This window comes from Cornus florida, unplaced genomic scaffold (assembly GCF_030987335.1).
Source record: "Cornus florida cultivar Cherokee Brave unplaced genomic scaffold, ASM3098733v1 CherokeeBrave_3.0.0_Hap2_Chr09, whole genome shotgun sequence".
Classification (NCBI taxonomy): Eukaryota; Viridiplantae; Streptophyta; class Magnoliopsida; order Cornales; family Cornaceae; genus Cornus; species Cornus florida.
This window is the reverse complement of record NW_026775579.1, coordinates 87,833,451-87,905,539: the sequence shown is the minus strand read 5'-3', so window position 1 is coordinate 87,905,539 and position 72,089 is coordinate 87,833,451. Positions and strand designations below refer to the sequence as shown.

Here is a 72,089-nt window from a genome sequence, read left to right as displayed (position 1 = left end):
CAGAAAGTTTTCACGATGGTATAAAAAATTTAATGTTATTCAAGGAGTGTGTAGAATATCGAGAAGTTCGAGGAGTGTCAACGTTATATATATATATATATATAAAAGAATGCATGCACTAGAAACATCTCATCACAAGTTTAAAATCCATTTCTTCCTTTCCAAAGAACTCATGGCGATGGGTTTGTTGTCCAGAAGTGCAATGTTGCTTGCATTGCTCTTTGGCTTGTGGAATGGGGTTGCTGTCTTCTCTGCAACCCTAGATGCAACCCTAGATGCAGATGAAGACGTATTCCCACCAGGTCGACCCTTGACTGAAATTCAAGTTTACAACAATCTAGAGGGGACAACTCTCAATCTTCATTGTAAATCGAAAGACAATGGCCTAGGTGCGCACGTGTTGAAATTTGGATTCGACTTTAAGTGGAGATTCCGCAACAATATTATTGGATCAACACTTTATTGGTGTGATTTTTCGTCGATATATGGGACGCAATCTGTTGTCGTATATGACGCAGGAAGGGACACAGGTAAGTGTACAGTGTGTTTTTGGAAAGCAGAAGAAGATGGTGTTCATGGATATACTGACAAACTTTATTTTCCATGGAAACACTAGGAGAGAGTAGTGATGGTGAGAAAAAGTAACTGAAACATGTATTGTTGCTACTCCAACTTTAGATCTTAATGGTCTGTAGACTGTTGTAATAAATGGAGTATTTATATTTTGAAGCACTTTCTATTAGAAAAATAATGGTTTCGACTTTCGATATATATCCGTTTGGAATGGAATGAAGCCAATGTCTCATTCATCGTCTGTGCATGATATGACAAAGGGTTTTACTGTAGATGGTTGGTTGTGTTATTATGGCTCGCGCGCCGGTAGTATTAATGGTGGTAGGTTGCCTTGACATCTTAATGAAGTTTACTAAAAGTTCAAATGAAGTTATTGTATTTCATCCTACGTGAAAAGGCTTTAAATGTAGATGATTTTATGGCTTTGATCCGGACAATATTTATTTCAAGAAAAAACGATAAAGATATGTACTTGGTTGCTCCAATTATAAAATCACGTAGAGCTGCAAATAAATATATAATTCAGTTAATCAATCCTTTGAGTAAGTTGGCCAACTAAATTTAAAGAGCAATGGTATATATCTTACTTTACTTTACTTTTCTTTACTTTGTGATTATGCTAGCCCAAAGAATTAAATTTGTAGAGTAAAATGCTCCACCTTTTAATATATCTAGGATAAACATATATTATATTACATAACATTCTCATGTTTCATCATTAATGTTATATATATATATATATACACACAGTAATAATGATAATAATAAGATTGCAAACACCAGTAGCATCAGTCACAAGTTCAAAATCCATTTATTTCCTCTCCAAAGAACTCACAAAGATGGGTTTGTTCTGCAATGTCCAGTGTTATTTGCTTTATTCACTGTCTTATGGAATAAGCCCGCGCGTCTTCTCTGCTGCCCTTTATGCGACCATATAAATTGGGACTGACTTCCATTGGTCAACCGTTAACTAAAGTTCTCATTTACAATAACCTGGCGGACAGAATATAAATTATACCATTGAGACTGAATTTCCATGTATTCATTTGCTATAATTTAATATTAGACTCGTTTAATTAATCAATCGTGTCGATCAATCATATTAATCAATAACTCTTTCTACTCAAATTACTATGGACATTTCTATTATTTCAATATAAATTTAATATGGCTATTGTATATGGTCTTTTTTGTAATTGTTTTGATAATTATTCTCATTTTCATTAATTTTGTTTTTCATTATCTTAATTTCTTTATTTTATTTTTATTTTTTATATTTTATTTAAATTAGTAAATGAGTAACATGACTCATTTAAAATAAACGAGTTGTGTTTGTGTCGAAAATTTTTAATAGGATTATTAAATTGGCCAGATTCGGGTACGATATATTTTTAAAAATGCTCATAGGTTGACATGACACAATTACCATGCAAGTGCTTACTAGTTCCGATTGCATGACATCCATATATTGCTAACTAGATGTGGTAATTTTTATTTATTTTTAGTTGGGACTCACACAAATTGCATTTACTGAGGTTCAAACCTCTGACCTCCCTTTATGAAGTAAGAGCCTTGCATCGCTAAATCATAGGCATGTTCCATTTTGTTTATTTATTGTTAATGCCTTGCATTTGTACTTCAACATTGATTTTAGAATTTATAGTTTTATTTAGCAATATATGCTAGGTTAAATAAGTAAAAAGAAAATGTTAACAAAATATTTTTTTGTTATAATGAAATTTCTATTTTGCAAAAGATTATGTGAGGAGAAAAAAAAAAAAAAAAAAAAAAAAAAGGAAGAAGAGAGATTAGGGTATATTGCATAGTTTTTTTTACCATGAAATTTCTATTTTTTTTTAATTTTATTTTTACCACTAAGAGATGGTAACAAGAATTTGAGAGATCAGACAAAATGTGAGAAGAAAGGACAGACCTTGATGAAAAATTATTAATGGTTTGCAACAATGATACTATACTTTAGGTGTGGTGGAACACCACCAATACCAGAGAAGAGGAGATGATGAGAAAAACAATTGAAACATGTACGGCTAGCTAGTACTCCAACCTCTGGTAATTAGTTCTTTTTATTCTTCCTTAGCATTCATAACTTTTGCTCCGTCACCATACCTCCACATATGGAGAGAATCTTTATTTTAACACATTAAGGTTGAATGAATTTGTTTGGATATAAATTATTTTTTTATTTTTTTGTATTTGGTTATTATAAAATATTTATTATTTATGAAGAAAAAAAATATTAGACTCTAACAAAATTAACTTACTAATCAATCTTGGAGAAGTTATTTTATATATTTTGTTGGATGTACTAGATCTCAAGATTAAATTAGACCTTTGTCAAATATAGAAAGATAAAAATATATTTTTTACTTAAAAAAAAAGAGTTAATTACACTCACACTCCCTGAGGTTTGATATATTGACAGCCAGATGAAAGTTAGTCATTTTTTGGACATTGACACCCCTTATAATTTTTTTCCTTTAAAAAACATGCGAAATGTCTATATAACCCTTTATTATTTAATTCATTAAAATATCAGAAGTGCAAAATGACCAAAATGCCCATTATAATTATTTTTTATTATTTAATTCATTTTACTACTTTCTCTCTCCAACCTGTCACCTAATGGAGGCTCTGTTTGCATCCCACGATGAGCTTGAGGGGATCTAACCGCAGACGCCGAGTCCTGTGAGCCAACATAAAAGAACATGTCGAACTTGGAGATCTAAGCACCAGAGTGATGACTGAGTTGCCAGAGCAAGCCGTGTTGAAGTGTAGAGTCGATGAAGATGTGGAATCGCGGACCATGAGGCTGTACAATAATGGCGACTCTTTGATTTGAGAAGAAATGAGAGCGAGCCGCCGCCGATTCTGAAGGCCGGGGATACAAATCTGAGTTGCTCACCACCGATTACAATATTGTGTGTCAATGCAAAACCGTAGGCAAAATCATTGATTTGATGAGTTTTATTATTATTAATTTTTTTTTTTTTATTGAGTTGGATTTGACTGGTTTCTAGGGATATGAAGCTTTCTCATCGGAGATTCTCTTTGTAAGCTCAGATCTCATTCTCTCTTTCTCCTCTTATATATATTTATGATCAGTGTGTATTGATTTATTTATGTGTATATATTGTATTGGGTTTAACTATACTCTCTTTGTCCTCTTATATATATATATATATATATATATATATATATATATATATATAGATGATCAGTGTGTGTTGAATTATTTATGTATATATTGTTTTGGGTTTCAATTAAATTCTTCTTATTTTGTCTCTACTCAAACTTTTTGATGTTTAATTTGCAGCTTGGACAGCCCAACAAGAGGTGCTGTAAGTTTATAGGGCAATTTGTTAGTAGTATTGGTTAATTTGATTGATTCATTCATTGATTGATTACGTTTGAAAGGTTTCAGTTTCAAGAGATTTTGATTTTGATCAAGTGTTGATCTTTAGTAAGTTGATAATCTGAGTTGTTGTGTGTTGTTTTTGGGTTTGAACCTTCAAAGATTCTCTAACATTAGTTTCGATGGATAGTGGTGATAATTGCCAGTGCTTTGTATATGTATATATATATATATATATCTTTTTTGTTTTTGTGGTGAAAGACTGTGATGGTGGTGGCGTCGTCTATAGTGGTAGAGGTGGAGATAGAGAGAGGGTGGACAGTTTCGTGTAGAGAGTGAAAGGGGAGACAAGACGAGGGTTAGTTTGGTCCAATAAAATGACATATAAAAGTCAAAAGGGTAATATTGTCAATTCACTATGTGATAAGTGACTATTGGGTGTCTTTGTTAATTTTATCAAACTTGAAGGGGTGTTATTGTTTAAAAAGAGGTAAACTTTCATCTGGCTGTTAATAAGGCAAACCTCATGGAGTGTGATTGTAATTAACCCGAAAAAAAATATGTACTATACACACAAACAAACGCTACCTAAATCCTTTTTTTTTTCTTTTTTTTCCCCTATCCAAGATAAATAACAACAAAACACAGTAAAACAAAATCCAAGTTAGAGCCGCTCCAATGGTGTAAAATTTGAAGATTCTGGGCTGAATTTGAAGATTGGGCTGCTCCATTGGACTCTTCATAAAGTGGGCCCCATTAAAACAATCTTGATCCAACTCTCTAAAAATCAAGATTGGTTTGGAGAATTGCGGGCCTGACATGCGGACCCGCATCAGTTTTCTTTTTTTTTTTAAATTCAGGACCAAACAGTGTTTTAGCCCAAAACACTGTTTTGTGAGGGCTGTTTGGTTGGGAAAAAAAAAAAAAGGAAAAATAGTTTTTTGCCTGATTTTGGTCTTTTGTTTTTTCTTTTTTTTTTCCTTAGAATAATTAAACCAAAGAGCCATTAAGGCACTGTTTGGTTGACACAAACAATGCTTTAAAGGCTTTTTTGAGCAAAAAAAAGTTTTAAAAAAAAGGTAGATAAAAGTGCTTTTTTTTATAAAAAAAAATTACTTTTTAAAATATTTCTACTGACATATAGCTGTTAAGGCACTGTTTGGGATAAAAAAAAATTACTTTTTAAAATATTTCTACTGACATATAGCTGTTAAGGCACTGTTTGGGTGACCCAAACAATGTCTTAACGGCTATATTGGCATAAAAACTTATTTTTTGAATTTTTTTTTTGAAAAAAATCATTATATAGATATATTTATTTAAAAAAAAAAACCTTTCATTTTTCTTCTATAAATACATCAACCCCTACTATTATTCACCTCGTATCCAACCCATCTTCTCTAGTTTTCAACCTACAACTACAACCACTAAGTCATTTTTTCAATCTTTTAGTTATATTTTTTACTCCAATTTAATTCCATGGATCCTTCACCACCATATTACAACTACAATTCCCAATTCAACTAATCACATTATAATTTTGATCCCTTCTTATTTGTTGGAGAAGAATCTCAATTTGTTAAAGAAGTATCTCAATTTCTGTCTCATCAACCTTCTCAAGTTTCCAACATTCCTACTGAAGTGCCACAATCCAGTAACTCCCAACCTCCCAGAAAGCAAAGGGCTATTCGGCCTCCTAATTGGTCCACGGTTGAAGATGAGGCTTTTTATTATGCGTGGATGGCCATTAGCACTGATGCGGTCATCGGTTCAGACCAACAAAAGGCCGCGTTATGGATCCAAATTCAAGAAAGTTTTGAGCAACACATTAGTGGTGCTGGTACACCTAAAAGAAATCATATCATCTGCTTGAATCGTTGGTCCATCATGCAACAAATGATTACCAAATTTTCTGGATACATGGCCCAAATCGAAAGGAATTACCCAAGTGGGCAAGACAATGAGTACAAGGTAAGTTATTTATTATATTAAATTTAATTGGTAGATATTTTAAAGTTTTGTCTTCTAATAATTCATCATTCTTATTTTTTAGATGACAGCAGCGAAAGAGTTGTTTGCTCGTCAAAATAACACCAAATTTAAGTTTGACAGTTATTGGAACATTTTGAAGAGCAACAATAAGTGGCATTTACATTGTCAAAAAGAATTAACATAAAAAAATAAAAAAAAATAAAAAAAATAAAAAATAAAATAAAAAACAGCCGAAGAAGAGGAGTGGAATCCACATTGATGATAGTGAGCCTATTGGTCACTCAAACCCATCTACTCCATTAAGTAATGCAGCAACAACACCAAGTTTGGTTGAAGGATCTGCGCACATAGGCGAAAATGATCTGACGGATTTTGAAGAATGTCAGCGACCAGAAGGATGAAAAGCAGCGAAGCAGAGGCGAAATAAGGATAAAAGACAATTTGAAAGTCATAATGATTTCATTAGCAAATTCGATCATGCAACAGCCCTTTATTAAAGACAATTTGAAACTCTTGAGGCCGCTTAAATAGCACAAGAGGCACGCAAAACAGATAAAGAAAAAACCAAACAACTCGAGCTTCAAAGCAAACTAAGAGGATTGAAAATAAACAAAGAGCTGAAGAGATGTTAATCATGCAAAAAGATCCAGAATCGATGCCAACACAAACCGGGAAAGCATGACTAATTGAATGCCAAAATGAAATATTGGCATCTATACACGCACGTGGCAACTCAAGCTTTCCATAAGATTATTTCAAGCATTCCATATGATTGTTCTGTTTTTTCTAGTTGGTTTATGTTTTTAATTCAAGTCGTATTGTATTGTTTTTTTATTTTAATTGTATTGTTTAAATTTATATCGTATCGTATTATTGTTAATAATAAATATTGTATTGTTTTATTTTTTTTTTTATGACATAGCCGTTTTAAAAATAGAGTGTTAAGAAAAAGTTAAAAAATAAAATTTATTAAAAATTTAAAAAATAATAAAATATTAATATTTTTAGAGATAGAAAATGTACAATTAAAGTACATTCCATAGTTAAAATTTAGAAATGGTAAAATGTGATGTGGTTATAGAAAATATTGAGCTGACTATTAAAAAATATTAATATGATAAATTCGAAAAGCCTAAATTCGGATAGGCGATACCATCCTGCAATGTTGAAAAATCAATAACCTTTCCATCCAAGTTACTAATGGGCCCACAATAACGGTTCTATCAATCACCATAAAGCCCAATTAAAGAATCCTGGAGATCGAACAAAAAAAATAAGTATATCCCATACGTGTCTTTTACTTACTGAACATGGCACTATCTCACCGTCAAATCAATCACAGATCCGCCACGTGTCACCCACCTCACCTTTCTCTAGTGGACGTCAAAGCAACCATAGAAAACAAACCGACGAAGTCACAACTTGTCTTAACTCTTAAGCATAAAGAGCCGGACACGTGACTACTCACTTTCCGCCACCTGTCCCCACTCCTTTTACTAAACTTTAAAAACATCTGAGCGCGTACTTACTGGAACCTTCACGCGCAGTGCCGATCTCGCCGTCCATCTTCACGTGAAGCTCCATTAATCGTAGCCGTTGCCTCAGTAACCGCGTTCAGTCCGACACGTGTGGGCCTCGACACGTGGCAATAGATTAACCGCTAAAAAATGATTATTTTAATCCTTATCTAGATCTGGATAGTCTATAAATAGACGAGCTCTGCTCGCCTCTCATCTTTTATCAGCACTCACATTTAAATTCAAACCTCGTGAAAGCAACGAAGACCTCAACCATACTGCGAACAACTTTCTCTCTCTAGATCTTCACGCCTTTTCTCTCTCTAGAGATATAGTTCTTTGATTTGATTTGAATTTGTGAAATTCGTACGGACATGGCGATGAGTTTACCGCATCAAATCGGAGCTATATCGGGGACGTCGATTCCGATCGAATCAGGTAGTTCTTCCTGCGAGTCGCCGGTGGCGACTGTGAATGCGTCGGCGGTGTGGAGGTCACCAACGGCGAGCCTACGGGTCGGATTGCAGAGGCAGGGGATCGAGACGGACCGGATATCGCCGTCTCCGCCGTTGAGTCCGAGAATCGGCGGAATCCGGCCGGATCTGTCGGTGGCGTGCCAGGCGTTGATGGAAGCGTCGCCGTCGGTGGCGGAGAGGGCGGAGGATGAGATGGTGAGGGAGTATAAGGAGGGAGTTAGGGGTGCGCAGGTGAAGGGGAACGGAGTGCCGGTTTTTGTGATGATGCCGCTGGACAGCGTCACGATGGGGAACACGGTGAACCGGAGGAAGGCGATGAACGCTAGCCTGCAGGCGCTAAAGAGTGCCGGGGTGGAAGGGATCATGATGGATGTGTGGTGGGGACTGGTGGAGAGAGATTCACCGGGATCGTATAATTGGGGTGGATATGCAGAACTATTGGAGATGGCGAAGAAGCATGGCCTCAAAGTTCAGGCTGTCATGTCCTTCCATCAATGTGGCGGAAACGTAGGCGACTCTTGCACGTGAGTATATTTTAACCCCTTCCTTTTTATCTTACTCATTCTTTTATATTAAATAATCTCAGTGAATTAGTTTATAGGAAGATTCCTTTTACCATCTTTGATTTTTATTTCTATGATGTCATATTTAGTATATTTTTTTACTTATCAAAAAACATTAATTATATTGTAGGAATTTGAAGTTGATTTATTTTAAGATCCATAAACTCTGAAGGTTGAGAGAGAACTGAGTACCTGTGTCTAATATAGTAAGGAAGAATGAAATTTTCTTTGGAATAATTAAAATAAAAATGCACTTATTATAATGTTTAAAAATCTAAACTTGGATATTGAGGGAATTTATTAAGGACTGTTTAATTTTGAGGCCTTGGCAAATATATCAGCTGTGCATGAATCTATTAAAGTTGATGAACAAACTGCTGGTCAGGTGTATATTATCTTTGTATTGTTGTAGTTTCTGAAAAATATTGCATGAATATGCCGGAAAGAAGCTTGATTTCCGTTTGCGCAGGCTTGTATAAAATTGTTGATAAATAAAATTGTAAATCATAAAGCAAGAAATTCTTATAAACAGGCTTGCTGTGCCATTCTTCTTGATAGTATAGTGGCCTTAATATGCAGGATCCCTCTACCTAAATGGGTTGGGGAAGAGATAAACAAAGACCCTGACCTTGCATATACAGATCAATGGGGGAGGAGGAATCATGAATATATTTCACTTGGCTGCGATACTGTTCCAGTCCTGAAGGGGCGAACACCCGTTCAGTGTTATGCTGATTTCATGCGTGCTTTCAGAGACAAATTTGAGCACCTCTTTGGTGACACCATTGTGGTAATCACTCTATTCTTCTTAATATAAATGGAAAAGTGGTTTTTAGTGCTTTTGGATTTCTGACATGGTCAGGCTTTGGTTACTGCTTTTGGAATCTTTAATTTAGGTTATCCTTTAGGATTGTTTGCTAAACTGTTTTGAATTTGTTCTGTTTAGGAAATCCAAGTTGGAATGGGTCCAGCTGGTGAGCTTCGTTATCCGTCATACCCAGAACAAAATGGAACGTGGAAATTCCCTGGAATCGGAGCCTTTCAGTGTTATGACAAGGTATCTTGCTGCTTTTTTCATGTCTTCTTTCTCTTGTTTAGATCACTCTTTCTTTTGCATTTGTGGTTCTAATGTGATGTCCTGATTCTCACATGATCTCTCTTGCATGTTGCAGTACATGATCAGCAGTTTAAAAGCTGCAGCAGAAGCTTCTGGTAAGCCAGAATGGGGTAGCACTGGCCCTACAGATGCTGGCCACTACAACAACTGGCCCGAAGACACCAACTTTTTTCGAAGGGAGGGTGGCGGTTGGGATGGCCCCTATGGCGAATTCTTCCTGACCTGGTATTCTCAAATGCTTCTAGACCACTGCGAGAGAATATTATCATCGGCTAAGGCCACCTTTGAGAATACAGGTGTCAAAATCTCAGTTAAGGTTGCAGGAATCCACTGGCATTATGGAACCCGCTCCCACGCCCCTGAGCTCACAGCAGGTTACTACAACACCCGTTTCCGAGATGGATACCTTCCCATTGCCCAGACATTAGCCCGTCATGGAGCTATCTTTAATTTCACTTGCATTGAGATGCGAGACCACGAGCAGCCACAGGATGCCCAATGTGCACCTGAGAAACTCGTGCGGCAAGTGGCTTTGGCTACCCAGAAAGCTCGAGTCCCCCTTGCCGGAGAAAACGCATTGCCACGATATGATGACTACGCTCATGAGCAAATATTGAACGCAGCAGCGTTGAATCTTGATGGTAGTGAAGAAGATAGGGAAATGTGTGCCTTCACGTATTTGAGGATGAACCCAGATTTATTCCAACCGGATAACTGGAGACGGTTTGTGGCATTTGTGAAGAAGATGAAGGAAGGAAAGGGTACGAACCGATGTTGGGAGCAAGTGGAGCGGGAGGCAGAGCATTTTGTGCATGTGACTCAGCCATTAGTACAGGAAGCTGCAGTTGCTCTTATGCATTAAAATTTTAGTTGTTATACTGACTTAGGACAGTAATTCTCAGAAGGATTATGTCAATAGCAGTATGTAACAGTTGGGTCTCTGCCCCTTCTCAACAGATATTATGTTTTGTATTAATGTACTATCTTATAAAAATTAGGGATTTTTGGGACATGTTAGTTCCAAAAAAACTTGTACTTTAAACAGGATAATACATAAATGCTTTGTGTTTTAGTATCTCTCTCTATTTCATGTTTGTGGACAATGGTTATTATTTATTCTTTTGTGTTTTTTAGGCAATTCAGATATTTGTGGCGATGGAAGAATCAAAACTGATAAGATGCTTGTGTTTTGCTTGCGGCAGCATTGCTATATTGATCTTGTGAGGTCCAGTTTGGATACACACTACAACTTGGACCTCCTTTTCTCCTTTTAATTACTACCAACCAACATTTCTTCATGTGAAAGTTTGGTGTAGAAAAGCGCTTCCTCGTGAAATTTATTTTTTTAAATGATAAAGCAAACGCATACCAAGCTCCTTTTTTTCTCTTTAAAGATGAGTAGGTTATCATATATATATATATATATATATATATATATATATATATATTTTAAAGTATTTTCAAGTCATGTTCTATAATGTATGTTATGTCATTACCATCATAATTGAAGGCTGACTATTTTGGATAGTGAATCGGTGGCATGGGTTAGGCTGGTATATATATATATATATATATATATATATATATATATATTTTAAAGTATTTTGTCATTACCATCATAATTCACCATCATAGTGAATCGGTGGCATGGGTTAGCCTGGCTTACTTGTTGATGTCACCATAGTCATGGGTTTAATTAGATGTGTGTTGTGATTTTGAATAATTACTATATATAGTGAGATACCACATTAAGAGAGTATGTATGGTGGATTTATAATGTATGAAGATACAGTCCTTTTCGTAGTAGGCCACAAAACTACCACCCATGCAGTCGCAGTCGCAGTCGCAGGTCAAAAGGCCAAAAATAACACGTTTAACACCTCCAATCAATGCCATGTGTCGACTTAGCAACAGTGTCCATTTTGGCTCTTTTTTGATCGAGAGAGACTGACACGCACTATAAATACATCTCACAAGTTGTAAAAACATTCAATCGGATCACGAGTTTTGTGTTTTAGCAACAAAGATTAAAACTTACGTTTCAAAAAAAAACGAAGATTAAAACTTTTGCTGAACATTTGAGATCGTGAATCACAAGAAAAAGGAAGGGTTACAGAGTCACATTTTAGTAATTTTCTGTTCAATTCAGGCCAATCCCGTGCCAAGGTCGGGCAACTGGGCAAAGTCACTTTAATCAGATAATTGATATATATATATATATATATATATATATGAGTATATATATATTGCAAATTTACAACATGACCCCTTTTATGCATTTAAATTTTAGACATAAATTAATTCAACCAAAATGAAAGACTCCTAAATTAATGTAAAATAATAGTTAGTGAATATGCGAAAACATTACTCCAATGAGATGGTTTAATATAAAAATTCCCCCTTCACGTTTTAAAATTGAGAGTACGAATTTATTTGAGGCCACTTTAAAAATCTATCTATCTATATATATATATATATATATATATATATATATATTCAATGATTTTTCAGTGTATATGAAACGGTGGAAGTGCAAGTGTCCAATAATAAATTATAAATACTCCCCCCTCTACTTATAATCTTTTCCAATAAACCCCCTTATCTATTTTTTTATTAAAAAACCCTCTTCGTCTTGTAACATTTTTTTAATAAATTCACCTTATCTAATTTTTTACCAAAGAACTTACCTCAACTATCTGAAAGGGGTAAAAGATTTGATATTTCCACCAAAATGCCCTTTTATTTAAATCTTAATTCTTTCGAATTTCAAAAATTCATATCTCACAAACTGTATATTTAAAAATTGTAAATAATATATGCACGGAAAACTTATGACATAAGGATTCCAGAAATATAAGATTTGTACAACAAACCTTCATAACCAGAGAGAAATAGGCAATCTAAAAATCTACTCCAACAATCTTATTTTATTTTTAAATAAAATACTCGAGATATTTGTAAAAAAAATTTCAGAACTATTCATTTTCATATGGAGCCAAATATATATAAAAAAATTGCCCCAACAGAGATCAATTTCATGAGATATCGTATTTTGCGTCAAAGTATTTTCATTCTTTTATAAACTCATCATTTAAAAAATAAATAAAAATGAATATTTAGTCTCTATTGGAGCTAATTTTTTTATATGTTATACTCCATATGAAAATGAATAATTTTGAAAATTTTCTTACAAATAACCCGAGTATTTTATAAAAAATAAAATAAAATAATATTATTGCAGTATATTTTTAGATTGTCTATTTATCTCTGGTTATGAAGTTTCGTTAAAGAAATATTATATTTCTGGAATCCTTATTTTATAAGTTTTCTGTGCATATATTATTTGCAATATTTGGATGTACGGTTTGTGATATATAAATTTTTGAAGTTCGAGAAAATTAAGATTTACATAAAAGGGTATTTTGATTCAAATATTAACTATTTTACCCCCTTAAATAGTTGAGGGGGGTTCTTTGATAAAAAATTAGACAAAGAGGATTTATTGAAAAGAGTTACAAGTCAAGAGGGGTTCTTTGATAAAAAAATTAAATGAGAGGAATTTACTGATTAACGGAGATTTTTTGTACTTTGCTCTAAATAAAAAACATCTACTTCATTAGTCAAAAGTTTCATATAAGAAGACCAATCAACTTCTCTTGTATAATTTATCACGCGCGTATAATTTGTCACGCACTCAAAATTTTCTTGTATAATTTATTAAACACTTGGTATTCTAAAATTAGTCTATATATATATATATATACTATTTTAAATCTATATATATATATCTATACTATTCTAAAAGTGTAAGTTTTTTCTTAACACTCTTAGATTTTTTAAAAATCTAAAAAATTGGAAATATAGTATTTAATATAGAATTTGAAGGGCAAACTTCCCAATTTCAGTTTTTATTCATTCTTTAAAGATGATACACCAATGGACCATTTTAATCATTGTATTAATGGTTGCTTCACTATTCAAATTTCAATTATATTTGAAATTTTAATTAATTTCGGTTTTTATTCATTCTTTAAAGATGATATACATTTTTAGATTTTTTAAAAATTTATGAAATTGGAAAAATTGTATTTAATATAGAATTTGAAGGGGCAACCTTCCCAATTTCAGTTTTTATTCATTCTTTAAAGATGATACACCAATGGACCATTTTAATCATTGTACTAACAGTTGCTTCACTATTCAAATTTCAGTTATATTTGAAATTTTAATTAATTTTAGTTTTTATTTATTCTTTAAAGATGATATCCCTTGATGGATGGATCAAACCAAATTCGACTTTTTTTTTGGTATTTTGTTTTATTGTTTTATACTGACATAATTTATTTAGTCTCTTGTGATTTCAATTTTTTTAAAAAAATATTTCAAATTTTATTCATTCTTTAAAGATGATATCCCTTAAATACTATTCTAAAAGTGTAAGTAATTTCTTGACACTTTTAGACTTTTTAAAAATCTAAAAAATTGAAAAAATAGTATTTAATATAGAATTTGAAGGGCAACCTTCCCATTTTCATTTTTTATTCATTCTTTAAGGATGATACACCAATGGACCATTTTAATCATTGTACTAATGGTTGCTTCACTATTCAAATTTCAGTTATATTTGAAATTTTAATTAATTTCGGTTTTTATTCATTCCTTAAAGATGATATACAGTTTTAGATTTTTTCAAAATCTATGAAATTGGAAAAATTGTATTTAATATAGAATTTGAAGGGGCAACCTTTCCAATTTCAGTTTTTATTCATTCTTTAAAGATGATACACCAATAGACCATTTTAATCATTATACTAACGGTTGCTTCACTATTCAAATTTCAGTTATATTTGAAATTTTAATTAATTTCAGTTTTTATTCATTCTTTAAAGATGATATCGCTTAATGGGTGGACCAAACCAAATTCGAATTTTTTTTTGGTATTTTGTTTTATTGTTTTATACTGACATAATTTATTTAGTCTCTTGTTGTAATACCCCGTAATTTTAAAGAGTTTATTTAAATTAATTTTGTATTAGGTTAATTCTTTAATGTGTAGATTTATTCACCTTTTAATTATATATGTTAAATTATTTAATTAATTTTATTTATTTGTGCATGTAATACTGATTTTATGTTCTATATATTATAATGATTAGTTTAGAAATTTTATTGGTTATGTTTTAGATTAATTAATATTAGTTAATTAAAGTATTTAATTTGTATTGTATAATAATAATAATAATAATAATAATAATAATAATAATAAAACAATGTCATAATGTAAAGTTAATATTAGGATAGAATTTCATTTACTATGGTAGAATGGTAGATCAAATAACTTGACTAAGATTGCATTGCCTTAAAGCCATATAAGTGGGAATGTTGAAAGTTAATGTTTAGGTTAGATATTTGTATTATATATATTATATAAATTAGTATATATTAGTTAGTTAGTTATAATTTGAAAGAAAACTCACGTAAGTAGAAGAGCAAAATAACAGTGAGCAATTGTTGAAGAGTGAAAGGAAGAGAGAGAAAGAAAGGAGCTTGGACCTGTGTAGGGAATTTACCCAACTACGCGCAGGCCGGCGGATTTATTTTAAATCCATAAGGCAAGTTATTATCTACTTTTCCCCTTTGAATCCATAAATTATTCATTTAATTTATTTCGGCTTTTTAGAGACTAGAAACCATGCTAGGAATTTCAATAAATTAATTTTTAGTTTATTAAAGTAATGAGATTTTAATTATTTAAGGTGTTAGATAATTATTTATTAGCCTATGTAATTAAAATATAGCTAAAAATAATTATTTAAGGCTTTAGGGATTTTTTTAGAATTTTCTAAGACTTTTCGGGAATTTTCTGTAAATTCCGGCGAGACTCCGGCGAGGTTTCCGGCCACCGGCAGTGAGGAAGGTGACCGGAGTGATCCGGCGTGATACAGCACACAAGGGTTACTATGCGCGTGCATCAGCAGCCGTTAGATTTAATAGCAATCAGTAGATCAATTGCATGTAACGCAGAACATTGTATATCGATGTACACGCATCAACAGCCGTAGGATTAATTTAGGATCAGTAAATTAATCCAGTGCAGCACGCCCACGGAGAAGCGGTACAACCGACCAACCAGCACACGCCACGTCAGCAGGAACCATTAGTGCGCGCGTGGCAGCGCGTGCGCCTGCGTGACTGATTCCAGACGCGCGTGGGGGCGCGTGTAAGCGCGTGCGCGTGTGAGAAAAATGGAGGCGTGTGTGGGAAGCTCTGGGAGGCGCGTGGGGGCGCGTGAGGGACCCCTACAGCTACTGGAAAAGTCCAGAATACCCCTAGGGACTGTTTTGTAATTTTCATAACCTTAAACTTGCATTTTTGGGCCTATGGTTGGTACTTACGGGTTTAACGGGACATTAAATTATTATTTTTTTTCCCGTTAGTTATTATTATGTCCGATTAATATTTTTAAATATTAATTGTATCGTTTTCAATACAGATCACCATTAAACGGATGTAATTAATTTAATGACATTGTTAATTATTAATTGTGTTATTATTTTATTAAACGGTATTAATCATTAATGTTAAAATTAAATGATTACATGGTTTTAATTCAAATAAATTGTCTGTTATACATTACAGGATTATTTATGTTGTTAATGATATACAAATCATTATTATTATGCTGTGTGCATTTCAGGAGAATAATGGACTGCTCAATAAATTATGTCACATTTATATTATATGGATGTGTTGCCATATAGAACCATGTGAGCCGACTAATAAGTTGAGACTCATTTATACCTTATGCATTCGTTGCCATAGACAGATGTGTGGCTGTCGGGGTATGTGGTTTAATATTATTGGCATGTGTTGCCTAAGTGATATGCTCAGTATATTCATTAATACCTTGAGATGTGTTACCACTGTGTATGACTTATAGTCTGTGTTGTCAGTACCGTGCACCATGTATTAATAGTTGATTTCCCAGGTAGGAAAATGAGACACTTAACCACCTCGTGTGAGTCTAAGTGATCACCGTCTATTCTGGTTGAGGTCTTATTATACATTGTGTAGTTTCCTTAGGGTGTACACAGATATAGTATACTTCCGAATAATAATGATTAATTTATTTGATTCTCTGATTTGGGTCACAGTAGAGGGGACTTGCTCGTGGGGTTGACCCACCATTGTTGTTATTTCAGGTTACGGTCAGTACCCGTTCCAAAGTTGAGGTTAGCAGTGTGGGACCACCATCCGAACTCATCTACTCTTACGATCCAGTTCAGGGTAGAAGTTTTATGCATTACTTCAGTTTCAATTTTTATTTACTTTTGACGTTGAACTCTCAGGTCTATTTAGGGATCCTTGACATAGGATTTCCAAGTTGTAATGGAGTACTATATTAAATAAAGGATGGATGGATGTTGTATTATTTAGTGTTCCTTTCCTGTCTAAATTCTTTTATTATTATCATTTTGTATTCCATGCTTGTATATTGCCAATTGTTTTTGATATCCCTCGTTTTTCGTGTATAAGCCTGATCAACTTATGCGTGGAAAATGTTGGGGGTGTCACAGTTGGTATCAGAGCATTCCAGGTTCGAGTGTCTTAGGGATTTGTGATTACTATACTTCCACGTTGTGTATTCTGATAATTAGAGCCTAAGTATTAGGGTTCTTTGTCTTCTTTTAGTCGGTCCATTATAATGTACTGACGTTAGATTTTTTTGAATTCAAAAGAAGGATGTCTCGGCGTGGGACAAGGAATGCGAACCGTCATCGCAGTAATTCCCCAACTCAAAATGAGAATCAGGAATTTTCCCCTTAAGTTGCTGATATTATTGCACGAGCTGTAGCAGCAGGAGTAGCATCTGCTCTACGAAACCAGCAACCTCCTCCGATAGTACCTGTTCCTGAACCAGTGGCACAGCCAATGTCATGGGACAAAATTCGTCACTCGTTCATCCGGGGAAATCCACCAACATTTGCAGGGTCCACAGATGTCCTGTTAGCATATCAGTGGAAACAAGAGAGCGAGTGTCATCTTCGGATGGTAATCTGTACCGAAGTGCAGAAACAGATGCTAGCTACGTTTATGCTGATAGGCAATGCATTACAGTGGTGGGAGTCTATTACTACTGTTGAAGAGAGGACCGGATTGACTTATGCTGAATTTCAGACTCGCTTTGATAACAAGTATTTTCCTATATCTGTAAGATCAGCAATGAAGACCGAATTTCTGGATCTACAACAGGATGATATGACTGTGGCTGAGTATGAATAGAAGTTCACCGATTTGTCATTATTCGTACCAGAGGAGGTCAATACTGAAGAAAAGAAGAGAGACCGCTTTGTTAAGGGGTTGATATGGCCGATTAAAGTGGTGATCATAGGTAGTCCTGCATATACTACTCATATCCAGGTGGTTAATGCCGCTTTACAACACTGCCAGATGAGGAGTGATTACCGGAAGTTCAAGGGAGATAAGCGGGCTAACCGAGACTACCAGACAGTGGAGAAAGGAAGCAGCCGTGGTACCAAGTCCAATGATCGGGGCAGATTTCAAGGACATCAACCTTGGAAGAAAAACAAAGGAAACCCAGATGTGCAGAGGGATGGAGTCCCTAATCAGGGTAGACAAGGTGGGGTACCTCAGACCGGACAGGAACAGTGGTTGGGAAATCAACAGAGGAGGCAGGCAGGTCCTTTTACGGGACGTTGTTATCACTGTAGAGAAATTGGGCATCCGGCCAAGATGTGTCCCAAAGCTAAGCAGGGACAGTATGGGCAGCCGAGACCTAATCAGCCATTACCTCTACCGGCCCTACCGATGCCACGTGGGCAAGTTCAGAATTTTCCGGCACTTCCAGCACCACCATTTCCTCCGGGACAACCTCCACAGCAGTTGCATCATGGCAGAGTTTATAACTTCATGCCACATAATACGCAGGTTCCTCAGGTTATCGAGGGTATGTTTTCTATACATGGTAGAACTGCTCGTATACTGTTTGACACTGGTGCATCACATTCTTTTGTGTCTAGAGCTTTTGTTATCTTATCTGGTATGACGACTCAGTTATGTGACCAACCTCTTAATATTTATACACCATTGGGAGTTGACACAATTTTACGAGAGTGTAGTGGTGATATCCTTATAGATATGGGCCGGCTTCGATTCCTTGCAAATTTGTTAGTGTTAGATATGCATTCGTATGATGTTATACTGGGGATGGACTGGTTATCTCAGTACCATGCTCAGGTTAATTGTTACGAAAAGTCTATTGTATTTGCTATACCAGGACAGGAGATGTATCTTCTTGTTGTACCACAACCTGATAGAGGGCCTAGCACTTATTTATTCGTTCTTGAGGAGGACTCATAGGAAGCGACCGTAGTATCTCTTGACAGTATCCCGGTAGTGCAAGAATTCCAGGATGTATTCCAGGATATTCCAGGTTTGCCACCAAGTCGAGAGATAGACTTCGTCATTGACTTAGCTCCAGGCACTACGCCTATTGCTAAGTCGCCGTATAGAATGGCACCAGTGGAGATGCGAGAGTTGAAAGATCAAATCCAGCAGTTGCTCGGCCAGGGATTTATTCGCATGAGTACTTCACCATGGGGAGCACCAGTATTGTTTGTCAAGAAGACGGATGGATCTCTTCGTCTTTGTATTGATTACAGAGAACTGAACAAGGTCACTATTCGCAACAAGTACCCGTTGCCCAGAATTGATGACCTGTTCGATCAGTTGAAGGGAGCTACTTACTTCTCGAAGATCGATTTGAGATCTGGTTATCATCAACTACGAGTCAGAGAACAAGATGTTCCAAAGACAGCCTTTCTCACAAGGTACGGATCCTATGAGTTTCGTGTTATGCCTTTCGGTTTAACTAATGCCCCAGCTGTCTTTATGGACTTGATGAACAGAGTATTCAGAGAATACTTAGATCAGTTTGTCATTGTTTTCATCGATGATATACTGGTTTACTCTAAGTCGGAGAGGGACCATGCCAGACATTTACGCACCGTTATGCAGACACTTCGAGAACATCAGTTGTTTGCGAAGTTTGAGAAGTGTGAATTTTGGCAGAAAGAGGTCAAATTTCTGGGACATGTAGTGTCAGAAGAAGGGTTAGCAGTAGATCCAGCCAAGGTTGCGGCAGTTATGGAGTGGGGACAGCCTACCTCACCGACAGAGATTCGCAGTTTTCTGGGATTGGCGGGGTATTACCGCAGGTTCATTCAGGGGTTTTCCAAAATTGCGAGTCCACTTACTCATCTGACCAAGAAGAATGTACCATTTATATGGGATGATTCTTGTCAGACCACTTTTGCTAAATTGAAGGGTAAGTTAACTTCTGCACATGTCTTAGCCACACCTCAGAGTGGAACCGAGTATTTAGTATTTACTGACACTTCTCTGAAGGGTTTGGGTTGTGTGTTGATGCAAGAAGAGCGACCAGTTTCTTATAGGTCTAGGAAGCTTAAGCTTCATGAGCTTAATTACCCGACTCACGATCTAGAGCTCGCAGCAGTGGTTTTTGCCTTGCGTATTTGGAGGCATTATCTTTTAGGAGAGACTTTTCGATTGTTTAGCGATCATAAGAGTCTACAGTATTTGTTCACACAGAGGGAACTGAATATGAGACAGCGCAGATGGTTGGAGTTCGTGAAAGACTATCATTTCTCTATTCAGTATCATCCAGGGAAAGCAAATGTTATAGCAGACGCACTCAGCCGCCGACCCTATGTCAGCCTTTCAGCTTTGTTTGCAACAGAGTGGGATGCTTTGAAGACTGTTGATGAGTTAGCAGACGCTTTTATGGCATGTGTGGTAGTAACTCCTTCTATCATTCATCAGGTCATTCAAGTGCAACTCGTAGATCAACAGTGTATTGATCGGGTTTCGGAGTTAGCCTCCGGAGATGTTCCTTTTTATTCTATGGGGACTGATGGAGGATTGAGGTACAAGGGACGTTTAATTGTGCCTTCAGCTGATAATTTGAGAAATGTTGTGATGAGAGAGACACACATTTCTCAGTTCTCTGTACATCCAGGGGGAGACAAGATGTATCAGGACATGAAACGCCAGTTTTGGTGGGCCGGCATGAAGAGAGATATAGCTATCTTTGTCTCTAAATGTAGCACCTGTCAGATGATTAAGATTGATCATCAAAGACCGCCAGGATCGCTACAGCCACTTCCCATACCAGAGTGGAAATGGGAGAGTGTTTCTATGGACTTTATAGAGGGATTACCTACTTCGCATCATAATCATAACTCTATTTGGGTCATTGTTGATAGATTGACCAAGTCCGCTCATTTTCTGCCTGTTCGTTCAAACTTTACGTCAGAACAGTATGCTAAGCTTTATATTGTAGAAATGGTGAAACTTCATGGCGTACCATTGTCCATCGTATCAGATAGAAATCCGAATTTTGTATCAGGATTTTGGAGGAGCTTTCAGCAGGCGTTGGGTACAGAACTTTATCTTAGCACTGCTTATCATCCTCAAACAAATGGACAGACTGAGCGAGTTAATCAGATTTTAGAAGACATGTTGCGGGCATGTGTTCTTGATTTTAAGGGCAATTGGGAGGAATATTTGCCGCTGTCAGAGTTTGCTTATAACAATAGTTATCAGAAAACTATTGGTATGGCACCATTTGAGACTTTGTACGGTAGACCATGTAGATCTCCTGTCTGTTGGCTTGGAGTTGGTGAGAACAGCTTTTTGGGTCCTGAATTTATTAAGGACACGTCAGAAAAGATCGCTATCATTAGGGATCGAATGCGTACCGCTCAAAGCAGACAGAAAAGTTATGCTGACCGTCGAACTCGTGTTTTGGAGTTTAAGGTTGGTGATCAAGTTTTGCTTAAGGTTTCTCCCATGAAGGGAGTAATGCGGTTTGGGTCCAAGGGTAAGTTATCGCCTCGTTTTGTGGGTCCTTTTATGATTACAGATCGGATTGGGGCAGTAGCTTATCGTCTGGCTCTACCAGATAATCTTTATAGGGTACATAATGTTTTTCATGTATCTATGCTGCGAAAATTTCTACGGGAAGAAGATCGATATCAACACATTGATGTGGGTGAGATTGAGTTGCAACCCGATGCAACCTATTTAGAGCAACCTTACTGTATTCTCGATTGTAGGAATCAGATACTGCGCACGAAGACTATTCCATTAGTACGTGTACAGTGGAGTCATCATAGTGAGACAGAGTCTACTTGGGAACGGGAAGATATTATTCGTGCCAAGTATCCAGAGCTCTTTCATACAGGTATGTAGTGAATTTCGGGGACGAAATTCCTTTATTAGGGGGGGGGAGAATGTAATACCCCGTAATTTTAAAGAGTTTATTTAAATTAATTTTGTGTTAGGTTAATTCTTTAATGTGTAGATTTATTCACCTTTTAATTATATATGTTAAATTATTTAATTAATTTTATTTATTTGTGCATGTAATATTGATTTTATGTTCTATATATTATAATGATTAGTTTAGAAATTTTATTAGTTATGTTTTAGATTAATTAATATTAGTTAATTAAAGTATTTAATTTGTATTGTATAATAATAATAATAATAATAATAATAATAATAAAACAATGTCATGATGTAAAGTTAATATTAAGATAGAATTTCATTTACTATGGTAGAATGGTAGATCAAATAACTTGACTAAGATTGCATTGCCTTAAAGCCATATAGGTGGGAATGTTGAAAGTTAATGTTTAGGTTAGATATTTGTATTATATATATTATATAAATTAGTATATATTAGTTAGTTAGTTACAATTTGAAAGAAAACTCACGTAAGTAGAAGAGCAAAATAACAGTGAGCAATTGTTGAAGAGTGAAAGGAAGAGAGAGAAAGAAAGGAGCTTGGACCGGTGTAGGGAATTTACCCGACTACGCGCAGACCGGCGGATTTATTTTAAATCCATAAGGCAAGTTATTATCTACTTTTCCCCTTTGAATCCATAAATTATTCATTTAATTTATTTCGGCTTTTTAGAGACTAGAAACCATGCTAGGAATTTCAATAAATTAATTTTTAGTTTATTAAAGTAATGAGATTTTAATTATTTAAGGTGTTAGATAATTATTTATTAGCCTATGTAATTAAAATATAGCTAAAAATAATTATTTAAGGCTTTAGGGATTTTTTTAGAATTTTCTAAGACTTTTCAGAAATTTTCTGTAAATTCCGGCGAGACTCCGGCGAGGTTTCCGGCCACCGGCAGTGAGGAAGGTGACCGGAGTGATCCGGCGTGATACAGCGCACAAGGGTTACTATGCGCATGCATCAGCAGCCGTTAGATTTAATAGCAATGAGTAGATCAATTGCATGTAACGCAGAACATTGTATATCGATGTACACGCATCAACAGCCGTAGGATTAATTTAGGATCAGTAGATTAATCCAGTGCAGCACGCCCGCAGAGAAGTGGTACAACCGACCAACCAGCACACGCCACGTCAGCAGGAACCATTAGTGCGCGCGTGGCAGCGCGTGCGCGCGTGGCAGCGCGTGCGCGCGCGTGACTGATTCCAGACTCGCGTGGGGGCGCGTGCGCGTGTGAGAAAAGTGGAGGCGCGTGTGGGAAGCTCTGGGAGGCGCGTGGGGGCGCGTGAGGGACCCCTACCGCTACTGGAAAAGTCCAGAATACCCCTAGGGACTGTTTTGTAATTTCCAGAACCTTAAACTTGCATTTTTGGGCCTATGGTTGGTACTTACGGGTTTAACGGGACATTAAATTATTATTTTTTTTCCCGTTAGTTATTATTATGTCCGATTAATATTTTTAAATATTAATTGTATCGTTTTCAATACAGATCACCATTAAACGGATGTAATTAATTTAATGACATTGTTAATTATTAATTGTGTTATTATTTTATTAAACGGTATTAATCATTAATGTTAAAATTAAATGATTACATGGTTTTAATTCAAATAAATTGTCCGTTATACATTACAGGATTATTTATGTTGTTAATGATATACAAATCATTATTATTATGCTGTGTGCATTTCAGGAGAATAATGAACTGCTCAATAAATTATGTCACATTTATATTATATGGATGTGTTGCCATATAGAACCATATGAGCCGACTAATAAGTTGAGACTCATTTATACCTTATGCATTCGTTGCCATAGACAGATGTGTGGCTGTCGGGGTATGTGGTTTAATATTATTGGCATGTGTTGCCTAAGTGATATGCTCAGTATATTCATTAATACCTTGAGATGTGTTACCACTGTGTTTGACTTATAGTCTGTGTTGTCAGTACCGTGCACCATGTATTAATAGTTGATTTCCCAGGTAGGGAAAGGAGACACTTAACCACCTCGTGTGAGTCTAAGTGATCACCGTCTATTCTGGTTGAGGTCTTATTATACATTGTGTAGTTTCCTTAGGGTATACACAGATATAGTATACTTCCGAATAATAATGATTAATTTATTTGATTCTCTTATTCGGGTCACAATAGAGAGGACTTGCTCGTGGGGTTGACCCACCATTGTTGTTATTTCAGGTTACGGTCAGTACCCATTCCAAAGTTGAGGTTAGTAGTGTGGGACCACCATCCGAACTCATCTACTCTTACGATCCAGTTCAGGGTAGAAGTTTTATGCATTACTTCAGTTTCAGTTTTTATTTACTTTTGACGTTGAACTCTCAAGTCTATTTAGGGATCCTTGACATAGGATTTCCAAGTTGTAATGGAGTACTATGTGACACCCCCAACATTTTCCACGCATAAGTTGATCAGGCTTATACACGAAAAACGAGGGATATCAAAAACAATTAGCAATATACAAGCATAGAATACAAAATGATGATAAATAAAGAATTTAGACAGGAAAGGAACACTAAACAATACAACATCCATCCATCTTTTGTTTAATACAGTACTCCATTACAACTTGGAAATCCTATGCCAAGGATCCCTAAATATAAACCTGAGAGTTCAACGTCAAAAGTAAATAAAAACTGAAACTGAAGTAATACATAAAACTTCTACCCTGAACTGGATCGTAAGAGTAGATGAGTTCGGATGGTGGTCCGTCACTGCTAACCTCAACCTTGGAACGGGTACTGACCGTATCCTGAAATAACAACAATGGTGGGTCAACCCCACGAGCAAGTCCTCTCTACTATGACCCAAATCAGAGAATCAAATAAATTTATCATTATGAATCGGACGAGTACTATATTTGCATACATCCTAAGGGAACTATCCAATGTATAACATGACCTCAACCAGAATAGACAGTGATCACTTAGACTCACACTAGGTGGTTAAGTGTAGCCTTTCCCTACCCGGGAAATCAACTATTATACATGGTGCACAATACTGACAACACAGACTATAACGAACTACACAGTGATAACACCTCTCAATGTACTGATGAATATACTGAGCATATCAATTAGGCAACACATGCCAACAATATTAATAAATACACCGAGTATGTCAATTAGGCAACACATGCCAATAATATTAAACCACATACCCCGACAGCCACACATCTGTCTATCGCAACGAATGCATAAGGTATAAATGAGTCTAAACTTATTAGCCAGCTCACATGGTTCTATATGGCAACACATCCATATAATATAAATGCGACATAATTTAAACAGTCCATTTATTCTCTGAAATGCACACAGCATAATAATCATGGTTGATATATGATTAACAGTATAACTATCCCATAATATCTAATGGATAATTTATATGATGATAACCATGACATTATTAACAGTACTAATGAATACCATTTAACATAATAATAACACCACCTATAGTAATGTTGTTTAAATGAATCACATTCATATCCGTACGGTAAACGGGCTATTTAAGGTTTAGAAATATTAATCGGCCATAATAATACTTAACGGGTATTGAAAAAATAATTTCGTGGCCCGTTAAACCCGTAAATACCAACAAAGTACCTAAAAATCCAAGTTTAAGGTTCTGGAATTTACAAAACAAGCCCTAGGGGTATTCTGGTAATTTCCAGCAGCTGACAGGGCCCCTCACGCGCCCCCACACGCCGCCCTAAGCTTCCCCACGCGCAGCCCAACCTTCCCCACTCTCCCACGCGCTTCCACGCGCGTCTGGAGAGTTCTACGCGCGCGCACGCGCTCCCACGCGCGCGTTGATGGCTTCTTGCTGACGCGGCGTCCTCCGGTTGGTTGGCTGCATCATCTTTCCTACTGCGCGCCACACCGGATCAATCCACCTATGCTCCTTTCATCCTGCGGCTGATGATTAGCGTGCACCATCATATGGTGTCCCGCGCTACACCGAATCAATCTAAGGATTCACAACCCATCTAACGGCTGCTGATCCATGCGCATGCTTGTTACAATACACCGCAACACACCAAATAACTCCGGTCACCTTTCTCACTGCCGGTGGCCGGAAAACTCGCCGGAGTCTCGCCGGAAATTGCAGAAAAGCCCCGGAAAAATCTAGAAAATTCTAGAAAAATCCCTAAAACCTTATTTAATTATTTTCAGCCACTATTAATTTCATAGGATATTAAATAAATATATACCATCCTATATAATTAAAATTTCATTAATTTAATAAACTAAAATTAATAATTTATTAACCTCATAACCTGGTCTCTATGCATGAAAATAAACTAAACAATTAATTTATTAATTCAAAGGGGAAAAGTAGATAATAACTTGCCTTTTTGGATTTAAAATAAATCCGCCGGTTGCGCGTAGTCGGGTAAATTTCTCCTATACCGGTCCAAGCTCCTTTCTTTCTCTCTCTTCCTTTCCACACTTTTACAATGGCTCACTAAAAGTTATAACTTTTTCTAACTCCCTTCCATTCCTTCTAAGGTAGGCTAGCTAATTTATATACAATTTATATAATATAAATATTACAAATATCTAATTTTGCATTTAACTAACCACATTCCCAACCATATGGCTTCAAGTCTTACCCATAAACATTAATGAAATCCTATCATAATCTCTAATTTCATCATGACTTATGATTTAATACTATTATTATTATTATAAATATTATTATTATTATTATTACATCAAAATACATTATATCATCATAATACTTTATAACACAAATATAATACTTTAATTAACTAATAATGCTTAATTAAACATAATCAACAAATAAAATTATTAATAATAATACATGCACCATTAAATGAACTTAATATAAGAATGGTAAAGAAATCTATACATTAATTAATTCAAATAAACTAAACTCTTTAATAAAATACGGGGTATTACATACTATATTAAATAAAGGATGGATGGATGTTGTATTATTTAGTATTCCTTTCCTGTCTAAATTCTTTTATTATTATCATTTTGTATTCCATGCTTGTATATTGCCAATTGTTTTTGATATCCCTCGTTTTTCGTGTATAAGCCTGATCAACTTATGCGTGGAAAATGTTGGGGGTGTCACACTTGTGATTTCAATTTTTTTCAAAAATATTTCAGTTTTAATTCATTCTTTAAAGATGATATCCCTTAATTGGTGGACCAAACCAAAATCAATTTTTTTTTTATATTTTGTTTTCTTGTTTTATAGTGACGTAGTTTATTTAGTTTCTTGTGATTTCAATTTTTTTAAAATAAAAAATATATGAAATTGGAAAAATAGTATTTAATATAGAATTTGAAGGGACAACCTTCCCAATTTCAGTTTTTATTCATTCTTTAAAGATGATACACCAATGGACCATTTTAATCATTGCATTAATTGTTGCTTCACTATTCAAATTTCAGTTATATTTGAAAATTTAATTAATTTTATGATTGTATTTTCATTTCTAACTCATGAGACAAGATTGAAATAATACAAAAATTATGAGAACCTCTTGCAAAAAGCTCGAAAAGGTTAGTTTTTTTTGCTTCTATGTTGATACAATAATTTTTATTCACCAAAAAAAAAAAAAAAAAGAGGGTATTTTGTTATTAATATTCTTTAATTTCCAAATTTTATTTATTAAAAACCTCAACTCTTTATTTGATCCTCTTAGATTTGGTTGTATTACAACAATTACAATATTGTTTTTGACATTTTGCTATCAAGGTAAATTTTCCTTTTGATTTTCATTGATTTGTAATATAGATTTTCATTGAATTGTGTTGTAAAGGTGTTGAGTTTTTGTGTATGTTTGTTTCTTTTCTATATGTTTGTTTGCCGAGAATAAACAAGGTAAAAAGTTTAAAAACTAACACAAGATTTGATTTTTTTTTTCCTTTTAAAAATCAGGTCTTCCCCAGCCGTGTTAATTGGAAACGCCACAAACGTTACGCTGTGCTCCAACAATCGCTTGTGACATTTTTCTATCAGGTAACTTTTTTTCCTAGTAAATATGAATACTTGTTGCCACAATTACAATATTGCTTTTGACATTTTGTTTGTTTTCATTCTTTACTTGTTTGGTGAGAATATCTATAAAAAAGATTTCACTTGTGGTGTGTCCTTGTTTCCATTCTTTACTTGTTTGGTGAGAATATTGGTGCCGCTAAGCGTGTGCACAAAATAATGCACAACACTTAAGGTTTTGAAATAATGTCAAGTGGGCACCATATTTTATAATTTATAAAACCACTAAACACTTATACTATAGAGTATGAAGCGAGTAGGGATCGTCCCAAGAGATCTAAACAATTATTGGTTCTCAGAATTGAATTATACTTTAGTATTAATGTGATTGCTAAAAAAGGTTTTTTTTTTGTGATTAAAACTAATTTTAAACTAAATGATTGCAATAAAATAAATATAGTTTAAGAGATTGGAAAGAGACTTAGGGTGTAGGATTCACCACTAAGTACATTCTCTAACTCATTAACTTTTAACTAATTGGGGAATAAAAATGTGTAATCTAGAATGTGGCTAATAATTGTAATAAAAAGTATAAACCATCAATTTCAAGCATGAATCAACTACCTAATGACAATTAAACTAAGTGTAGTGTAATTCACCAATTCAAAGCATGATTCATCAATTTAAGTTACAATTTCAACACACATTAATCTAGAGGGTAATGCAATTGTGACAATAAGTATGGATTTCAAGCACTAGTATGAATTGTCTACTTACCTAGGAATTAAATTGCAATTAAATTAATTAACTTTAAATTAGACTAACTAAGCCTGAAATTAAACTATTTAGACAAGACATTAACCTAATTTTGTAGTACAACTCATCTAATAAAAGCAATTTTCATCAAATCAAAACACAATTACATCTAATTAATACAATGTATAGCCATCACAAGATTCAAGTCACAAAGAAATCAAGTGTAGAAATTGATTATCATTCAAAAACATATAAGGCAATACGAAATTGACATAGACAATCAAATGAAAGAATTAATATATATATATCAAGATTATAACATAAATTACACAAATTAATCCCCAAAAGTCAAGAGTTAAGAATTAGGTTACATGCTTAGGTTTATCCAACCCTAAGTTGAAAAATCAGCCACTCATGGTTGATGGATGCAAGATGTCAACAAGCCCCATTCTTTGATTCATCTGGCTCCTCTTTTTCTTCTCTGAGCTTTTCTCAAGAACCCTAACTTTTTCCTCTTCGTGTTTTCCAGAGAGAATAAAAATATCGATACAGAATAATAATAAAAAAAACTTAAATAAAAATCTAATAATATTCACCTAAATAAAATAAATAATAACCCTAATCTAATGGCTCACTGGGCCTTAAGTAACAACCCTATTAAAGCCCAATAGTTCACAAAATAAGCCCAAACAATAAATAAAAAAATCTGTAATGTTGCCAAGTCCTGGGGGATCGATCCCCCCAGAGTTGGAAATTTCCTTTTAGCTCCATTTTGGCTCCGGGCTAATTGGTTTGCTTCTTCATCTTTGGGAACATCATCAAAGGCCCGAGATTGACCGCTTTCGAAGAATAAACACAATATACGAGCAATGGGCTACGACCTCTTTTTTGTCATTTTCTGAACTTTTTCTGAATATCTTTTACTTAACTCCAAAAAGGCTTTAATGGACCGTTTTTAGCTCATTTTAACTTTATTGCCCTGAAATACACATAAACATAAATTAGGACTAAAACATGAAATTAAGATAGATGCAAAGACTGAAATACCCTAACTTAGGTGCTGAAATGCGCAACATTTAAGCACCTATCAAATATCTGTAAAAAATTCACTCGTGGCTGTGATATTGTGTTTTTATTTTTTTCACTTATGTTTTTTTTCTCAATCTTCCATTATTTTCACCTTTTTTATAAAAGAATGTAATTATTATCTATTCCTAAACGTTTCCTTTTCATGGAAGACGTTAATTAAGAGTTTTTATGGTCCAAATTAAATTATCTATAAATATAAATGACGTATAGACTTTTTTTTTAATTATTTTTATACATTTTTCACATTTTAAAAAAAGAGTTTGTATATATTTTGGACTCTTTAGAGACCTCAAAAAATGATAATTATAAATAAATTTCTATGATTTTTAGCCTCTACGTTTCTGGTTGAAAAAAACTAAATTTAAGTTTCTATATGTTTTATACAATTTTTATTTTTTGTTATTTTTTATATAAATATTAAGAAAAATTCATTAAAAAGTCTAATTAAATCACCCATCACGCATTGATTCATACTTTAGTTTCATTAAATCGCCTATATATTGTTATTTTTTTTACTATAAAAGTGCAAGAATTTTCATTTTTTATACACATTTTAGACAATCTTTTGAATATTTATATACATTGTTATTTCTATACATTTTTTTTTGTTATTTTTATCATTTGCAATTTTTATTTTTACAATAAAAGTGTAAGAACTTTTTATTAAAGAGTTATACCTCTTGAGTTGTCCATTAATTAATTTTTGTCGTTAATTATTAGTATTAATTTTTTAAAATTAAAATTAAAACTATATTAAAATGTGAAAAACCTTTATTTTTATACATATTTTAAACTGTATTAAAATGGGAAAGCCTTTTATTTTTATACACATTTTATAGTATCTTTTATTATTATTTTTGCTTTTTATAAACAATTCTATTGTTTGAATAACTACAATCCTTGAGTTTCCGCATCTCCATTTTTGAAGAGTTACACTAATTGAATTCTCCATTTAATTTTTGGTGTAATAACACTACTATTAAAAGTGTATGGACTTTTTATTTCTATGTTATATACGTTTTATACAATTTTTATTTTTTGTTATTTTTTATATAAATGCTAACAAATCCGCTCACGGTTGTGGAGAAGAAATGTGTTTTATCTTTCTTTAGAGTGTGATTTAGATAGTGAGTGAGAGGAGAGATACACAGAGAGAGAGAGAGGGGAAGAGGAGGGGTGCCAAGAAATGATAGAAGAGAGATGGACTTGGAGGGCATTTGGAGCCGAGAATTAAAATCTAATTATTTCCATTAAGATGCATCTCACCAGTTCTCCAATTTTTTTTTTTGTTTCTATCATTCTATGCCGGTGTGATTTGATCTTCTATACATTTTTTTAATTTTCATGGTTGACTGACCACTATCTTTAAGCAGTATTCAAGCTATTATAGAATTTGAAAATTATAACTTACGTGGTCAATATTCAAATTGACGAAGATCTTGAAGATTTCATCATCGCAACATGATAGATTTTCATGAGATGGTTGTGGATGGACCGCATTGAATAGAGGAAGAATATTATGAAGACAAGCAAAAGAGAGCTTTATGAACTTTCTTGGGGTGTCAAGACCGAGTTAGTTCTAAATTTATAAGATATACCCTGTTACATGATGCTTTCCGAACGTGTTTATAGGTTTGGAGTCTTTTTCTAATCTTAAAATTGAATTGTTAGAAAAACAACATCTATTGAATCTTTTAATCCATTTAAGTACATTAATATGTAGAATTTTAGAAATTTTGATGATTGTTATGCTTACTTTGATTCATCACCATCGTAGAAAAGTAATTTGTGCAAGTATCTAGAGTCTTATAAATGTGATGATTGCTGCTGCATGGGCATTCATTCAGGTCTGTCATGGTACTACTACCCAAGAGGTGAGACTTCAATTGGAACGCGCACATGTTTTATTTTATTTTTTTTTTTTGACTTATTTGCTGATACACATCAAATCATGTCTTGATTGCCCAGAAACTACTCATATATCGTTGGAATGGTGACCGAGTGATCTAAGGCATCTCTCTGACTTATTTGTTTTGTCACTGTATTGAATACTACTGTCCTAAAAGTTGGAAATCTAATGCTCTTTTACAAGCCTTTAGAGCTCTGTTTTGGGTTAACCATTAGGTGTGGGTTGGGCTACTTGGCCTTTTTAGCTTTATCCTAAGCCTCTTATTCCTATCTCTCTTGGCCCATTTTATGGGTCTCTACAATTTATACATATACCTTTTTGAAAAACAAAAATAAAAAGAACAAAACAAACACACACAAAAAAACTATTGACTGAATACCAACGAAAGTATAGGAGGGGTCTTGTAGATCCTACTAAAGTAAGGGTATATGCTTAGACTTTACCTCCTTAGATAATTTGAAACATGAAAGATGCAAAATATTTTCAAAGGTATTACTTTATATTTATATTCATTATAATTTTGAATCAAAATTAAGTTTTTTTTTTTTTCTTAAATACATATTATTTATAATTATAAATTTATAAAATGCATGCTCATTTATGCAAGTTCATGATCTATTTTCAAGTTGAGATATAAAACATAGACAAAAAATCATTATTTAATGCTTATTCAATCAAGTGCGATAATCAAGTGTATCGCACGTAAATTATACGAGTACATATATATATATATATATATATATATATATATATATAAACATGTTACCATGAAAAAGAAAGATGAAGATTGAAAATCCTAATTGGACAAAATTGGTTTTATTTATCATCAATATGTGTGTGGGCATAAATTAATTAAAAAAAAAAAAAGGACCGTTAACCAGTTTGCTCCACGGCTTTCTGGGAGATTCTTCTTGTAATTACGTGGACGTACTTAACCACCAATATATACATATATTGCATTCCCACCAAAAATATTTCTTATCTTCCAAACAGAACAATTACACAAACTGCCACTCTCCCCCTCTCTCATCCATGGCCACTCTGCATATTCACCAAGCTCTTCTCCACTTCCTTCACTGTTCAACCTCACCTTCACCAAAACTCCCTCCTTTTCGAAACCCTAATTTCACTCCACTTTCCAGGAAAATTAGGGTCTTTAGATCAAGCTTTAGAGGCAGGGATGGAGTGTTCTCTGTTTGTTGTCTCTGCAAGGCGAGTTCCGGTATCGACGAGGTATCAGTATCGGTCCCGGAGGAGATTGAGCGGCCTCGGTTCGATGTCAATCTCGCCGTCATTCTTGCTGGTTTTGCATTCGAAGCCTACACAAGCCCACCTGTAAATTAATTCTTGAGTAATTCGATAATTTCAATTCTTCTCTTTTTGTTCTCTTGTATATTTTACCTATTCATTTGGGACCTGAGAAATTGATGAAAAGAAAATAAAAGAAAAAAATAGAAATTTATTGGATGCTTCTTATTGTTTCAGTTTGTGACGAGTGAAAAAATCAGTATTGAAAATAGCCGAAAAAGTTCAATCAGTGTATAATGAAAGGTTTTGTTTTTAATAACTTGAATGATTTCTGATTTCCTACATTTTGCTGAAATGGAGGGAAACAAAAAGAAAATTAGATCTAGAATTTTGTGGTACTTGCTGTGTTGGGTTCAAAAGAATGAAAAGCTCAACTCAATTGACCTGATTATCTAATTCTATAAGTCCTAGCTCTTCTTGGGTGCTGAGAAAATGGTGAAACTAAATAGGTTAAAATTAAATTTGGACTGTTATAATTTATGATTGCCTCTCAACTGAGCTAAATTATTTTGCAAGGCTAAATTGAGTGGTAGTTTTTGTTTTTTTTAGGATTCAATTCATAAGTGTCCACACAATTACTAGGTTCAGGTATATTTTTTCCAGTTTTTGATCCGCTTTGACTGATATCAGGTTTGTTTCTGACCAGGAAAATGTAGGAAAGCGTGAAGTGGATGCAGCTAATTGTCAGATGGTTTTCCTTTCAGAGTATGTACATAATTTAACTGATTAATCCAATAACAGTAAGCTTAATAAAGAAGTCATATCTTTAAGTAAAAATGTGATTTTCGTACTTCTGCAATAAAATATTATTTTGTTTAGTTGATAATCACCAAAAAAATTTGACACTCTCTAATACTGAAACCTCAGATACTTGGAATTATACCTTCTGTGAAGTAACATTTTTTTCTCTTTTCACCTTATTGACATCAAGTGAAGGAAGTAACAAGATGGTTCTCAATTTTCTTTAAGATTCAGTTGCTTTCTGTTCCTCTAGAGGGTAGCCCGTGTCAAGTGTTAATAAAAGTACCAAACGAGTTGTTAGTTATCCATAATGATAGTTAGATGGAGGGAGAAGCAACTTGGTTATCAAAGGTGTTAAAAACACTATAATCTGGACTTTGTTCCCATTAGTCAAGGTTGCTAGTTTATTCATGACGAACTGTAAATGTAACACTGAGGATATACTGTGAAATTTTTTGAAGACATGTACTAGTTGGTTAATATATTCTTGTATATGTATATCAAGAAATATAATGTGTTGTCCTTGAACAATGGTCATTTTGTCAAAAGTCGATTTGATCTATTAGGGCTGTCTTAAATAAAAGCGGAGGGGGGGAATATTTTAGAAATATGGAGAGTAGGTGCAGGAATGAAATAAGAGATTTTACAGGACATGGATTCAAATTAAAAAAAGGGTGGGGGGGGGGGGGGGGGGGGTGTACAATCCGGAGCAAGTATATGCATCACAGGAAACACTTTAGCCTGTCTCTCAGTCTCAAATAATCTTAGGAGGCCAATAGTGTCCAATGGCTCTTATATTGACTTGTATTAGAGATACTTCAATTCCCATCTTTTTAATTTTTTATGATTGTCGCCTTTATCTAACGCTTGTCATTTGCTCTTATCTCTTGGATCTCTTGTCAAATCATGGATATTTTTCTGATTGGAAGACAAAAGTGAATTGGTCTGCATTGTGTATTGCTGAACCATCTTTAATGGCTTTACGTCATTCCAATTGTGCACCTTAAGCTTCAGATTCTATTAAAACTAAAATAATAATAATAATAATAATAATAAAAGAATTGAGTTTAGATGGCATAATATCAGAGGAATGAATGGTTGATTTATGCATCAACTTTGGTGGCTTAAGTTAGTATTTGAAGGTTCTGTAGAAACAGAATATTTCTTATGAGATGTCACCTTGACATTAGGAAATGGTAATATGTTATAAGGATTTTGCTGGAAAACTCAGTTTGAGGCATTTCTGAATCAGTGTATGTATACAGACACGAATTATCAATCATAATCAAACAAAAAATCATCACACAATCACAGTTCAAGATAAAAGTTAAGTTTGATCTCGAATCTGTAGGTCATTTCTGCGTGAGATTTATGATGGCCAGTTGTTCATAAAGCTGAAGAAAGGTCTCAATTTTCGTGCCATGGATCCATGGGTATGTCATCCTTCCTGATTCTTTTTACATTGTCAAATACCTGAATTTCAGTTTTAGTTACACTTGCTGTTCAGCTTACTCTTATTGCTTTGGCTGATTCATACATTCTTTTCCCTATTTTTTTAATTATAATTTATCAATCCTCAAAGCCATAAATCTATATTGTTCAAATTGTTTCCATGTTATTTCAACCTTTTTTGTGCTTTCAGGGAACAAGTGATCCATATGTGGTCATGCAATTAGATAGTCAGGTTGTCAAAAGCAAGATTAAATGGGGGTAAGTAACTGATAATTTCATATATGTCCTTGAAAATTGTAAGGACTTGGTGAAGAGAGGGTAAAATGTTTGCACACAGCATGTTTTGATTGATAACTTCCATGTTGTTATACGATTTTTTTTTTTTTTTTTTAACAGACATCCACAGTTGGACTTACCTTACTGAACTTTTTATTTATACAAAGTGATAATTGGCAGACGTTATTGTGTAGAAAGATAACATAGCACATTGATATGTGAGAATCTTCAAATATATATATATATATAAAGATAAGGAAGAAATGATGTTAAGGTCTGATTTTCTCGTATTTCCTTTTGTGGTGCTTATTTTAATTGTACCTTTTAATTAATTATAGGAATCTGTACGAGTAAGTGGGTTTGTAGTGGTTTGACCTGTCCTAATTTCTTGTTTTTCTAATCTTAGATTAATTTCACTATTGCCCTTATCTTTTATCAGAGAAAGATACTACATGGTACTGTAGTTTTTGCAATCTTAAAATATTGAGTTATGTTGAAGGGGCATCACAAAATGTGATACTTATTTTATAAATATTTTTCGGTTGCTATGATAATGTCTATTTCTTGTTTGAGGTCTTATGAGGACACTCAAATCAACCCAGCCCAAAAGTTGCTCTTAGACCGTATCAGGAAGAGCATGATTTTATCTAATATCTGTGCTGCTTCCAATATATAGTTGTCTTATTGATGTAAATTACATACAAAAATAACGATGTTAGTGAATGGTGCAAATTCCTGTAATTATCTCTTTACAACTTCTTTTCATGTGTCTAAGCTGCTGATGTAGTGTTTTATATTCCAAAGGACAATTCCACACTTTTTAGAAACTTAAAAGTTTGATGTTTTGTATGGATGACGGAATAATGGCAGGACCAAGGAACCAACTTGGAATGAGGAGTTCACTTTAAATATCAAGCAGTCCCCAACCAAGAATCTTCAGGTTGTAATACTCTCTCTCTCTCGCTCCTGTTGTTCCTGATGTGGGAAGAAGCCCCTGCTCCCTACCCTAAGTTCTATAATATGTTATCTTCTCAAGTTGTTTAATGAATTGCACAGACACACACACCAAAACAAACTCGACAGATGTTGATTAAATAGTGGGTTACTACAGAATCAGAGAAGAAAAATCTCTTCAGAAATCTCATACTTTGTGAGAGAGATATAAATCATAATAGACCATCCTCCAGATTAGTCCTGTCTGTACCCAATCGTTACCTCCCCACCCCCAATTGATGTGTTTTGTTTGGCATTTATAGTAGAAATGTCCTTGAATTTTTGTTGCCCATCTTTGCTGATCCTTGTGAAACTTTGGGAACAAAACTATTCTCTTATATATATATATATATATACTTCGAGAACTGCATTAGTAAGTAGCCCCTTTTTTTACTGAAATTGACCTTATTTGTTATATCATATCAGTTTTATACATGGTTTGAATAAAAAATTGCAAAATGCCTGGAAACTTTATGAGCAGTATTGCATATGGTCTATCTGTAGTCTGTACTCAAGTTATTCACATTTTGGAAAATTGGGAACTTTAGCATGCTCATTCTTAGAAACAAGAATCTTCAGTTCATCATCCATAATGAAGATCACGCATGGGGATTTTGCACCACATTTTCAACACGTAGTTGTTCTTTAAGGCATCATTGATCTCCATATTTTAGACTATTCCTAGTTCTTGTATTATCTGAAATTAGATAACTAGGTGATTCTCCATGAATTGGCTAATTCATATACTGTTAAGTTTTGACCTTGAGAATTGCTATTATTGTTGCAAGGTGCTTCTAATTCTATTTTCTTTTCAACATTGCATCCTAATTTTAATATATGATATTTAAATTCAGGTTGCAGCTTGGGATGCAAATCTTGTAACTCCACATAAGCGCATGGGAAATTCTGCCATTAGTTTGGAATGCCTCTGCGATGGTGAGAATCCAGTGAATCACGTGCATGATATTGATTCTATTTTATTGTTTAATTTTTCCTTACTTGTCAGTGATTGAGTTTTCATTTATTCCATCTGTGGAAATGGTTTTGTTTACTATGTTAATCATCTAAGCAGCTGTTCTGCTTGCAACTAAAAGTTGCATCAACTTTTAATCCCCTTCCCCCTTTTGTTGACATTGTGTTGGAGTATATGAATAAATAAAGTTACACCCGCTGGCCTAAGCTAAAGAGCATTTGGTTGCTAATATGACCTTTTGGCTATGATAGCATATTAACAATTGTTAACCACCATCTACTCTAAAAGCTTAAGCTGTTAGAGAGTGTGTAACTGTAATATTTAAATCGTCTAACGACAACCAACTGCTTTAGAAGCTTAAGCTATTGGAGAGAGGTGTAACATATTCATTCAGTACAGAGTAATGGCTGCAATTATTCCCAATCGAATTATAGGTTATATGTTTTCTTATTTGAGAAGATTAGGTTTTTCATAAGGGATGCAAAATTTTTGTTATAGAATGATCAAATAACATATATGTCTTTTGCTAGGAGATCTGCATGAAGTGCTGGTTGATTTGGAAGGAATGGGAGGTGGCGGAAAGATACAGCTAGAGGTATCTTTTCTTTTTAAAACACTAAAAATAAATTGTTATGACAATTCATTAGTTTTAGGGCAAAAGTAGTACATCGGTTCTTTTTCTATTGTTCAAATTCAATCATTGTTCATGGAGATACTTATCTAAAATGTTGTTTATGTATCTCTAAACAATCAGAAGCTCTTACCAACTAATGAACTTTTTCCGAGCTTCCTCACCTGGAATACCCTAAGAGTTCTCTTCTTTCGGAAGATGAATGTCGTCTGCTTGACCTGGTTCTATGAGATGATGGCTTTCTCAATAATGCAAAGTCGGCTGGTTCTTTGATTTGCAATTGTACTGCAGTAACTACACTCTTATTGGTGAGCACCACGTACCACAGAGCTATAATTAGTTGGAAGGGTTAGTGCAGAAGTTGAATTGAGATTGATAATTCATGCTGTTTCCAGCTTTTGTGGCACAAGACCTTTCTCAGTTAGTTGGAAAATTTTGCAAAAGAGCCATGAGCTTGTATATAATGATGAAAAAACTCATCTAATAGGTACACAGCGGAGATTCCTACATCCACGATGGAGATCCGGCCAAAGATTCCACTATGTGAAAAACAGGAGATTACAAGTTTCAGCCCTCAAACCCTAGCTCTCGCTCTCACTCTCTTCTTTGCGATTTTCGATGTTCTATCCCCTCACTCCAAACCTAAACGCCCTTATATACCGGGCTACAAGAGAGTACTAAATAGGGTCCACAATCCACAAGCAAAAAATAGGTCAAGTTTTTTTTGGGACCACACAAAGCTCAATCATCGGGTCATCTGGTCAAACTGGGTCACGTTAAATTCAGGCCACAACATCACATATACAACTCTATTATCAGCCTTTACATATAATATAATTTGTATGACATGGGACAGCTTTTGTGCACTTGGAATAATGGTTCCTACAGTTGAATTTATGGTGGCTTAGCTGAACAAAAACTTGTAAATTTAGGGTTTTAAAAGGTTGGCCAAAAGTTGTACACTTTCAGTAATAAAAAAAGGTCAATCTCCACTTTGTGTCCAAGAATTTGGTGGTTGGAAGTTTTAGTTGGCAATTAATGTAGATTTTAGATGTTAAAGGCCAAAACAAGAGAACGATTGGATTTGATTAAGGCTTGGTATGGTAGAATTTTTGTGAGAAAATAGAGGTGGTTTGGTGGTTGTGAACTGTAACTTGAGTATAGTACTGGAAGAGAATAAGAAGCGTAAAAATAATCTATAGGTCCACTTAGAATTCCTTAAGAATTACAAGAAGTCAAACAAGCACACATTCTCATAACTTTATTCTTCATTAAATAGAAGTTTTACACAGATGTTTATTGGCTTCTGAAATACTACTGATGAACTAAGGCTTGGACTCTAAGATCAGAACCTTGGACTTTTAGAACATATATATATATATATATATTGACAGGTATGAACATTAAGGACACTTGGTCCTTCTAAAGACTCCTTACAAAGATCCGGTATAACAACTTTATCCAGAATTAGACCTACAGATCACTACTGCACTGCAAGCATGTCATTGGATCTGGAAATTACTAAATTATCTTACTCATGAAAATTATGAAAGCCCAAATGAAATTATACCAAAAGCATATGTTACTAAATTATCTTACTCCTGAAAATTATGAAAGCCCAAATGAAATCATACCATAAGCATATGTTATGAAAAATGCAGCGAACCCAAGAAACAACCGAGAAACACAACATAAAATAAACACACCACACACAAAGAACACAAAGATTTAGCATGGTTCGGCAAAGCCTACATCCATGGTGAATATCCAGCAAAAGAATTCACTATGCGAAAATCTAGAGATTACAGGTTTCATCCCCCAAACCCGCTCTCGCTCTCACTCTCACTCACTTTTTTGAGATTCAAATTTTCAGTCTCTCAATATCACAACCCTAAATGCCCTTATATATCGGGCTATAAGAGAGTACTAAAGAGGGTCCATGACCCGCAAGTAAAAAAAAGGGGTCAAAATTTAATCATCGGGTCAAAACAGGTCGCAACTCGACCCGGAACCAAATTCGGGCCACAACATCACAGCATATTATTTCAAATAAACGTAAATTCATACTTAATCACACCAGAAGTTGATTATACAATGTTTAAGGCATGTGTCATATTAAATTTCCACATGCTCTGCATTAAAGTAATCTCATATTGGTGGAGCATCCCACAGATTGGTGGAGAATACAAAACCAAATAACAATTGGGTGATTAAACAAGACCTCAGCTGCAATACCTTCCACCATTAAATCCTTTTATTGAAGAAGACCCCCAATTTTGTTTTATGTTTTGCATCTACATTTCAAAATCTCTGTACGAGCTTCCATTCAATCTTTATTCATGGAATCTTAACTATTTTGGCTAATCTTTCCACCAGTTGTTTAATTTCCTTCAGGTTTTCCCTTTCTATTTTTTTTCTTTCTTTTTTTTTTTTTTTTTTTTTTTTTTTTTTGCTGCCAACTTGTGGACAGTCTTTCGCTCTTATACTAACTAGCGCAGTAGGAGCACGAAGTGATAAAAACATCCCTTCTATAAGGAGGTTGCTGGGTATGCAGGAGCCTCATTTTCCTTGGAAGGCCATTTGGTGTACTAAAGCCCTCATTAAGGTGGTTTTCTTTTGATGGACGGCAGTTTTGGAGAGGATTTTGAGGATTGACAGTCTAAGGAGGAGGCATCAGGTTTTGGTCAATTGGTGTTGCACGTGTAAGAGGGATGAGGAGTCGGTGGTGAATTATCTCCTCTTGCATTTCCCAGTTGCTATGGATGGTTGCGGTTTGCTTCTTGCCTTTTTTGGTGTGTGTTTGGTTATGCCACTTTCCATGAGGAGCATACTTGAAGATTGGGATGGATGTATAACGGGGAAACAAGCTCGAGATGCCTGGAGGGTTGCCCCCCTATGCTTGTGGTGGGAGAGAAATAGGAGATCCTTTGATGGGGAAGAGACACCTATTTGGGTGCTCAAATTCTCTATACTTGGATCATTATTTTTTTGGATTCATGATTGGTAATGTAACTCTATTGAGTATCATATAATGTTTTGGATGGTCTGAGATTATAGGGGTTCTTTTTGTTTTTGTACTTCATAAGCGGGATGCGCTCCCCCTTTGAGTGCCTTTCAATGGATACTTTACTTGTAAAAAAATAAAAAATAAATAAAAAAAAGGAAGAAGCTATGATGTCTCCTACTAATAACTGTTACTGTAGCGTGAACAATGCTCTGCACTACATTAATGTTATAGTCAGTACTGCTACAGCACTCCTCTGCATTATTACTTCTGTGTTCGATTCTTTGGAGTTCTGATTTTTAAAGATTTACTTCTTTATATTGACGTATGGTAAAATAAAATTAAAGTGAACTTTGCTACAGATTGGTCCCTGCAGAAGAATATCGAAAAGTTGTTGATTTCTTTGTTTACAACTGAGATAGATTTTTATAGTTACCTGTGGCTCTTCATTGAACTTGTATCTCATTTTTATATATTACATTATTAACTGCTATAATTTTCAAGTTGATAATTTAGATTTTCGTTTTCTGTTATTTTGGAAGATTTACTTTATTGCTTTGTATAACCCTTGGAAAACTACAATTCCTAAAGTGAGCCATTGGTCAAATCATACCATTTAACTGATTCTTCCTATTGACATTGTTTCAGATTAAGTATAAGAGCTTCGGTGAAATTGAAGAAGGAAAGAAATGGTGGAGGATTCCCATTGTTGCAGAATTTCTTTCAAGAAGTGGTTTAGAGCCTGCTTTGAAGATGGTTGCTGGTTCAGAGACAGTGCCAGCACGCCAGTTTGTTCAATATGCTTTTGGACAGTTGAAATCTCTTAATGATGCATACCCTCAGAAAGATCGGCTTCCATACAATGATAAGTATGACAAAGAAGGTATTGGTCGATCTAATGATCATGTTATTGAAACAGACATGACTCCGCAGCTGGAGAATGGTTCAGAGACCTCTTTTAATGACATGAGCTGTAAGGACAGCAATCTGCCAGAGTTCCACCCAGATACTGGTGTTATGGATAATGGAGATACCTTTTCACCCGTGATACAAGTTGGTGAATCCTCACAGTCAGATAAACAGTTTTGGAAGACTTTTGCTGATGTTGTCAATAAGAATGTCGTTCAGAAACTTGGTCTCCCTGCTCCTGAGAAAATAAAGTGGGATGGGTTTGACTTGTTAAACAGGCTTGGTTTAGAGTCACGAAGAATTGCAGAAGCAGATTATGTTGAATATGGGCTTGCAACTCCAGAGGATCAGGATGCTGTTAACAGTGATGCAACAACTGGACCATTGACCATTGGCACTATCCGGTCTTCACTGCCAGATATTAAGAGGGTGACACAAGATATATTAAGGCAAACTGATTCTATTTTGGGGGCATTAATGGTTCTGAATGCTGCAGTTTCTCAATTAAACAAAGAAGGACTTATTGTAGGAAAGAGTGAAACCAAAGATGATAATTCTACCAAAAATGCTGACGATGTCCTTGGATATGCCAATGGTGAAAATCTTGCAATCCCACTGGATGGATCAATATTGGATGAAAAGAAAGCTGCGGAGATGAGGGAACTTTTTTCAACTGCAGAGAGTGCCATGGAGGCTTGGGCAATGCTTGCCACTTCTGTGGGCCATCCAAGTTTTATTAAATCTGAATTTGAGAAAATATGTTTCTTAGATAACACTTCCACAGACACACAGGTTAGGTTTTATCTTATCATCTAGGAGCCCGCTTTATATTCTAATTCTCTAAACTTGATGAAATTAATATGTCATCTTAAACCCCTAATTGGGTTAAATTAAATGCCATTATTGATCAGTAGGATCATATTCTGTGGATAACTAAGTTATAAAAAACTGCAGGTGGCAATATGGCGTGATCCAGCACAGAAAAGACTAGTTGTTGCCTTCAGGGGAACAGAACAAGTAGGCTATTTTGTCATGTTCATCGATAGAGTTAGTTGAATAAAGAATTTAGTTAGAAATGCTGATTTATTCATTTTTCAGGCTAAGTGGAAGGACTTGCTAACAGATTTGATGCTGGTTCCTGCCGGGTAATATCTTAGTTCTAGTTAAGATATGGAATGCTTAATAAATTGTCTTTCTTTTTCTTTTTTTGGGTTCCCCGAGAGGTCCATTCATTCAGCGTATTTAGTTTTTGTTTTGCTTTATTTTTCTTTTTCTTTTTCCAAACCCCATAATGGTTTCAGTGGATGTGGGTTTGTAATTTGGTACAGAAAGATTAGCAGCATATATTGTGAATTTCATGTCATTAGCAGCAACATTTTCATACTTTATTACAAAAGAGCATAATCATCTGGAAAACAAGCTTCCACCTCAAATGATTAAATTGGTTCATAACACTGTTGTGGGTAAATGATACTTGATGATTTTTTATTTTGTAATTGTTACCAATGCTTATATGTCATAATTTTCCTTTCTCTGCTAATGCATGTCTAATATATTTCTTATTTATGTTACATTTATGCAAGGGTTTTCTAGCCCTGGCAATTTGAAGTTTTCATATACATTAGGTTTACTTTCAATACTAATTGATTCTTCTAGTTGTGGCTTTCGTAACTTTAAGACAGCATTTTATAAGTTATATATTTTGCTTCCTTATTGTTAACTTCTCTTCTACTTCTACAGGCTAAACCCTGAAAGGATAGGTGGTGATTTCAAGCAAGAAGTTCAAGTATGATCATTGTTTTGTGGTTTTAATTTTAAGATAATCCATGATGACCTATCTTATCTACTTCATTTTCATGATTTGTTGAATGGTGCTTTTTTTTCAGGTTCATAGTGGTTTTTTAAGTGCATATGATTCAGTCAGGACAAGGATTATTTCTCTCATTAAACTGGCTATTGGGTATATGTAAGTAGTGCTATTTTATGAATCTAGTTAAGTTTTGCCTAAACTATAAGCTAATGAATGGTGTTCCATGAGAGGAAATATCTGAACAGTAACCACCTCATGGACTCTTCACTTGGTAATTTTGCTTCACTTTTATTTTAGTTTTTGTCTTATGCAATATTACTTAGTAACATTAGTTTTTCTGTTTCAAGGTGTTGAGATGAGTTGTGCTGAAATTTAAAATTGTGTGATGTGTGGATTTATAGATGTTACTAAATTTTGTTTTATATACATCAGATTTCAAACTAATCTTCTTTTTCTTGATTTGCTTTTAGCTTTTCCCTGCTCCTTATCTGTCATTTTTCTATATTTGTCATCTTGGGCTTTTTATGGATTTCGTCATTGTATGAGAACCTTTTACACGATATTTTTCTCCCTTAACACATTCACTCTCAAAATTGGAAATGTATATAAGCTTCGCAGCCTGAGATATACACTTAGTGATAGGATCACATTCTTGGGGCCCTCATGTGACATAATTTGGAGGCAAAATGCACCACTGATTGTAGACTTTTCTTTTTCCTTTTTTTCTTCTTCTTTTTTTCTTTTTTTTCTTTTTTTTTTTCCCTTGAAAGCTTTCTAACCTTTTTTGTGTTTAATCGTAATCTTCAGTTTGAGTAGTGCTATAATATAAATGCTATATGATGGTTAATAATCCCGGCTGTTACCCCTTTGTCATTTTTCTGGTTGCACTGTCTGTAATGTTGAAGACATTACTTGAACATTAACTTATCCATGTCGATTTTATATGTCAGTCTCTCCTTTAGACTATGAGATCACAAATCCAGTGTTCCTTGCTATGGTCTTTAGCAATTATCTGTTCATATATTTTCTCCTTTGCAGCTACAAATCTATATATACACACGTGCAAACAACATATGCATATCATGCAATGTGGTATTTTTATAAAAAAATCCATAACCAAAATGTGATTTGTGCAGAGATGATGGTGATGAGGTGCTGCAAAAGTGGCATGTTTATGTGACTGGTCATAGCTTAGGTGGTGCATTAGCTACCCTCCTTGCTCTTGAACTTTCATCAAGTCAATTAGCAAAGTGAGTTCTTTTTCCTTCTACTCGACCTAATTTTGTCTTCTCCATCTGTTCTCGTGATGATAGCATGCTGTTTGCAACTGCACAAACAAATATGTGGTGGGAAAACTTCAAATTTCTCCAATCCACTCCAATCCTTTAACAAAACTATGTGTTTCTCTACTGGTCTACCTCTGTCCTAGCAGATTTGGGTCTTACCTTCCAAGCCCTAGGTCAAGGTTTCTAGACTGGTAGAGAGAGAGAGAGAGAAAAAAAAAAAAAAAGTGTTTCTTTTACACAAGTTGGTATTCTCAATTTCTCTTTATATGTACTGGATGTCCTGCTGGTCGTCGTCTCCTATCATCTTATTTACTCTTAAACTTCAATAAAGGAAACTTACCTGATATTACAACACAGTTTAAACAGGTGTATCTATTGCCTTCTCAAACCTTTATGGTGTTATTTTATTTAAATGATGTGAAATTCAGTTTATTTATTTCGATTAATCCTTTCAAGTATGTGTTAAAAGATCAAGTTTGTTAAAATATTTGGAAAGGACTGGTTAAATTTTTAAATCCATATAAGGTCAAGTTGATATTCATGATATATTTAGAAATCCAGGAGATTATCACATGCTTGTCCTGTAAAAGCTAGAGTGTTTGGTTGTTTTTTTATGAAAGATATGAGTGGCAATTTGGATGCAAATTTATCTTTCTACTTCTTCGTTTCTGTTAGGCGTGGGGCAATTTCTGTGACTATGTATAACTTCGGATCTCCTAGAGTTGGAAACAAAAAATTTGCTGAAGTTTATAACCAGGTAAATTACTGTCGCAATTTTAGTTTTAATGTTGTCAATCATAAAGCTTGGATGTTGATGATGTATTGGGCAAAGATCCTCCCTTTTCTACATTCTGTCCCTTGTATAAAAGGCTACCACAAGAATAATTAAGTTCTAGTATATTAAGGGAACAGTGTTGGTCTGACTGGTATAGTTTGGTAAGACTGTCTAAATACTTCCAATTGGCTATGTGAGAGAACTTATGGGTAAAAAGTATTTAAAATTGCATAGCGAAAATAAACAAACGCCTATCAGAAAAAATACCTTTTCTCTTTATACCCAAATAACATATCATTTTGACCCCTCATTTTGTCAATTTTTTTTTTTTTTTTTATTTTTTTTTTAGCACTTGTCATTTTTATTTCAGTGATGCCATTTTTTAACATCATATTTTCTCATTTCCATAAAACTCCAAAAATTACATTTTAGCCTCACCATTTTGTTAATTTTCAAAAAAACTCAAATTCTAAAAATATGCCACATCACTTCTTACTTTCTTATTTTTCTAAAAATCATGAAAATTCCTAGATATGCTATTTTAGTCCCCCAATTTGATTCAAAATATGTTTTAACTTATTCAAAATCATTTTTTCTAAAGGAAATTCTGAAACATTTTCCATAAGTTTCTCTAGAAATCAAAATTACCAAAGGAAGAAGGATTGAATATCCAATTATTTAATCCTGAATCAACCCATGGTTGACATAAAGTTAAATCCTTAAGCATTACACTCATTTCCAAAAACCAAAAACTATTTTTTTGAAAATAAGTCAACTTGAATTAATTATTAAGGATAAAGATAAGGGAATATTGTTTCAGAATGTGGTAACTATGGAATTTCCATGGCTGTTCCCGATTCTATAAATCATGGTAACATAGATCTATATGGAGTTACTAATTAGAGGACCTTTAAAAAAAATATCAAATTACTTTCCCTAAAAATTGCATTTTCAGAATCTGATTTCGAAGGTGGCCTAACACATCTAATCCAATGTTAGGTGGTGATCCCCTACATTTCTACATATGGTCCTCATTTAAAATTATTTTTCCATTGCATCAAAACTATCTTCCAATTCACACCATCGTTCCATTAGCCTTGTCACAGCCCTAGTATATGTGAAGGCCCTATTTCAAACTACTTTTGTTGCATTTCAATTCACATCATTCCGTTTCTTATTTTAAAAAATCCAAACCACCACTTGGAACAGGTGCAACAAAAGACACTTAAAAGCTGCACACGAGCTACATCACCACTATTAAACATGTTTATAGGTTAAATAGAATTCATTAATGATCACTAATAACATTATTTGTGGGACGAGTGGATCATTTTGGTGGGGGGGTGGTGAATTGAGTTAAAACGCATATCAGTAGAACTAACGTGAGTTGTGCAAGCAGACACCCATTATGTTCCATATTGACTCCTATCCTACGAGGTAAGCTAACCAAGTGTTTCTCAGCTTGGAGGATTTAGAATTTGCAATTGAGTCTCATCTTGAGCTTTCTAAAACTTGCTATTGACCAGTTGTTTGTCTCCTTCAGACCTAATCAAGCATGGAGAGAAAAAGATTCCTTCTTTATTTAATTTCTTAGGAAAAAGAGGATTGCCTTTGGCTTGGGTGGTTTGATTTCAGGAAGTCCCTAACTAGGAAATATTTGCAGATAAGTGATGCACTCAATATGTTGAGCAATCTATTCACCGAGTTTGTTCTAGTCATTTAGATTCCGGAAGAATATTAATATCTAGAACTCTTATATAAGCATCGTGCCCATAATATGGCAAGTGATATTAGCCACTTCATTGGGCCTGATTATTGACATTTCCTTGAAAAGTTTTTTTTTTTTTCTTTTTTTTTCTTTGTTTGGAAGTTCATTTAATTGAAAAGTTAAATTTTATTGTTCCTCGTGTATAGGAAAAATTATTTGAACTGTCTTCTTTTACATATTATCAGATTGTTATAGACTATTCCTTTGTTTAGCCTACCAAGTCTTGAGCATTACATTGCAGAAAGTTAAAGACAGCTGGAGAGTTGTAAACCATAGAGATATAATACCAACAGTTCCACGCTTGATGGGCTACTTCCATGTAGCTCAACCTGTATATCTTGCAGCTGGAGATCTAAAAAATGCCATGGTGAGTATTTGATCTGGAAATCATATTTTGTTTTTTTTTTTCTTGTTTGACCTGCTCTGAGGTTTGCAAATTCCACTCTCAGATTAAACTATCTCATAAATCACTCTGGCATCCCAGAGTTAATGGTTTACAAGCAGAAAATATAAAAAGACAAAACTACTCTCACCAACAAAGAATATCCGACTTACCGATGTCATGTAACAGCGTAAATGATAAAACCCACCCAATGTGTTGGGTGGCAGTTAATATATAACAAAGTTTGCTGTTATTCCATCATTTAAAAGGATTAGAAGGGTAAATCGGTAATTTCATTCCGTAGAAGGGTAATTTTAGCATGAAATAAAAAACTTCCTGATGGCTCTAATGGACCGTCAATGGTGGGACCTACCTTTATATTTTACCAAACCTCAACGGAGGCTGACCACAATTTTAACCAATGTTTAATCTGAGGTTTGCAAACCTGAAGAGTGATAAGGGCAATTTACCCAATAAAATTCAGGAAAAAAAATTTACCCAATAAAAAATAAACTACTTCAAGTCATTGACCTTGTCCTGTTGAAAGATATCACTTTATCTTCCATCCACTTTAAACTTCGTTAAACAAATAGTATGGATAGATGGCAATTCATTTTTCTTTCTTTTCTTCCTAGTTGAAACTCACACACCTACTTTGCCCCCTATGGGAACTTGAACCGTCAATCTTCTAATTTGAAAAGTGAGAAAGTACCACTAGGCTACAGCCCTTGATGGTGATAGATGACAGTTCTTACTAGTACTAAATTCTGATTATTATGTTGCTGACTAGAAGTTAACTGTTGTCTTGGCTGGTTGACTTAACCCTAGAGAAAATCTGTGAGATACTGAGATATATAAATTTCACTTTAGAAATGACTCGAGGGCACTTTTTACATGAGCATTTTCAAGCAGCTTTGCAATTGATTCTAGCAAATCTTTTTTGACTGCCACATCCATGCTACAGGGTATATTTCTTCCCCTTCAACACTTAAAGAACCGTAAAGGAATCTGTTTCTTATACATTTTACACGATATTAGGTTTATTTAAATTTTAATCTACTTTTCATCAACTAAAATAAATAAATGCAGTATTTTTACTACTTGGTGTGGCTGACAAAATCCAATGTTATCAACTTATTTTCTTCATTAACTTCAATATTTGGCAGTCATATACTGCAATACACTCTTTAATCATAAACAACATTTAAAATTTTGCACCCTAATGACCAGGACTTGCCCGTATAAATGTTAATCTTATCTGGAATTGCAGTTTTTATGGTTAAAACATGCTATTTCAGGAGAATATGGAGCTCTCGGGAGATGGTTACCAGGGTGATGTAATTGGGGAGTCCACACCTGAAGTTCTCATAAATGAATTTGTATGTTTCTTGTCCTTTACTCCTCTTCTCTTTGCGGTAGTCTATTTCGTTCATTGTTCTTATATATGATATAATATCCATATATCCAGATGTTTCCCATTAAATGATCAATGTCATTGGTATCCTTGGGTTGTTGATAAATCATCAATGTTATTTATGTCTATGATGATGATCAACACATCATGATTCTCGCTTTTATCTCGTTACTCCCGTATGAATGGGGTCGGCCTATGTCTCTGATATAATCGACATATTATCGATATGGTAATATATCCACTTGCGAGGTTGAGCCTTGGCACAACAGTAAGGTTGCTCCATGGTGACCTGGAGGTCATGGGTTCAAAACGGGAAATAGCCTCTCCGCATGCGGAGGTAAGTCTGCGTACATATTACCGACCCTCCCCAGACTGCGTAATGGCGGCAGCATCGTGCACTAGGCTAGTCCTAACATATCCACTGGCATGCAAGATATTGGATTGATATTTTCAGTGATAGTCGTCTTTTTGTTGTTTGATTTGTTAGATATAGAAAGGCACACAGCCTTTCACCCAGTTTGATTTATGGCTGGGGAGGGCTACTTCCATTGTGTAGCCATCCAATGGACTAAAAAGAAATCGGAGGGCTAGAAAGGCGTCACCATTTGCTCAAGGCAACACATTCTTCAGTGGAACTGTGGTTTTGCTAAAACATTTTTAACAGGCTTTTCTAGCATGCATAATTGATAGTGGATATAATATGCATGTTATTATTTTGTTTGGTTGATGCTATAATTTCAATTAAATGAATTGAACTTTTTAAATACACAGTCTACAACAAATTATTTTGTTTAAACTTTTATGTTTCATGCTGATCAGAAAGATAAATATCATTTAAACTAAGTATGAGTGAGCTGTCTATGAATCTCACAGGATCGGATGTGTTTTTCTTCAGTTATGTCCACTTTCTTGATATTCCCTTTATAATTGTACGAGTAGATTCAAGTGTCAGAGGTACCATTCTGATTTCTGACCTTGTTTCTGATGGAGAAATTTTTATACAGATGAAAGGTGAGAAAGAACTCATTGAAAAAATATTAAATACGGAGATAAACATTTTTCGCTCAATCAGAGATGGGAGTGCACTTATGCAGCATATGGAGGATTTCTATTACATTACACTGCTGGAGGTATTGGCTGTCCATAGTTCTTATGCCTACGTATGATATTCACAAAACCTGTGATTGTTCAATTGATTAACTCCTAAACCTCTTTGCCTTTTCAGTATGTGAGATTGAACTACCAAATTGTTGCAACGTCGCAAATCAATGAAGAAAGTAGCATATCTGTCAGTTAAGAAGGCTATGGTGTATGATGACCGTGGGCAAGCTTAAATTTGCAATTTGTTCGGTAATTATTTGAAATATTCTTGAAGCGTTATCTGGCATCATGCCCACGACAGACAATATTTTCTGTAAAGATCCAGTCATTCAGGTCAATTGTGCAGCCTGATGCAGCCTTCCGTTTTCACAAGATTGTGGTATTTATTGTATGCCCTTCCTGATTTGCAAGATCATGTACAGGTTGATGATTGAAAAATGAATAACATTCATAGTTGTATATGAACTCTCAGTTTCCTCAGCAAGCAAGATACCAGACCTCTGTTCAAAGGGGTAAAGTACCAGACCTCAAATTCTATAGCTTCACTGCAGGTTTGCTTCGAATCCATTATGCCCATGTAGATGCTGACCACTCTTCCCTCTAGAGCTTTTCCAGGTGGGCAATTGAATCAGTCCAATCATCAACCCATACATCGATTTGTTGGCATCATCACATGGCCACTGTCAAGTAGTACTCAAGAACCATGTCGGTGTCTCTGCAGCTTAATCACAGTATATTTTAACATTAATTATCTTTGTTGAAATTAAGTGATACCATTTAAACTAAAGCACTTGCTAGAAGAAACTAGATGAGTGAAGGACGTTCCAAATCCTGTGAAATAATCACTGTTTTTAATAAAAGGTTCACACGTATTTGTACGGATTTGTAATAAGTTTGGTTGCAATATTATTTGTCCATTTGTGCGGTGTGTAGGTTTCTGAGCATTATTGCTTTCTCAAAGAGTAACCTGTGAGATAATAAGTATGTTAAATGTGGATAACAACTCTGCTACTTGCACTAATTAGAACATCAATGCTGTTGAACAAACATGTACTTTGAGCCTGCAGAGTAGGTGACTTGAAGACTTTTCCCAGTTTTTTTTTTTTTTTGTTTCATTGGCAAGAAAACTTAGGCACCCATTTGTTTCTACAGGAACTCTCACCATTCTTTTGGAAAGTTGAGGAGATATTACTAGGCTACAACCTACCATTCCTTTGAAAGGTTGAGGAGGTAGATATAACCTTCGGCAGATACTTTCTTGATAAACCACTAGAAAAAATTTTCCCCCAAAAGTTAAACCACTAGAAATTGAGCACTGGAAATCCTCCTCTTTATTTTTCACCTTATCCCCCTACCCTCAACCCAATCAGCTCAACTGTTAACATGATTGTTTACTGGGCTAAGTTTATTATGATAATGAAGAAGAAAATCCCATAATAATATGATTATGATGGAGTTTGTGCGAAAAAGATATAGCAATCCTAAACATGTGGTTTAAGACTGAGAAGGGAAATTTCTAAGCTCAAAGAAGGATAATATATGAAGGAGGATATGTGTCAAAATATAATATGAATCATATTAAAGCATTCGATGACTGAGTACACTCAAGATTAGCTCACATCCTCAATCATTGAATTATTGAATCGAGAAATGAAATCACTATTCAATGAATCTAATGAACGAGGGTGTGAACTCACCGTGAGTGCGCCCTCATCCTAACCCACCTCTTTCCGAAATAATTGAAGTGAAAGTTGTGGATACCATTTAACTGCACACTGATATAATATCTGTATTTATTGATAATATTAATGGCCTATTAGTAATTTACAACTGTGTTTAATTTTTCATCTCTGTTTTACAGGTGCAAGCTTTATGAATGACCCTTAGTGATGTGTGTTGCCTTCTTCTTGTAGCTCATGATTCGCAAGCTCTGCCTCAGTATGTCCACCTCTCTCTCCCTTTTGGATCCTTCTTGCTCCATGGAAACTATTCTTGCTTGAAGAAGTTCAATGGTTTCTTCCTTGCCTTTCAGTTCTCTCTGTAGCTCCTCCATTAAGTCTTCCTCCTCTGTTCTCCAGCATAGCGTATCTCCTGCAAAACAGAGTATGTTGTTATCTTGAACAATCTTATTCTTGTTGAGTCAAATTATCTTAAATTCACACTATCTCATGTCAAACATCCTATATTTGGTCTCCCTTAGAAACATATGTATACTAAAATATATTTATATATGTGTATATATATTAATAAAAATCTGACATATTCAGACAAATTATTGATAAATTAGAAAACAATGTAAAATTAGGAGGCAGAATTGTGTGATGTTATTGAAAGACCTTGTTGTGCCCATTATTTTATGATAAAGAATGTGACGGCCTATATGGACGGGTATGGATAGACACTGGGTTAGCACAATCACAAGTCGCCTAGAAAAAGGAAAGGTGAAATGCTTATATGTAGTGGTGCTATCCAAGAACAAAATCGTCCGGGTTCAAGTCCAAAGCGGACATTATCAAATGCTATGACCATTCCCATAGCAGCAGATTGAACAACAATGGCTTACCATATGCTATATTGAGGAATATTATGCCATGTGGTAATAAGAAGATGAGGAGAGGGTTATACCTTGATTTGTCTTCTGAATGAGATCATCAAGCTCAATCTTGATAGCAAGATAGAGCTGCTTCCACTTCTCCACGGCCTCGTCCCGCCGAGCTCTCTCCTCCCTCATGTGCTCCACCATGTAGCTGGTAGCTCCCAACAGTGGCGGCCATTCCAACTTGTCACATTTCTCTCCCGCCACAATCTCATCCTCCATATCTCTAATCCTGTCCTCCCTCTCTTCCAACCTCTTCCTCAGCCTCTTCACCTCCTGCCTCAGCCTCTTCCTCTCGCGCTTCCACTCGGCTTCCTTGAGTGCATAAACCATCATCTCTCTCTCATAAGCTTGCCCCTCACTCTCTCTCATGCACATTACCTCGTTCATCTCCCCTTGGAGGACCCTTATCTTGTGTATCAAACCTTTCACATCTCTCTCACATGGGCTTCTCTTCTGCTTGCTTTGAATACTACCCATTACTGAGCCTTTCTTGCTTTATAATTTTTGCTCACACTCAACGAACATAACAGACAACACTCTTCTTATGCATATATATAAATATACTTATACATAAGTGCGTGTGTGTGGTCTGGATTATAAGATAAAAGTGTGGATGACATAAATTCTTTGCAGAGGCTCCTCCATGGATTTGAATGGGCTGCCACTAAATATCTACTGTAATTAATAGAGAGGTGTGGGAAGATGCCCGTGAAGAGGACTGGTGGTGAGTGAATCTAGTAATGATGGAGACATGCAATCAAATGTAAACACTTTATTTTTTTTATTTTTTTATTTTCTTGGCAATCAAATCTTAGGAGATACATATATAATATATATATATATATATGGTTGTCACATGAATCATTTAGGAGCATAGGCAAATCAATATATTTAAAAGCCTAATATACAGACAAACCACAGTGGCAAAGTGGGGCATTTGTTTCCTGTAATAAGGTGACATGAGTATGTACTTGGAGCATCTTTTTACCATCAGAGGAGACTGGCAATCGTTATGGTAATTGGAAGAAGCAAAAAACGTGTCCCCACCTACAATAATTCATTCATGGCTAGGCTGTTTTGGTAGGTTGGTTGAATTATTTTTTGATTTGATCACCAAACTTACCAATAATGTTAGGAAATTCATGGGAATGAAGTAGGTGGGAAATGGTGAGTTCTTTTACTGTTGGATTTCTGTCATAAGTTCATACCAAAAGAAGACAGAAGACTATCGATATGTCAACCAACTCTGTGATGGATTTCCACCGAGCCTCTAGTCCGAATTGTAAGGTCTCTCCTTTACAAATGGCCTGTTCAGAGTTCGAGCCCTTCAAGCCACATTAGGGGCATATTGTGGGTATGATTTTGTTTTTGGTTTTGGTTTAAGGATAAATTATACTTAATTCTCTTTAGGGTTGGAGAAAAATTATGCACGAGTCCACCATTTAGTATTTATTAGTTTGAAGTCCCTGAGATGTGGCGAATGTGCTCCACGACACTCCTAGTGTGTTTTTTTTTTTCTTCAGCATATAATATATTATTAAGGACATTATTGACTGTTTACATTCAAAGTCACATTTTGATTGCATAGAAATGAATTTGACGAAGGTTAAAGTAATAAACGTTGAACAGTCTACTCGTATATAAATTATATAAACCTCATAGGAGTTTAGTGTAATTTACCCTTGATTTACCTTACCCCAAAAAAAAAAAAAAAAAAAAAATCCTGTAAATCCTACCTTCTCTTAAAACTTGTCATCCATCTTTACCCAAAAAAACCCATAAATTCTGATGACTACGACCAAAATTTTTAAATAAATAAATAAAAACTACTAAGATGAAGCAAATAAATTATTTTAGAAAATTTTACTTGACATTTTGAACCTACCCCACGTTCGTTTATATCTACTTAGTTGCATTCCTAAACAATTTTTTGCTTTTTTTAAAAAAAAATAAAAATAAAATTTACCTCACTACCATGGCATATATTTACAAGTACATCACAATCTCTATTTATTTTTATTTTATTTTTTGTTTATTTTTTGCTTTTGGATTTAGTTTTGGTACATGAATGTTGTTCCACGTATGCACAAAGAGTAATGCAAATATGGTACCCTGTAGTCACCTATTAGTAGTGACTACTACTACATCATTGGATCCCCTAGGAATAAGACGTACGAGTATAATAATGACCACTTACCCATCTCAATACTCCATGCTTGTCTACTAGCCTGCCATTGTGGGTCCCTTTTTTCAACCAATTTTCAACGTTTTCCCGGTGGCTTTTAGACTACCAGCTTCCTGTTCCTGGAAAATAGTCCAATTATTTGCTTGGCTAAAATTGTGTGCATGACTGTAGATGTATATTTACTATTTAGTCATGATTCTTTGTCATGTGGAAAGAGTTAATCAATGGTAGCTCAAATCCTCTTTGAAGCATTGTGTAATTTATGCATGTACATATATATGTGTGTTTGTGTATGTATGCTTGATAGTTTAGAATTTTGAAATTTTTATCTTTTTGGTCTTCATATGTTATGGGCACTAGTTTAGACGGTATAAACCGTGTTACGTTAGGTATTTTTCAATTCATACTGGACTCATCATTATTTCGTAGTGCAGACACTGCTAAAAATAAGAGAAGAAAAATACGCTAGGTGTTTCCCGATCTTACTCAAAAGCTTAAGCTATTAAGTGTGGCTAACATATATTTGTGTCCATACCCTTCTACTAGTGGTTAAAGTACATATGGCGTAAGACAATTAGGAAAGAAAGAGAAAGCGGAGTCACACTCACTAGCGTGTCAATTCGCTTCTTGTTTTCTAGTCCCTACGCCCCCTTCTACATCAAAGGTTCAAGGCTGAAGTCAATTTTAATCTTGGTTCAAGCATCAATCCTTCCCTGCACTTTGGGTTCATCATAAAATATAAGTCATTTTACTTTTTATCTGAATCTAATACGAGACAAGACTCTCACTGTAACGTGTGGATAAATTTTTTTTATATCACCAATCCATTGTTCTTTGGACCTTAGGTAGGAAGGGCTAGGATGCAGATGGGCTAAGAAATTTGTGAGGGACAAACCCAAGTCCAGCCCTTTACTGTCAAAACTCTGCTTTAATATGAACTCCCGGACTTGGCCCTATAGACAGCTGCCAAAGCCCAAGCAAAATCTAATATGTTTATATATCTTTTGTTATTAAATAAATGGCCCATGACAGATACCAGAAGAAGCATATTATATCTACTGTACCCATAATACCCTTATTATTGCTTCAATTTATATAATATTTTCAAATTTTTTTGGGGGGAAGTTTAATTTATAATTTTCATGTCCTACTATGTGGTCAGTGGTCATGGATATATAGAGTTAAGATATAATAAATAATTGGGTAAAGTGCAAAAAAACTCCCTTAAAATATTGGCCATGTAGCGGAAAATTCCCCTGATCTACTAATTTGGCATATAACCCCCCTGAATTAACCAATTTAGTGCAATTAACCTCGTCCAGTGATAAGCCAGTTGAATTTGACCGTGACTGACGACACACGTGATGGGTCACGTGACAACCCAAATTTCTTTAAATGACCATACAACCTTTTACCTTTACACCAAAAACCACTTAAAACACGCCATTGTGCTAAATACACATTGTTCATTGTCAATAAAACAGATGATACCTTCACCACCATCCCCACAACTACACCTTCGGACACAAGGAAAACCACTGTCGCCTCGGCCGAATCATTCAAGAACAGCTCATCAGCGAAGCAAGAAATCATCGATCCAGCTCACTGGGGTAAAACCAGTAGAGAAAGGAGACCGAAGGTCGTCGATGGCAGTAGCGAAGCACCACGGTGGCTTCCCCCTCCAAAAATTGATCCACCGCTCCTTCCCGGAATCGACCCAGCACTGGTCCGCCTTACGTTCCTCTCCTCTTCTTAATGACAGCGGCTTTGCCCAAATTAGCCTCCGCTCCTTCCTGGTGCTTGACAGCAACAGGGATAAGCTCAATTGATGGTGTTAGCTGTGATGGAGGCAGCGGCGAGCTCAGAACAAGGAGGTTGGCGAATGAGGCAAAGCTCGGCGCTGACTTGCAACGGTGCTCAAAACACGGACACCATCACCGCACGATACCCAACACACCAACCCTGCTAACAGATCCAAGAACCTTCTCACCGTCCTCCGCCGTAAATCTCTGGCACCCGTCGCCGCCGTCGACTACCGCATAATTAAGTTTCGCCGCTGCGTCACCGTCTTCTTTCTTCTTCTCTTCTGGCAGCAACAAGATCCTCGACTTATTCGACATCTTGAAGTTCAATCCAATCGCAGAACGCCGTGGATTCACATGGCACGAATTTATGAAATTTTTGGATGCCGTCGAGGTCGTCGCCAGTCTGTAGGAGGGTGCCATCGGGGAGGAACTGAACAAAAGAGCACCACATGTCGGCGAGGGTCATTAACAGTCGGATTTGGTTGGCCTGGAGGTCCAAGGCGAAAGAGATGGGCCGATTGGATTGATCTACACACATCAATCGAAGCCACGATCTGAAGCTGTGTAACTCGTCGTACGCGTGTGAAACACTTTGCGAGAATATTTTGTCTTTTACTGAAACGACGTAGTTTTATATAAGGGGTAAAATTCTATTTTACTATTTCCGTTATAACTAATTGGCCGAAGATGTCACATTGGGGGTTAATTGCAAAAATTCTATAGTTTAAAGGGGCAAATTATAGTTTAGATAGATTAATTGTACATGGTCAATACTTCAAGGGGATTTTTTTGCACTTTACTGTAAATAATTTGCGTGGTCCAAGCTGCACGTGGGCCTTTAACCTATGATGGTCAATCCTAACTTTTGGGCCCAGCCTGAATTATAAATGCCAATAGGCCAGCGTAACATAATTATGATAAAGGCAAACCTAAGTATCATAAAAATCAATGGGGAAGACTTTCTTCTTGTTGTAAGCTTTTAAGAGTGTCAAATGTACGTTTTATTATTATTATTTTTTAAAAATGATAATGATAACATAGTAATCATAAGTAGCTTAATTATACGTTGATAAGAGGAATAACTGGCTTTGTTTTTATCAATGTGCCTCCGTTTATTTGGATGTAAAATATTTTTTATTTTTTTATGTTTAGTTATATTAAAATAATTACAAATAAAAAATATTAAAATTTAACCAAAAAAAAATAACCCTCGTCCGATGGACTCGATCTAGATTTTTGCCAAATACCAAAAAAATTAATATATATATATTACCTAAAAAATATTTTAAGTCGGAACAAATAGAATCCAGATTGCAAACTCATTAAATCTCTTGATGTGTATTCGTATACTAGTTCTATAATTAAAATATATCACTGTTTGTGGGTTTTGTTCTGCTTTACACGTAGAAATATCGGTTTAATTTTCAAAAAGTTCAGTTTCTTTTGAATGTTCAAAAATCTTAATGTTTCAATAATATTATTATGCATCACTGTAAGAAAATAATATATTCTCATATAAGTTTAGAGGTATTTATTTTTCATAAATTATCAAGAGGTAACGTACGTGATTGACATGGTTGTGTGTGTGTGTGTGTGTATTCTCTACATTGAACAATATTTACTGTCTTGTATTTACTTTCGTCAACAAAACTTTGTTTTGTTGCATCATTGGGATTTATCCTTCCATTACACTAACATTGTTCTCATGTAAAAAGTGGGGGTTGAAAAAAAGTTTGATTTTACTTCAAATAGATAACCTATACATATACTTTCCCAAAAAAGATAACCTATATATATACTGTATATATGTGTGTGGTGATAGCCTGATAGGTGAATCATCCAAGTATCCCCATTTTATCAGACAAAAAGCGAAGTATTGTTTAAGTGATGATCACAAAGAAAAACTTTTGAAGTTGAACGAGCATGGCTCATAATTAATAGAAGTTCCACTCATGATCTTTACAAGAGTTTTAGACCATTGGACCAAAAGATGGCTTTTGAATGTCCCACAGACCTAAAAGTAATTGGCGTAAAAAGAATCCACTAAATTTTATTATTGTATTCACCATGCAAGTTGGCTTGATATGAGATATTGAAAATAAAATTTGGTGAAATTGAAAAAAACAAAAAAAATTGATTTAAAGTTACAGAAATATTAATTATATTTTTTTCAATTTCAAAACTCTAATTCTATGCAACCAATTATAACCTGAATATGAACTCTAAGCAAACTAATGGTATGTAATTAGTCAATTATCTTGCTGGAAATTTATTTAAAAAATCAAGAAATTCTCAAAGTAATTAATAAATCCAAAAAATTCTAGTAAAAAAAATATATATATATTATTTTTGTGTTTGATAGCTGCAATTGATGCCTTAGAATTGAATTTGTGGACTGACTTAATTCAATCTTTAGGTTTCTAACTCCAACTCGTGTATTCTATGCTTCCAAAGGTAGTGACAAAATTTCATTTGATAAACTTTGGTTGATTAGTGAATGCAATTAGATCAAAAGCAAAAGATTTCATGATAGCATTAGGTTCTTCATGTAACTTAAACATATTTTAATCTTTTATAGATATTAAAAAGATTCTCTTTAAATTTTCAACTTGTATGTTAGTTTGTGAGAGCAGTTAATATAATTTATATGTTGATTATAATTGCATATATTTATGATTTCAAATGGATGCCTCTCCTCATTGCACAAAAGGCATGAATTTAGTTCATTGCCTAACAAAAATCATAAGTATTATCTGCATCTCAAACTTAAACTAGTTATGGTTATGATCGTGTAAATTTAATTTTCAAAATTTTGTAAGTTCCATAACGAGACCGACATAATTAATAACTTGAGACGGTGTGGTCAACTATCTTTGGATTTCTAAACTTTTTTTTAAGATGTGCATTTTAATGATTTGTCTCGTACTTTGAGATTTAAATATGTATATATACATATATATAATCAGTATAAAAGGCAACTTGTATTAGAAATAAGCTTATACGAGTATTTTTTAATTGTGCTTACAATTTAGGAAGGGTGGGAGTTACAAAATACTACTATAAATAATATTAACCGGCTATCAAATCATAGAATGTTGTGTAGTCTCAACCGTTCAAATTATGCTTTCTGCTCAAAACAGTTTCGAAATCCTCTTCAAACGTCGTCGTCTCTTTGTGTGTCAAAAGGGCGCGAGAACGTGCGAAAGGGTTTTTGCGAAAACCAAAAGACGTCCGTATCTGACGGAACCAATTTTTTTCTTAAAGTGGGGCCATAAATCATGATGATGGATAGCAGTCGCTGATCTTCTAGGTGGGCCCTGCTGCTAGCCTCACCAACTAGCAAGTACGGTTCCCCATCGCCAGAAGAGAGTTCGTTGGTTTTGACTCCAAGAATGCCCGTGATTTTGTACTGGAATAACAGAAATGCCCTACGCTCAAGAGTTTTTGTTTGTGTAATTCTTGTGATTAAAACATAAAGAAGTTGGGAATATTGTGGGCCTCTTTATCTATCACTTCTTATCAACACTGGGCCCAGTGGCCACAGTACGTTATGAAATAGTAAGACCATGTTGCGCAGAAAATGATTCTCTGTCTTGTGTGGTGTCATATTTGGTTGAATAAAAAATAGGGTTTAATGTAAAAAAAAACTCCTGAAATATGGAAAAACCTATAACTAACCCCCTGAATTTTTAAAAATGCACGAAATTCCTTAAACTATGAAAAAAAAATTATAGATCATTCCATCCGTCACTGTTCCGGTTGGATCTTGTAGTTAAAGTGATCAAGTGAAGGTCACATTGCATATATTATATTTTTAATGACCATAAAAAGACACTAGTGCCACTTATTTTAACTATTAAATCCATAACCCTTTTTATAAACCCCAAATACACCCTTATAAGGATGGCAACGGGAATGAGTTTAGGTGGGTGTACCCTCCCCCACCTCCGCAACGGTTTAAAAACTCCGCCCCATTTCCGTTCAAAACCGTAAAAACGGGGGAACTTTCCACCCCATTTCCGTAACCGTTTAATATTTTTATCCCTGCGGGTACCCACCCTGCCCTGTTTAAGACCACAATTTATTTATTGTTGAAATAGATTTGTTCTTTTTTTTTTTTTTTTTTTTTTCCTCATCTTCAATTCTTCATCATTGCAACTTTCCTTTTAATCAAATTCATTTATTACTTTAATATTATTATATAAGGTACTTAATATATATATATATATATATATTCTATTGAAATAAAAGTACTTAAGTAATTTGCCTATCCAAACGGGGGCGGGGCGACCTCCCCTCGCCCCCACACCAAACCCGCGCGCAATTTTTATTACTTGAAACCATTCCCGCCCATATAAGTAAAACGGTCCCCCAAAACCGCCAAAGATGAGGCGGGGCAGGGCGGGTAATCACGGGGGCGGGTCAAATTGCCATCCCTACACCCTTATCCTGTTGATCTTCTTCCCAACGTTGCTTAAAAAAAAATGACTCACAAACTAAACATAGCTCTGCTTTCCTTTTTCCCTTCCTCTATCCTCTATATATATATATATAGATAGATGTTGTATAGATTGCTCGGACAATGGAAAAAATTTCAAATAAACAATTTTGCTTCCCCCAGCAATTTGATACAGGTATTGTGGAAATTTAACATCTCAATGATTCGAACACCACAATCTCTGAGGAAGAAAATTGCCAAACCACCTGCTATACCCTTATAATTTCCTCCCAAATAAAGCCGTAACCTTTCCAAACGAAAATAGGTTTGCTTTATTTCAAGAAGATAAGAAAAAAAAAAATAGAGAAATTGAGCAATTAAACTACTCAATTGGGAAATTGTACATCTATTCTTCAAATCCTATGATAGTTGCTTCCGGAAATAAGGTCGACGGTTGTAGAGTCGTCGGCATTGGCATATTTATAGTTACAGAGGTTGTGGAGGCGCATGTGGTTGCACCGCGTAAGCTTGGGGTGGAGGACGAGTCTACTCGGCAAGTTGAAATAATGGTGGGGAAAAAATATAGTGGAGTGGCGGGCGAGGAAAGCCAATCCCGGTGGGTGGTTGTGTAGCAGCCAAGTCAAGCGGACTAGGTGACTCAGACGAGGTTTTGTGGGTATCAACCATAAGGATAAAGTGCTGGGGAGGGGTGCCTAAGCTGAGATCAATGAAGTACCGAAGCCGGAGATGAAGGGGAGTTAGGGGATTTGTGGCCACACGGGGCGGAGAAAATGACGGACATGTGGTAGGCATCAGAGGAAAGGGCTTCAGATGGGAAGGAAGTGGGTTTATGTGGATGTTGTTGGCCAAGTATTGACTCTGGAGGGGGAGTGAATAGAGTCTATGGCAAACAATGGCCAATTTTGGGTTTTGCAAATTTAACTAAAATCTTCTAACAATTATGCAATAATCAATATATAGGCATAAGCAATTTATAGCATAAATGTAAAAGAGATAAGGGAAGAGAGATTTGCAAACATTCACACGGCGATTTTAGCGAGATTCGGAAACTCCAACTCCTCGGCTCAAGACCCCTCTTGAGACTTCCCAATCCACTATGGCTTCTCCTTACGGGTGGAGAGCAAAACTTTACATGAAGCAACACCTTACTTCACCTTGTTAAGAGACAACCTCTCTTAGTTTTATTTTGGGTCACACCAACCCTTACAAATTGAAGCTAGCTTGCTTTTTCTTTCTTAGGCCACACCAGCCCTTACAAATTGAAGATCAAATTTGTTGCATACAAGTATATCTCTCAAAGATTGATATGCAAATCAAAGCTCACAACTTTCAGCTCACTCTAGAGTATATATGAATATATTGAAACTCAATACTCTATGAATGATATGGGATGAGAGAATATGATAAAAATGAAGAACAAAAGCTCTTTGGATGCTAAATAATGTTTGTCGATGGTAGCAACAACTAATCCCGAAGTCCCCTTACTCTATTTATAGAGTTTCAGCAGCCAATTCAAAAAATAGAGCTGTTATACACACCGCCCGAGAGGAAATAGCCGTTTGATTCAGATCTGGGCAAGGTTTGGTCGACCGAAATGAAACACCCTTGTGTTTCGGTCGTCCGAAATGGCTTAAGGTTGGATCAGCATTCTCAGTACTTTTGTTTCGGTAAACCGAAGTGAATCCCTCCTTTGTTTCGGTCATCCGAAATGGTTTAAGGTTAGAACATCATTCTCAATACTTTTGTTTTGGTAGACCGAAGTTAAATCTATACTTGTTTCGGTCGACCGAAATGAAATGAGATGTGCTCAATGCCTTATTTCGGTAGGCCGAAACAACTTGCCTATGCATTTCGGTCTGCCGAAATGAAACTGTTGCTTCATGAGTTGTGTTCTAAGTTAACAGATGATACAGTATCTGCACAGACCTTATTTTCATTGAAAACATTAAAGTAAATGTCTTTACTTTAATTTATATGTCCATTTATTTTAAGTTTACAATGTAAATAAGGAAGTACCCCCCATTTGGATTCAATAAAAAATACTAGAAAATTGAAATCCAACTAAATCAAAATGTAGAAATTCAGTTTTAGTACGAATTTGGATTTCCGACAGTTTTGGTAAAATTAAATCCTTATGTAGACCAATATAGATTTGGTCAAAAATTCTGAAAAAATCAGTTTAGACTAGTTTAAGTATAAGGAGTTATTACCAGGAAAAATTATTTTGAAATAATAATTATTTCAAAAATCCATTTTTCACACTTAGCCAAAAACACAGTTTTTCATGACGCGCACTCTGGGGTCCTAATGTCTGTTACCAACTCATGATAATGAAGGCTTCTCATGCCTTAATTGTTGACCAATATGAATTATATGATTGATGTGTATGGTCTTAACATTTATAGCACAAGTGAAGAGTTCTTTCAAAACTTATGCAAACTTGAACTAACTATCTCTTTAGCAATGACTTCACGTGTCAATTGTATATGAATGAAGTGCATAGTCTATTGCTAATGGATATAGGAGCATATGAATGATGATATGATATGCACGGTCCTATAGAGATGATTTTCAAATGAATTCATAAATACTTTGACATTGAATCTTAAACACTCACCATCCTATTTACCCTTTTTTTCAAGCTTTGTCGATGATCGTGTAGGTTTTGAGGTAGACTTGCTTTCTTCATTTATTTGAGCTGCTTTCTTGCTCGTTGTAGTCCAAGTTATCTTTGGATGGACTTTGCATTCGGTTCTTTGCAACTTCATTTTCCTTTGTATCCATTGCTTTCCATAGATGTGATTTTGAATAATGGAATACTTGGAATGATCTTTCGTGCTTCATTGAGGTCATCCTTTGAATGTGAATAATTTATAACACTCAATGTAAATATTAGTCCTTAAACACTATTAATGGTTTGTTATCATCAAAACCTCTAGATTATCCTTAGATGGAGTCCTTAAGGTCAACAGATGTTATGAGGAGAGAGAATGAAAAACAGAAAGAATGGGGAAAGTGGTGGCAATAACACCAATTTTTTTTTATTTTTTATTTTAAAGATAAGGGTTGCATTGGTGTCACGTTTTTATTGGTTTATGAAATTATCAACTGCCAAATCAGGTATAACTCTTAAAACGACGTAGTTTTAAGTAAGGGTAAATCTGTCTTTTAATAGACCAAGTTATCTACCGGAATGTAACAAATCAATAGTTTATGGGATTTTTTTGCAACAAAATCATAGTTCAAGGAGGTTTCTTATAATTCAAGAGGGTTAGTTGCAAAACCCCAATAATTAAGGGTTATTTTTGCATTTAATCCTAAAAATTATAATAGATTTATATTTATATGGATGGCTACGTATCATTATTCAACAGATTAAATTAATATTTTTCGAATTATAATAGTATTAGAGTCAAGTTCAGAAGTTCAGTTCTTAATCCATTAAAATGTTAAAAAACCTATAAGGAGTTTTATCACATTTCCAATTTTGTTAGCCTACCATAAAATGAGTTGATAAATAAAAGCACAAAACCCAAGTTTAGAAACTTTGCTTGACATTCAATTCATATTTCAATGATTATGACTTGGAGAGAGACATTACAACTGTGACATTTTGTCAAACTTGGTATTATATTACTTTTAATAAAAGCAACTAAGTATATTGCTAACTGGGATTTAAGATCAGTGACTAGAATGAATTAATCTACTAATAATTGATTTTCTCTAGTGCATTAAATAGATAACAATCAATATTTACATAACAATGACATGACATAATGTCGTGCACTAATACACCATCCAAAATATGTGACGTCTATTAATGAAAAGTTTAAAATTACTATCACACATTTATACCTATTTTTTTAAAATATTTCATTATGCAAGACAAATACGAAATATATGCATATATATAGTTATATTTTGACTTGAACCGTTAGAACTTATAATTAATAAATCTATATCTATACTATATATTATTAAAAGTGTAAAAAGTTTCGGTATTTCAGTATTTATTTATTAATATAAAAAATATTTATTAATTGATATAAAATGAATTAAAATAAAAGAATTTCTATAAAACTATCAAAACAACTAACACAAGTTACGTATTAAAATAAAATAGGTACTTATTTAATAAAATAATATATCAAATAATAAAATAAATTACCAATTAAAATTAAATAGGTAATTGTTTAATTGAAATTCAATTTAATAAAATAATTTACCAAATAATAAAATAAATTACCAATTAAAATTAAATAGGCAATTGTTTAATTGATATTCAATCAAGATGTTTCAAATCATTATTAAAACAACTAAACAAGTTACATATTAAAATAAAATAGGTAATTATTTAATAAAAGAACCTCTGACCTCTCTTTGAGAAGTAGGGGTTTGATACCGCTAGACCACTGGGCTGTTGGTAATTACCAAAAATTTATTACATGTACATTATTATTTGAATTGCATTACTCATGTTGATTTATTTTTTATTTTTATTTTTTGTGTTTGTTTAATTATGTTTTATTCTTTGAATTGCATTAATCATATTGATTTATTTTTATTTTTTATTTTGTGTTTGTTTAATTATGTCATGTAAGCATTTATTAACTAAACAAATAAGTTTTTTAATATTATATATTTCATTTTCTAATTATATACATATTATACAAATAATTGCAACCCTTTAAACTTGAGATTTTACTCTTAAATTTTAATCTTGACAATTCATTTCGCTTCTTAAATATTTAAAATTTTAATTACTCAAAAAAGTAACCAATCAATTATTTAAAAAAGTAAATTTATTTTGATAATTTTTACATAATTTTTTTAATTAAGATTATAAAATAACCTTTCATCATACATGTGTTTTAGCAGTAAACTTTAAAAAGGAATGGATGAAATCTATCAATTTCTTTCAATTTTCAGTCTTAAAAACAAATCACATCAGAACATTTACAACCATCATGTAAATACTCATACAACATATTTATTCAAAATATATAATTCTCATACAACATATTATATCAATACACAACATGATTAAAACGAAAAATGCAACCGCTCTTATATGTTGTTTGTATAGGTTACAACTTTTAGATGACTAAGGAGTTAGGTGCATCACAATTCGTAAGGGAGAATTTGCAAATTCTTGAAAATTGGGAGGAACGTTTTGCAATTTATCTAAAATCTAATTTAGACAAATGTGTTCTTTTCATTGCCCATATAGATTGATTCACACAGGCTGTAAATGCAACCATTGACGGCGAAAATAGAAACAGGTGAACTTGAATGACCATACAACGTAAATGCTCTCTCATGGCAATATCCGCAATTACACCAAACAGCGGGGGCTATTTGGGAACACGAATTGATGTCGCGTTTCGCCGTGTTGTTGTTGTTTTTGCTGTGATTTCTCCTAACAGAGGAGGAAGAACGCAGACGTAGAGAGAGAAACTAGAGAGAGAAACAAGACGAAGAAGGAGATAGAAAAAGAGAAGGAAAGGGAGAGAAAATACGGAGGGAAGAGAAAGTTGCAGAGGGTTTTGGTTTGGTTTTGGATCTTTAACACAAATAGAGATTAAATTCCACCACAAAAAAACCTCTGCAACACTTCCCTTTGATTCTAAACCCCTCGCATTGCATTTCACCAATTGGTACAGCTAGACAGAGAATTTGCAGAGGAAGAGCGAGATAGAGTCGTTTCTGGTGTATTTGATTCGAACCAAGCCTTCAACATCCAAATGCTGGATCTTTTGTACATGCATTGCCGTTGAATGCGACGAATGTTCTATGTTTTCTCCTGCATTCAAGAAAATATAGGGTTTTATTGCTTTGCCGTTGAATAATCTATGTTTTCACAGGCATTGAAGAAAATATAGGGTTGCATTGTTTTGCTGTTGAATTCGAGGAATAATCTATGTTTTCACCGGCATTGAAGAAAATATAGGGTTGCATTGCTCAATCACATTACTTCTTTAAAAATGGTATTGATTTTCATTCCCTTCCTTTTTCATTTAATCGTTATTTTTGTTGAGTTTTGAATTGTTTGTTTTTTGTTTTTGTTTTCTGGTGGAGTTTAATCAATTTTTGCTTAAATTTGAGTAATTTCTTTGATTAATTTGCAGAAATGAATATTTTGTTCATAGTTTGATTATTTATAACTGTATACAAAATCTGTATGGCAAGTATAGGATGCTTAGCTTGAAATTATAGTTTCGGTTTATAGCTTTAGGTGGGTTCATTGTAAATTTGTTGGAATAGGCTGTCCTGTATGGCATTGAAGTTAATATGCTACGTAGTATATTACCATACCTATGATATTCTTTCATACTACATTAAAAATGTATGGTATTTGCCTATACGTTGAACTCATTCTGTGGCTTCAGCTCACCAATTTGGTTGCTGATGACCGAACAAGTGTGTTATTGCATTAACTACTGATTAGTGTTGCAATGGTGGCCACAATGATATGCATTTCAAGCGCTTTTTGAAACAATAATACTTTGTTTTGGCCTTCTGTTTTTGGTATAGCTGTATAGCTTTTTCGTTTAAATGCATAGTTGTTAACTTATTGTATATATTTGAGATGGATCCATATGTATACCTGCAAAGGAAAACCAAACTCATTTAAGATTGTGATTTTTAGCTAATCTGGAAGACTAATAGTTATTTGGGGCCACTCTTAAATAAAATTTATCTTATCTTGTATATAATGATTGCTCTTCTTCTTCTTATTTATTTTTTTCTTTGCCTTTTTTTTCCTATTTCTTAAGCTAGGCTGTTTTATCTGGAAACTAGTATGAGCAGGAAAGGTGCTCAACTGTCATGCACAATATTACATGTTGTTTACCAATGGCAATACCTCATGTGGGAGAATATTTTTTGTATGAGGAATTGTGACAACGTTGGAAAGTTTCTGACTGAATTATTATCATAAAATGTCTGGATAAGTTTACTAAATCTTGTTGTGAATGTGATATTGTGATGTTTTTTTTCTTATTGCTAGCTTATCATGATGATGATAGCTTTAAATCATTCTACATATTCCATTCTTATCGACTACCTATTGGTGTGGGTTTGGATTCTTGTTTAAAGTTTTATGTATTTGAATTGAATTTTCTGTCATTACTGGTTGGGTACTGCATTCGATCCCATGTGTTCCTTTGCATGCATGCATAACAATTTTTGATTTGTACATCATATCTAGATATGGCAACCTATTGTAACTGAGGGATATATTAATGATCCTATCACTCACCACGCAGGCTGTTACAGTCCATATTCTGGTTGGATCTCATGTTTGGGTGGAGGATCCCGAGGAAGCTTGGATAGATGGGGAAGTTCTGGAAGCTAATGGTGAGGAGATTACAATAAATTGTACATCAGGGAAGACGGTGAGTGCTTCCTCTATGGGCTACCATTATGTTCTTGCAACAAATTGAGAGTTTATTGTTTGTGGTTTAAAATTTTAGCCCTATCTGTTGTTACTCCTATTTATCCACATTTATGGTGCCACACATAATGATTGATGTCAAATAATTTATTTACCAATCTTTTCTATTTTATTTTTTATTTTTTCCATTGATTACTTGTTGAATCTTTGCTGCTTGTGCGGAGACCTTACTGTCAATGTCAGTATGCAGTTAAATATGACGTGTGGACACCTCTTACTAGTACTTAAAGAAGGTGCTGTCTTGCCTGCTTGTATCTTTAGGTGGTTGCACCAGGGAATTGGGATCGATTCATTGCGACTGGCAAGGGGGATTATGGATGTGCAGAGCTACCCTGCTATTTAGTCATTTCTTAATGCTGGAACAAGATGCTATAACAAAAATAGATATTTAAAAATTCTTGAAATTGGAGCACTAATTCATGGTTAGGAAGCATTAACACGGGAGCAAAGGTCATTTTTGCAGTTTATGACACATGCCCGACATGAACGCGTCCCAGCATTAGTGGGACACGCAAAAAAGTGTTTTAAGTTTTTCTTTTTGGAGATGGGGCCAATATGCAATGAACACACAGGAACACGGTAAAAGGGATTTTTTTTTTTTTTTTTTTTAATGGTTATGGAAGTAAATGAAAGTTGAATTATGGATTTCAAAGAAAAATGGAAAAGAAGATAACACTTACATCTGACAGATTGTCTCCTCATTCACGATTTTTCACATTAAATGTGGGGCTAATTTGCCAAATTAAATGAGAGATTGGGTGGGGGTGGGGGGAAGATGGCGATAAAAGAAGAAGAAGGTTGAGGGGCTTGCAGCTAACAACCTTATTTTGACTAGCTGCTTGTCACACCTCAAGGCTCTTGCTGTATCAAATGAGGTCCAAATTCTCACTGCAATGAGATAAGCTCTATCCTCACCCCCTCGTCCTTTCTATTATTGTTTAATCATCATCTCTTTTACAGTTTAGTCCTTATTTTGAAAGTTAAGTGTAGAAGAAAAGAAATTGATTTTTAGAATACTAAACCCTAACACCTTTGAATTTGGTTGAAACAAGTAGCTCCTATTAAAACTGATAGTTGTTGGGACTTTTGAACTTGTGAACATATCACATCCTTTCTGTATCCCTACTTATTTTTTGCTTTTTGGTGACCTTAACCCTGAATTTTTAATTGAAGTGCTAGAATTTGAAATTATGCTGCACTGAATAGGTACTGAAAACTTCCATAGAACACCTCCCTTGGTACTTTCCACTCTTTGCGAAGATATGTGTTTACATTGATTGAGGCTTGGAGAGGCGTCTCTGTTGGCCAGAGATTGTTGGGATTTGATGCTTCGTTTATTTGGGGTTCATTGGCCAATGCCTTTTTCCTCTAGAGGGTTGATTGAGGCTTGGAGAGGCGTCTCTGTTGGGGCTGGCAAAAGGGATGCTTGGAGGGCTATGCCGCTTTGTATCTGGTGGTGTATTTGGCTTGAGAGAAATAGGAGATATTTTGACCGGAAAAAGAAGCCTGTTTCTATGCTTAAGTTCTTTGTTATTTCTACTCTTTTTTGTTGGGTTTCAGGGAGAGATTATAGATCTATGGAGGAAATTATTGTTTTTTTGGCCTCTATGAAGGTCTAAGGCGCCCTCTGGCCCTTGTGTTCCTTTTGTTTCTTTGGGTTTCGCTCCCCTTTTTGAGTGTTTTTAATAAAATCTTACTTATCAAAAAAAAAAAAAAATGTGTTTACATTGATCAGCAATATCGACCTTCTCTTATGATATGCAAAAACTCTAATTTGATAGACAGTTGTTATTATATAGAGTTGTTTTAACAGTATCCTTTCTTTCCTTATCTATATTAAAAAAAAAAACAGTATCCTTCCTTTCCTCGTTTCTGCCTCAATTAATAAGTTGTTCTTGAAATCTGTTGTCAGGGTCAATTTTATTTATTTATTTTTGGGACAATACAGAATTTAAAGATAGAGATATTTTTTAATGGATCCTGTTATGGTTATTCTGTAGGTTGTTGCTAACAAATCCAACGTCTATCCCAAAGATGTTGAAGCTCCTTCATGCGGCATGGATGATATGACAAAGCTGGCTTATCTGCATGAACCAGGGGTTCTGCAGAATTTAAGGTGTCGATATGACATGAATGAAATTTATGTGAGTATTTTTCAGATGATTTATGTGCATATCCCCCCCGCGTGTCTCTCTCTCTTCTCCCTCCTCTCCGTGTCTCTGTCTCTTCCTTTCCTTGCACAGTTCATCCATTCTGGATTGGTCTGTTCATGTTATTATTTTATATTGCATGAAATTATCTAGTTTTTATTTTGGCTAGCACTGCTGAGGAATTGCGCCTATTCTGCTGCATATATTGGATATCTTTGATGTCATTTTTACCAATTCTGATCCACCTAATGTTGTTCCAGACTTACACTGGTCACATATTGATTGCTGTGAATCCTTTCCAAAGACTACCTCATTTATATGATAATCATATGATGGGACAGTATAAAGGGGCAGTCTTTGGTGAGCTGAGCCCACACCCATTTGCTATTGCAGATGCTGCATACAGGTAGCCTATCATATTCTACTTTCAGACTCAAATATTGAGTGCTTTAGGATTCCTAATGTGCCTCACAGAACAAGAATAATTGGAATGTAGGCAGATGATTAATGAGGGAATAAGCCAGTCGATTTTGGTTAGTGGAGAAAGTGGAGCTGGTAAAACGGAATGCACCAAAACACTTATGCATTATCTTGCCTTTATGGGAGGGAGAGCCACAGCTGAGGGACGGACTGTGGAGCAGCAAGTTCTAGAGGTTAGAAAGTTGTGTTTTATCTTTGCTAGGTACCATTTAGAGTTGATGATTCTAATACTGGATTCTAGGATATTGTAACTTCTGCTTGTACCAATGAAAAATTACGTCTTGTTTTGATCTTTCCTTTACCTTTTTCTTTGTTTGGCAGTCCAATCCTGTTCTAGAAGCATTTGGAAATGCAAAGACTGTTAGAAACAATAATTCAAGGTGGGAAAACCTATTAACTAAGATGCAATTTCTTCTTT

At 34.7% G+C, this 72,089-nt stretch overlaps 4 protein-coding genes across 8 annotated transcripts in view; 3 read left to right on the top strand and 1 right to left on the bottom strand.

The window, feature by feature from the left end:
• Window positions 1–7,664: 7,664 nt before the first annotated feature.
• LOC132274924 (beta-amylase 1, chloroplastic) lies at window positions 7,665–10,686 on the top strand. Its single transcript, XM_059776290.1, has 4 exons — window positions 7,665–8,455; window positions 9,074–9,284; window positions 9,441–9,551; window positions 9,667–10,686. Exons 1-4 carry the CDS (start codon window positions 7,830–7,832, stop codon window positions 10,471–10,473), a joined length of 1,755 nt encoding a protein of 584 aa, XP_059632273.1. The 5' UTR covers window positions 7,665–7,829; the 3' UTR covers window positions 10,474–10,686.
• Window positions 10,687–32,676: 21,990 nt separating this feature from the next.
• On the top strand, window positions 32,677–51,452 carry LOC132274922 (uncharacterized). 5 transcript variants are annotated; one of them, XR_009470563.1, is made up of 20 exons: window positions 32,677–33,049; window positions 33,669–33,727; window positions 35,115–35,196; window positions 35,406–35,473; window positions 36,362–36,431; window positions 37,339–37,420; window positions 37,988–38,052; window positions 41,741–42,793; window positions 42,956–43,018; window positions 43,100–43,146; window positions 43,742–43,787; window positions 43,888–43,967; window positions 44,948–45,061; window positions 45,773–45,854; window positions 47,882–48,007; window positions 49,321–49,401; window positions 50,441–50,566; window positions 50,662–50,870; window positions 50,960–51,049; window positions 51,153–51,452. XR_009470563.1 is itself a non-coding variant. In XM_059776287.1 (18 exons), exons 1-18 carry the CDS (start codon window positions 32,747–32,749, stop codon window positions 50,731–50,733), a joined length of 2,619 nt encoding a protein of 872 aa, XP_059632270.1. In that variant the 5' UTR covers window positions 32,677–32,746; the 3' UTR covers window positions 50,734–51,452. The 5 variants fall into 5 exon arrangements, 2 of the variants coding, with proteins under 2 accessions (XP_059632270.1, XP_059632271.1); XR_009470561.1 differs by having other exon boundaries at window positions 50,960–51,452; XR_009470562.1 differs by having other exon boundaries at window positions 50,662–51,049.
• Window positions 51,453–52,318: 866 nt separating this feature from the next.
• Window positions 52,319–53,774, bottom strand: LOC132274923 (uncharacterized). Its single transcript, XM_059776289.1, has 2 exons — window positions 53,163–53,774; window positions 52,319–52,628 (listed from the first exon to the last, which is right to left on the bottom strand). Exons 1-2 carry the CDS (start codon window positions 53,611–53,613, stop codon window positions 52,408–52,410), a joined length of 672 nt encoding a protein of 223 aa, XP_059632272.1. The 5' UTR covers window positions 53,614–53,774; the 3' UTR covers window positions 52,319–52,407.
• A 13,113-nt stretch (window positions 53,775–66,887) lies between these two features.
• Window positions 66,888–72,089, top strand: part of LOC132274921 (myosin-8-like) — a 50,033-nt gene continuing 44,831 nt past the window's right edge. The window contains exons 1-6 of the mRNA XM_059776286.1: window positions 66,888–67,572; window positions 68,854–68,982; window positions 71,042–71,185; window positions 71,452–71,597; window positions 71,688–71,844; window positions 71,993–72,051. Coding sequence (XP_059632269.1) covers window positions 67,570–67,572; window positions 68,854–68,982; window positions 71,042–71,185; window positions 71,452–71,597; window positions 71,688–71,844; window positions 71,993–72,051 — 638 coding nt within the window. The 5' untranslated portion in view covers window positions 66,888–67,569. The remainder of the gene's footprint in view (window positions 67,573–68,853; window positions 68,983–71,041; window positions 71,186–71,451; window positions 71,598–71,687; window positions 71,845–71,992; window positions 72,052–72,089) is intronic.

Excerpts from the sequence above, each read along its gene's own strand:
- LOC132274923 (XM_059776289.1), bottom strand. The coding sequence starts at position 53,613 with ATGGGTAGTATTCAAAGCAAGCAGAAGAGAAGCCCATGTGAGAGAGAT. Across the intron at positions 52,629-53,162 it reads CATTCAGAAGACAAATCAAG|GAGATACGCTATGCTGGAGA; the intron begins GTATAACCCTCT and ends TCTGTTTTGCAG.
- LOC132274922 (XM_059776287.1), top strand. The coding sequence starts at position 32,747 with ATGGCCACTCTGCATATTCACCAAGCTCTTCTCCACTTCCTTCACTGT. Across the intron at positions 38,053-41,740 it reads GCGGAAAGATACAGCTAGAG|ATTAAGTATAAGAGCTTCGG; the intron begins GTATCTTTTCTT and ends ACATTGTTTCAG. Across the intron at positions 49,402-50,440 it reads AAGTTCTCATAAATGAATTT|ATGAAAGGTGAGAAAGAACT; the intron begins GTATGTTTCTTG and ends ATTTTTATACAG.
- LOC132274924 (XM_059776290.1), top strand. The coding sequence starts at position 7,830 with ATGGCGATGAGTTTACCGCATCAAATCGGAGCTATATCGGGGACGTCG. Across the intron at positions 8,456-9,073 it reads AACGTAGGCGACTCTTGCAC|GATCCCTCTACCTAAATGGG; the intron begins GTGAGTATATTT and ends CTTAATATGCAG. Across the intron at positions 9,552-9,666 it reads CCTTTCAGTGTTATGACAAG|TACATGATCAGCAGTTTAAA; the intron begins GTATCTTGCTGC and ends TGCATGTTGCAG.